Source organism: Prunus dulcis, chromosome 1 (assembly GCF_902201215.1).
Source record: "Prunus dulcis chromosome 1, ALMONDv2, whole genome shotgun sequence".
Lineage (NCBI taxonomy): Eukaryota > Viridiplantae > Streptophyta > Magnoliopsida > Rosales > Rosaceae > Prunus > Prunus dulcis.
Genome location: NC_047650.1, coordinates 4,045,732 through 4,117,820, shown reverse-complemented (window position 1 = coordinate 4,117,820; position 72,089 = coordinate 4,045,732). Strand labels below are relative to the sequence as shown.

Genomic DNA, 72,089 nt, shown 5'->3' with positions numbered 1-72,089 from the left:
TTAGTTTCTTTACTCTTTTTCTTGGGCCTCCCCCTTTAATTTATTTTATGTAATTAAGTAATATCTTATTCTTTTTGAATTACTTTAATTCGTAATTATATTTTAATTACTGTTTAATACAAAAAAATTAAATAAAAAGTGCACAAAATAATTAATTTCTATTTATTATGTGTTTTGTGAAATCGTTTGGGTGTCTTAATTATATTTCTTCATATCCCAAGAGCCCAATCTGTTACTATTGGGCCATTACTCGACTAACTACTGTCCCTTTTCGATTTTTCACTTTTTCATAATTATTATACGTATAAAGATCTTTTTTACTTTCACGTTTAGTGTATTATACACGTTCGCACGTATTTCTCATGTTTAATACGCGTATTTCTTACAAACATTTCAATAAAGCACACAAAATTCACGTATTATATACATATTCTCACATATTATCGAATAAAAATAAGATATATATATATTTTTAAAAGAGTATAGCCGCACGGCTATACTCAATTTTTCCTTAATTGTTTTTAAAAAGTGTATAGCCGTGCGTTTCTAATTGATTGACACGTGGCGCACAGGCACAGGGGCCGGGCTATTCCAGATTCTTTTTTTTTTTTCAAGAAATAGTATAGCCGGTCGGCTATACTCGTTTTTCCTTATTTTTTTTAGAAAATAGTACAGCAGCCCAGCTATACCTTTTTGACACGTGGGCCTATGCTCTGGGTACATAGTATAGCCGTGCGGCTATACTTTTTATTCTCTAAAAAAAAATTTATTTTTTTTGTTTTAAAAACTTTTTGGAGTATAAAATTAGTTTCTTTACTCTCTTTTTTGGGCCTCCCTCTTTAATTTATTTTCTGGAATTAAGTCATATCTTATCCTTTTTGAATTACTTTAATTCGTAATTATATTTTAATTACTATTTAATACAAAACAGTTAAAGAAAAAGTGCACAAAATAATTAATTTTTATTTATTATGTGTTTTGTGCAGACATTTGGGTGTCTTAATTAAATTTCTTGATATCCCAAGAGCCCAATCTGTTACTATTGGGCCATTACTCGACTAACTATTGTCCCTTTTTAATTTTTTACTTTTTCAGAATTATTGTACGTATAAAGATCTTTTTTACTTTCACGTTTAGTGTATTATACACGTTCGCACGTATTTCTCACGTTTAATACGTGTATTTCTTACAAAAATTTCAATAAAGCACACAAAATTCACGTATTATATACATATTCTCACATATTATTGAATAAAAATAACATATATATTTTTAAAAGAGTATAGCCGCACGGCTATACTCAGTTTTTCCTTAATTGTTTTTAAAAAGTGTGTAGCCGTGCGTTTCTACTTGGATGACACGTGGCGAACAGGCACTGGGGCCGGGCTATACCAGATTCTTTTTGTTTGTTTTTTTCAAGAAATAGTATAGTTGCGCGGCTATACTCGTTTTTCCTTATTTTTTTTAGAAAATAGTACAGCCGCCCGGCTGTACCCTTTTGACACGTGGGCCTATGCTCTGGGCTGGTCTTTTTTATGTTATAAATAGTATAGCCGTGCGGCTACACTTCTTATTCTATAAAATAAAAAAAAATTTGTTTTAAAAACTCTTTTGGAGTATAAAATTAGTTTCTTTACTCTTTTTCTTGGCCCTCCCTCTTTTAATTTATTTTATGTAATTAAGTAATATCTTATCCTTTTTGAATTACTTTAATTTGTAATTATATTTTAATTACTATTTAATACAAAAAAAATTAAAGAAAAAGTGCACAAAATAATTAATTTCTATTTATTATGTGTTTTGTGGAATCGTTTGGGTGTCTTAATTATATTTCTTCATATCCCACGAGCCCAATCTGTTACTATTGGGCCATTACTCGACTAACTATTGTCCCTTTTCGATTTATTACTTTTCCATAATTATTATACGTATAAAGATCTTTTTTACTTTCACGTTTGGTGTATTATACACGTTCGCACGTATTTCTCATGTTTAATACGCGTATTTCTTACAAAAATTTCAATAAAGTACACAAAATTCACATATTATATACATATTCTCACATATTATTGAATAAAAATAACATATATATTTTTAAAAGAGTATAGCCGCACGGCTATACTCAGTTTTTCCTTAATTGTTTTTAAAAAGTGTGTAGCCGGTTTCAACTTGGATGACATGTGGCGAACAGGCGCTGGGGCCGGGCTCTACCAGATTCTTTTTGTTTGTTTTTTTCAAGAAATAGTATAGCCGCTCGGCTATACACGTTTTTCCTTATTTTTTTTAGAAAATAGTACAGCCGTCCGGCTGTACCCTTTTGAAACGTGGGCCTATGCTCTGGGCTGGTCTTTTTTATGTTATAAATAGTATAGCCGTGCGGCTGTACTTTTTATTCTTTAAAAAAAATTTAGTTTTTTTGTTTTAAAAACTTTTTGGAGTATAAAATTAGTTTCTTTACTCTTTTTCTTGGGCCTCCCTCTTTAATTTATTTTATGTAATTAAGTAATATCTTATCCTTTTTGAATTACTTTAATTTGTCATTATATTTTAATTACTGTTTAATACAAAAAAAATTAAAGAAAAAGTGCACAAAATAATTAATTTCTATTTATTATGTGTTGTGTGAAATCGTTTGGGTGGCTTAATTATATTTCTTCATATCCCAAGAGCCCAATCTGTTACTATTGGGCCATTACTTGACTAACTATTGTCCCTTTTCGATTTTTTAATTTTCCATAATTATTATACGTATAAAGATCCGTTTTACTTTCACGTTTAGTGTATTATACACGTCTGCACGTATTTTTCATGTTTAATACGCGTATTTTTTACCAAATTTTCAATAAAGCACACAAAATTCACGTATTATGTACATATTCTAACATATTATTGAATAAAAATAACATATATATTTTTAAACGAGTATAGCCGCACGGCTATACTCAGTTTTTCCTTAATTGTTTTTAAAAAGAGTATAGCCATGCGTTTCTACTTGGATGACACGTGGCGAACAGGCGCTGGGGCCGGGCTCTACCAGATTCTTTTTGTTTTTTTTCAAGAAATAGTATAGCCGCGCGGTAAGACTTGTATTTCCTTATTTTTTTAGAAAATAGTACAGCCGCCCGGCTCTACCTTTTTGACACGTGGGCCTATGCTCTGGGCTGGTCTTTATTATGTTACGAATAGTATAGCCGTGCGGCTATACTTTTTATTCTTTAAAAAAAAATTATTTTTTTTGTTTTAAAAACTTTTTGGAGTATAAAATTAGTTTCTTTACTCTCTTTTTCGGGCCTCCCTCTTTAATTTATTTTATGTAATTAAGTAATATCTTATCCTTTTTGAATTACTTTAATTCGTAATTATATTTTAATTATTATTTAATACAAAACAGTTAAAGAAAAAGTGCACAAATTTCTATTTATTATGTGTTTTGTGAAGTCGTTTGGGTGTCTTAATTAAATTTCTTGATATCCCAAGAGCCCAATCCGTTACTATTGGGCCATTACTCGACTAATTGTTGTCCCTTTTCGATTTTTTACTTTTTCAAAATTATTGTACGTATAAAGATCTTTTTTACTTTCACGTTTAGTGTATTATACACGTCCGCACGTATTTCTCATGTTTAATACGAGTATTTTTTACAAACATTTCAATAAAGCACACAAAATTCACGTATTATGTACATATTCTCACATATTATTGAATAAAAATAACATATATATTCTTAAAAGAGTATAGCCGCACGGCTATACTCAGTTATTCCTTAATTGTTTTTAAAAAGAGTATAGCCGTGCGTTTCTACTTGGATGACACGTGGCGAACAGGCACTGGGGCCGGGCTACACCAGATTCTTTTTGTTTTTTTTTTCCAAGAAATAGTATAGCCGGGAGGCTATACACGTTTTTCCTTATTTTTTTTAGAAAATAGTACAGCCGTCCGGCTATACCCTTTTGAAACGTGGGCCTATGCTCTGGGCTGGTCTTTTTTATGTTATAAATAGTATAGCCGTGCGGCTATACTTTTTATTCTTTAAAAAAAAATTATTTTTTTTGTTTTAAAAACTTTTTGAAGTAAAATTAGTTTCTTTACTCTTTTTATTGGGCATCCCTATTTAATTTATTTTATGTAATTAAGTAATATCTTATCCTTTTTGAATTACTTTAATTTGTAATTATATTTTAATTACTATTTAATACAAAAAAAATTAAAGAAAAAGTGCACAAAATAATTAATTTCTATTTATTATGTGTTGTGTGAAATCGTTTGGGTGCCTTAATTATATTTCTTCATATCCCAAGAGCCCAATCTGTTACTATTGGGTCATTACTCGACTAACTATTGTCCCTTTTCGATTTTTCACTTTTCCATAATTATTATACGTGTAAAGATCTTTTTTACTTTCACGTTTAGTGTATTATACACGTTTGCACGTATTTCTCATGTTTAATACGCGTATTTTTTACAAAAATTTCAATAAAACACACAAAATTCACATATTATGTACATATTCTCACATATTATTGAATAAAAATAACATATATATTTTTAAAAGAGTATAGCCGCACGGCTATACTCAGTTTTTCCTTAATTCTTTTTAAAAAGTGTATAGCCGTGTGTTTCTAATTGATTGACACATGGCGCACAGGCGTTGGTGCTGGGCTATACCAGATTCTTTTTTCTTTTTTTTTCAAGAAATAGTATAGCCTCCCAGATATACTCTTTATTCTTGAGAAAAAAAATTAGAAAAAAATTATTATTTTTTGTTGTAAAAACTTTTCGGAGTATAGAATTAGTTTCTTTACTTTTGTTCCATTGCCCAAGGCCCAAGTCTTTGATTAATATAATTATTATTAATGAAATCCAAGCCCATAGCCAAGGCTATTAGCTCAACTCCCCAATGTTAACAGCACTTACTTGACTATCATATTGCTTTGTTTATAAACACCTTTATATGAGTGTGTATTTTTGATGTGGGACTTTCACAAAAGGCATCGCAAATGGTAAGCCTACAGAGAAATCTATATTTTTATTGTTGGTGCAATATGAAAATATATTTAAAGCCCTTCAAGGTTTCCGTGATGCATTTGTAAATGCCCTTCAAAGTCTTGCAGGACTGTCAACTGCAACCAACAAGAACAACGAGGATCATAACTTTCGTAATCTCGTTCAATTGTATGGATATCAAAACCATGAAGGTGAGACTTTTGGGAAGTAATACTAGACAGGAAAAGTACCCTTGCTACAGGCATAATTGGCAGGTCACCAGCAGCAAGCCAGCAAGCAATACTAATGGAAATAGTTCTCACAAATTTTCAATTGCTAACACAGGATTGTGATCTAGTGGACTCGGCGGAGAAGATACGACAGGTAAAAGAGAAGAGAACAAAAAAATCCAGAAAAAAGACCATGACACAAAGCAACTAGCATATGTATGAGCATAACACATAAAAACAAAAAACAAAACTAAATACCAACCAGAGGATCAGCAGAGCATAAGCATATGTTAAAAGTTTAAGTAGCAGATTATTCATTTCCATAACAACCAAGACTCAAAAAGTAAGTAACCACAAATGACGAGAGGGGACCATACATGAATGATTTGACAGACATAGTTTCTAGTTTCTAGCAATCTATCTTGGTGAAGAGATGCATCAAATGAAAAACCATGGGGTGAAAACCAGTGAACTCACTATAGGACTGTTCCATATTAGAAAGGAAATAGACTCTTGCTTTTTCCATATTAGAGAAGCTATTTTACAGAAAATTCAATCTGGTGAAGTGACAAAATGTGTTCCAGCACATACCTTCCCATGCACTTATCAGAATGTCTGCTAGATACTCCATCTGTAAAATAAGGAAGGGCCTCACTGTGTCTGAAATATATATCATCATGATTGAGCACGACTAAGGAACAACCCTGCGATAAGAAAAGGTACATGAGATGAATAACTGAAAAAAAAAGGAGTGGTGTGAAAACCGGAGAAAAGGAGTGTGTATTTTCCAAAGACAAAAGGGTACCTTTGCAAAAAGGGTTCATGAATGAGAAGTTATATAGTGGAATGAATAGCGTCTCTGTGAATTTTAAACCAACTCTGCGTCTCAAGTAATATTTGAGGTAAAGAGGTAGAAGAACAAGCCATCAGTTGGTGAAAGAAGAGCAAGAAGAAGGAGAAATTTAGGTTTTGTAAGAATTGAAATTATATATTCAATTATTATGAGATTTTACAGTTGTCTATATATATACATTTGAAATGGAAATATCTAGACTAAAGTTTGTTACAGAGAAGATGGAGATATTGATAAGTGTACAGTAGTGATGAAGCTTAGCTGTTTCCTCCTTTCTTTCTAGAACTTAGTCTGCTGTGCTCAATTCTATTCTTTGTTGTGTGCTCTTGATTTGTTGTTCTAGAAGATAGAGGTTGTATGAGAGTGATCTTTGTGTGTTCTTCATTGCTCTGTTTATCAGTTGGTTCCTGTGTTCTGGCAAATCAAGCAAAAATGCAAAGAAGAAGAAGAAGCAAGAAGATCATTTACTGGACATAATTTGGAACACTTCCAAACTCTCAATCTAGAGTTTTTATCATTGACATGTTTAAAGAGTTAACCTTTATCAGTCAATTCAATGCATTGTTTACCACATCGATTTACTTCAGATGAATGCAGGAACGCTGTCTTTATAATAGATTGAATCTTAAATATGTGCAATCCTTTTTTATTGTCATTTTTTGATGTGGTTGTTATATATAGCCGCACGGCCGAACGGCTGTACTTACCTTGCCGACGAATCGCAAGACAGGTCCTTTTTTTAATAGCCGCCGGCCGGCTATACGCAGATTTTTTATTTTTTAAAAACTTATAGCCGCGGCTGTACTCGTTTTTCAAGGCGGCTATACTCTTTTTATTTTTTATTTTTTGTATAAAAATATAGCCGGGCGTACTCTGTTTTTCTGATTTTTTATTCTATTTTTTTTATTAAAAAAAAGTATATTCGATCCTTATACATATATTGGGATCCTTTTTTTCTTTTAAATTTTTTTCCCGATTTTCGTTTATCGATAAGAGTAGTTTAGAGCATTATCCATTACTATTAGGACATTACCCAAGTCTCTATTGTCCCATTTTCATTTTTTACTTTTCTAGAATTATTACCCGTATGAATAATTTACCACTTTCATGTTTAATACAGGTCTTTTTTACAAAATTTTCAATAATACACACAAAATTCACATATTATACACATAATTTTCATATATTATTGAATAAAATAATATATATTTAAAATATTATATATATTATATTAAAATATTATCTAGTGACTGAACTTTTCAGTTGTAACTTGCCAAATTTTTTAATGATTACTAAACAAAATTTTACTAGTTTGTAGAGTTGAAATAGTACAAAATTAATTATATAAATATTTACTCCTTGGTCCTTTTAATAGTTATTTATTATTATTATTATTATTATTATTTACAACAGAAACTTGTACTCGACTAAGATGGGTTTAAAATGGGCTAATTATAAATATAACACCCGGACAAACCCCGATTATTGGGCAAACAAAGCACAACAAAAATTTCACCAAAGATTGGCTCCATTTCCTAGAGCCAATTTTACAGATTAAATATGACCTTAATGGTTGCCTCCACCAGCGCTGGTTTCAAATGCTTTTTCCACTTCCTTTTGAGAGAATCCAAAACGATGTGTTATCAGGGGCTTCACATCAACCTTACTACTTCTCAACAATTCGAGGCACAGGGGCCATGTGTTCTTGTATCGGAAAATTCCAATCACATCGACCTCTCTGTATTAAAATCATGAAATCTTAAATAATAAAAATAATGCGTGTCACAAATGAGTAATGTCTCATGCCTCTATTAGAGATGTGACACCAAATACAATACAAATAGTTTTACCAACTGAACAAATGAATTAATCAATTTATACCTGGCAGCAGCTGAAGTGAGTGGGAGAGTCAGCTCTCTCTGGCCCATTCCCACAAGGCAAACTTTGCCACCGGAACCAGTAGCACTTAGAGCTGTCGCCATGGTTTTATTAAACCCTGCACAATCGAAGCTTACATCTACTCGAGTTCCCATAGCTTCTTTTATTTTAGCAACTTCTTCAGCAACCTCCTTCAAAATAATTTAGATAAACTCATTAAAAAAAGGGTTGATTTCACCCTACAAATCCCGAACATGTAACAGCATCATGTACCTCTATATTTGTAGAAACTTTGACAATCTCATGCGCACCAAGAGCCTTTGCAACGGATAAACAGTGGTCATTCACATCTGCCACGACAATTCTAGGTGCTTCGAAGGCACGAGCAGCCAACAATGTAACAAGTCCTATAGGTCCTGCTCCCATGACCAAAACATTTGTTTCTGGACCGACACTAGCCCGACGACAAGCATGAACACCAACACTTAAGGGCTCACACATTGCCCCTTCCTCCAAGCTCACATTGTTTGGTAGTTTAAAACACAGGTCTCCAGGATGGACAACCTGTGAAATAAAATATAAGAAAACATCATGTATCTCAAACACCTGCCTCAAATTTGAATTGCCCACTAAAAAAACTATAGTATCTCAAAGTGAGTGTTGTTATTTGTACTATTTCAACTCACAGGACCAGTCCAATTCAATTGGACAATAGTTATAATTGATGTTTGGTAGGCAAAGATCTATGAACTAACCGATGTTTGACTAACCAAGCAGACAAACGACCTTGCATCTTTTTTATGTCTCCCACATTTAAATACATTTTAGACTAAGACACAAATCTTGCACAAAAATCCAGAATAGCAGAGAAAATTCAACCTATCAACACACCTCCTCAACATAACCCATATTCAAAGAAGTCACAATTAAAATAAACTCAAAGTCTTGTAACCCAAAAACAAAACAAAAACTCAAAGTCTAGTCATGCTCTAGTCAGCCTTATCCAATACTAAATGTTCCACGTGTGCCAAGCTTACAATGCTCCACGTGTCATCTTGTGCTAGTTACAACTGGCATATAATATGTTGTAAATACGTAGATACCTGATTTGCCAGGCAACCATGAGTTGGAGGGGACCCGAAAAACTTCATCTCGGGGCATAGGTTATATCGGCCTTGTTTGCATAGCTCACATCGCTTGCAATTGATGCCGGGCTCTAGTGCCACACGGTCACCAGGCACCAGATGCTTCACCTCACTCCCAACTTCCTCAACGAACCCAGCACACTCATGCCCGATTACCATGGGCCCTTTCACCACAAAATCTGCACATCTCATGTTCTGAAAATAATAACAAATTAAACAACAACAATCAAAACAGGCCATTTACCAATTAATTTAAAGTTTATATTGTTTAACAATCAATAAACATCAAATATCAAATTTCCCGTGAAGACGTGAGTTAGGTTAGTTGATTAAAACAGTGTGCCTGGCCTTTGCTCTATCATGAATATAATAAAGAACCAAGAAGGAAAAGAGGGGGTGACCTTGAAGTGGTGAACATCACTGCCACATATGCCAACAGCCTTGAGTCGAATTAAAACATCACGGGGTCCTAAAGAAATACCAAGAAAACAAGGAACACAGGAAGTCAATTAGGCAAAAAGGATCACAAATAATAATTTGACCTGAAAAGTGACACAAGTTGAGTTTTAAAAAAAAACAGTGATCCAGAAAAAGAACAAATTGGTACCGAGATTAGGGAGCTTGAAAGGTTGGATTTTGAGGGTGTTAACACCAAGAAGCAAAGAAGCCAAGCAGCCATGTTCTCTTGTTCAACACCATCTCTGCTTGCATCTCCAAAGCCATCATCTCCATCAGGCTTTCCTCCCTAGCCTCGGTTGATGACGCCTCTCTGTCCAGTTATTTCCAGAGCTTGAAGAATAATACTGGTCATTTTCTCTGGTTCTTCAAGAGGCTAATACAATACACATAAAAAAAATTTAGCAAGCAAGACAATTTACCATTTTAATCAAATGCACAATCAAGTAACCTTAACAAGAGCTTTAAGATCATAGGCTTCTTCCTAATCCTTGATCTGTTTGACACATCTACCTTAGATGGAGCACAATCCAAATCCTTGATTTGAAAATGGGCCATTTCAAGCCTGTAAAAAGAACCATGAATATTTTTTACTTGTATTTTATGCATTAAATTTAAGAAAAATTAGTATTAGACATAACAATCCTTACTAATTAGGATTTGAGAAATAAAGTATTTTTGTTTGGGTTTTAATACCTAAGAATTAAATTTTGTTTTGAATTTGGCAAAAAGATGAAGCCAAGATTCGTTGGACCTGCCTAAATTATAAAGGTAAAATATGATTTTACCTTTTTCGTTAAAAGCCTGGCAAAAATCAGATCTCTTACCTCTCTCTGCTCGAAGTTGAGGTCAGCCTCACGGGAGCTCAGGTCCTTGACCTTGCCGACTCCAAAGCCTCATTGTCTCTCTTCGGCCTATTTTTGCCAGATATCAAGAGAAAAAAGGCGGCGGTAGGCAGAGTTTTTGTTTCCAACAAGATGCTGCTCTCCTCTCCCAAGTTTCCAACATGTTGTTTTCCTCCCTCAAGTTCCCAACAAACAAAAAGGCGTGCTATCCAAGTTTTCAACATTCCTTTTCCCAAATTGATGTTTTTTTTCTTTGCCCAAATTGTTTCTTCACTTGTTCTTTCCTTTGCCAAGGCCAAAGTGTGCTCTCTCTGCTCTCCACTCCACTCCACGCCACACCATCTCTCTCATATTAGAAAGTACTTGGAATTTGAAGCCATGATATGATTGCAAGAAAAAACAAAGAAAATTAGGAGGTGAATTCCTAATTTGTCAATGCTTTCCATATATTATTTTTGTAGTTATTTTAGTAGACTCTTTTTCCATATATTATTTTTATAGTTATTTTATCAGACTTTTTTGCTTGTTGATGATTGTACTTACTTGAGTTCTTGATTGCTGCTTGTTGATGATTGTACTTGCTTTATTTTTTTTTATCTTTGGTTTTTTTTTAATTATGCAAAAGACAATTTAGTGGCTGTCAGTATGTGAAAATAGATGTAATTGATGCCACTAAGGATGATTTTTGTTTAATTTATGGATTTTAAAATTTTAAAATTTATTATTTTACTTGTACGTATAGGGCCTCATAAGTTTTCTTTGCACATATGAGAACTTTTGGTTTTTCTAGAAACTGCTGTGCATTTTTCGATCTTCTTCTTCTATTGTAGTATTAATGTTTTGATGCGAAGCTCAGTTTTTCTGCTGTTAAAGCATGTATATTCTTGATTAAATTGTTATTTGAATTTTCTAGTTATTTTTCAGTTTTTATAAGTTGATTTTCAACTCTTTGATGTAGTTTTTGTTTTTACTTTGGCCTTTTTTTGTTTTAGCAACTAAATAATTCTTCAGTTTGTTTTGCTTCTAGAGATGCATATTTCGCTATTTCAACAATTGACATGTTCTCATGGGATAGAGACCTCGAGAACTTGTTGGTTGAGGAGGATATGTCATAATTGGTTTCAGTTTTATTGAAATAAATACATCGTTTCCACTAAAAAATATAGAGAATTTGCATAAATTAATAATTAAATGGTATTTTAGGAATAATAGTGGGTGAAAAGATAGGATTGTGTTTTTTCAAATTTACACGGTAGGTGGGAAGATAAGGTGAGTTGGGAAATAGGACAGGGGAGTGGAAATAGCAGCACTCTATGCTAATTATGTGAAATTGTATTCTCTTTAAATTTATACTTGTATGAATATATGCATTAAATTTATTATTAATTACATTAAATATTGAGATCCAACAAAAAATATTATATTGAATATGTTTGAATTTAATATAGAAATTACACCCCTATTTTTTCAAATGGAAAAAAATTTGAATGTTCTTAATCAAGAAACGTATCCCTATAGATTTCTAATGAAATAATCTACCAAACATTTCTTCCAGGATTAAGAAACTGTCAAAAAAAATAGCCATATGCGCATGGACGTGTTTATATTTACCTTACATGGTAGACCCGTAATAACAAAATTTATGCCACACTTGGTTGTTTTTTCTTTCCAATTGGGTCGAATTCTGGGACCAACCTTTTGAATTCGAATGGCATTCATACCTGGAAATGGGAAAAAATCATCAATTAGGAAATGAGTTACTCATTCTAGGTTGGATGAACCATAAATAAATTATTATGAATTGCATGTCGCCTTGGACACTCACTATAAAATAGAGAGAAAAATAACCTTTTCTCCCCCCAAAGCAAAATGAGTCCATCTTTCACTGCAACATGTGTTCTTCCGCTGATGCTGCTGCTACTAGTTGTTCATATGACAACACTAGTTGAGTCGTCTAACCCACCTAAAAAGATAACGGTTCGGATCACCAACACTTTGGAAGACAACCTGGACCTCACAGTCCATTGTAAATCCAAGGACGACGATCTTGGCGAGCACCTGCTTCATCCGGGGGAGACATATGAATTTCGTTTTGGACGAAACTTTTTTCAGTCGAGCACACTATTCTTCTGCGGATTCCGATGGCCTGGGGATCCCAAACTTCACTATTTTGACATCTATTCTCAAAAAAGGGATGAATGTAGCAAATGCTTTTGGACGGTTAAAAAAGTTGGCCCGTGTTTGTATGGTCAGTGCTTTCTGTGGCATGACTCATAAATCAATTCTTGAGCTAGTATCCCTACTTCAATAAGGTTTTATAATGAAGAACTCAACCATAATGATACCATGTAATTCTGGTTCATCATGAATATTAAATAATAATTTCATCTCTTCAATTGCTTGCTTGATATTCTGTTTTTGTTCTTGTTAATCTTTACAAGGATAATTAACTATTTTCTTTTCTTGATTTGAAAAAGTTTAGGGGAAGGGGGTTTTTTTTTTTCTCTTCTTTTTTTTTTTTTTTTTTGTGCAGAAAAAGCGATAGTAATTATTGATGACAATTAATTTTTTATGTAGCTGAGGCGTCTGAGATTTCTTTCCTTAAAGCATCCACAATGGGCTCCCTAAACAACCTCCTTAGCTTAAATTTAGGGAGGAATTGAAAAAACTCACCTCCAACTACGCTCCCTATTCAGATCTTAAAATAGGGAGACCTCTAGGAGCTTCTAAATCTGATGAGAGAGAAAAGACTCCAAGTGACTCCCTATAATTAAATATTTAATATTATTTTAAGAATTTTTTTTAAGCAAATTATTTTTTATTGTTGCTTTTGTGTCTACGTTTTACTCAAAAATTGAATTAAAAAAACATTAAAAACATTTATGACTCTTTAAACTATTGAATATGGTTGGAGTTGAAATTTTATAAAGAGCTCCTAAAACAGCTTTCTAGTGTTTTTAGCTAAATTTTAACTAAAAAATAGAGAGCATTATTGTGGATGCTCGTAGGGTTTTCTTCTTGGAGAGCATTTAGGGTTTTTTTATGTAACAGTTCTACTAATTAATTGATCATTATAATGGAATGTTAAATTCTCAGAGGTGGTGGGATGTGAAAAGAATGTACCCATCTCTTCAAATTCACCTTTTGTTGAAATAGATGCAAATTATGAATTTATATAAGGTTAGCCTCAACCATATGTACGCATCTTGAAATTTTTCCCACGTTAAAAAAAAAATGAGTCAATCTTTGTCAAGTGTTCTTCCTCTGATGCTGCTTATGCTAGTAGCTCTCATAATATCAGTTGAGGCTGGTCTCCTTCCTAAAAAAAAAACTGTCCGAATCACCAACGCCTTGGGAGTCTATGGAGACCTCGCTGTTCATTGTAAATCCAAGGACGATGATCTTGGCGATCGTGTACTTCATCCTGGGGAGAGCTTTGAGTTTCGTTTTAGGCAAAACATTTTTGGAACGACACTGTTCTTTTGCAGCTTTAGATGGTCAAGAGAGTTTCATTACTACGATGTCTACAGAGCAGATAGAGATGGATGTAGCAAATGTTATTGGACTGTTTATTTTCTTGGCATTTGTTTTCATGATCAGAATTGTTATCCATGGCCGGTCCAGTCGGGCCGGTTCATCAACCCCTAGGCAATGCCATTAGGCTATGAAGGTGCAAGAATGCTGATTTTGGCCAGTGCATTGATTTTGAATTTAAAATTTTGATGCTTTGCAATTGGTAATTTAATTGTTTTGTATATCATCCCTTTAAACCTTGCGTTACATCAAATCCTATGATTCTAAACTGCAAACAAATACCATGGTCTAGCTCATTCACGTAACTGCACTATATTTGCATATTAAATCATTGGATGAGTCCGTGATACGTAACTCCTCCTCACAGTTGAAAATTTTATTGGAATTGTCGTTCATGAAAGTTTAATTTTTCCAAGTTCAAGAAATTCATAGTTGAAAAATTTACTAGAATCCTCGTTCATGAAATCTGAACTCATAATCTACTCTAGCAAGTTGTAGTTTATAGGCCACAACTAAATGGGGCATGGATTTCAACTTGCTTTTAATATAACGTTACTTCTCTTCACTTTATTGTAAAATGTACTTCAATGAATATGCGCATACCAAGTGGAATTATTGGATCAGTCCGATTCGGCTGGAGTTCGAATTTTTGGATTCAAACTTGAAGGCAACGCAAAGTTGATTGGGTTTGTGAAAATTTTGGATTGGAGAAATATTGATCACTTCAGGCCAGGCCTTGTGCCTCATTGAAGCCCAAGCCTACTTTTTCTTATTTTTAAATTTATGAAGAAAAAAAAAATCAAATTACAAAATGCGACCACAAAACCTGTAGTTTTGAATTGATGACAAAAGTTGAATTCAGGCTTCTTTGTTATTCAATGGATTAAGATTTAAAAGTGAACATAATGCCATTTAAAATGCACATATCATAACTGTACACTGATTTTTACTATACTGTATACACTGTATAGTAAGAAAAGAAACAAACTTTCAGAGCAACTTTAAATGCCCTCATAAATTAGAAAGGAAAATTCCAGTATTCATATTTCTAGTTGGAAAAATGTACAAGATATTACCATTTCCTTGTTGCAAATAATTCGAGGAAGAATCGGCACCCAAAAAAATCATCTGAGTTACTAAAATCTAGGGATGTGTCGTATACTTTCATCGGGTATCATCTTTCAAAGGAGGATGTCGGGTGTCGTCTTTCAAAGGAAGATCTTCATCATCCTTCAGAAGATCTGTATCAACTTTCAAAGGAAGATCATAAGTTGGAGATGGAATAAAGTCCCCTGCTTGCTCATTAGACTCAATAAGCATCAGCACAACTTCTCGAACTGAAGGACGGTCAAAAGGCGTCATGCTTGTGCATATCAAAGCAATTTTTAAGACATTAAGCATGTGATCAACAATACTTCTGTCCTGAAGATTTAACCGACCATCAAGTATCCCAGATGTCAATGAATGGTCTTGAACATAATGCCTCACCCAGGTGACAAGATCACCTCCTTGATCTATTGACTGTACAGGAGTTCTTCCAGTTAGCAACTCCAATAGAACAACACCGTAGCTATAGATATCACATTTTTCTGTAACCTTCATGGTGTATGCATACTCTGCCATGAAGAAGAGTAACATTATCAACCATTCAATAAAAAAATTGACTCTAAAAATGATAAACAGGAATGAACTAAGCAACTGCAGAGAGAGAGAAAGGGAACAAATGAAAATCCAAAAAGTACAAATTTAACAAGTCAGCAACAGCCAGCCATTGGGGCAAGCACCTCGTAGATAAGTTAACATATATCCATTTATTTATGAGAAGTTATCATGTTTCTCAGTACATGGATAAAAAAAACACATAAATCAATATGCACACATCAAGCCAATCCACAAATGAGTTTCCTAGTGGACACATAAGGCTCCCTTATCTTTTAGTTCTTTTCTAGGTGTTGTTTTGTCTTTAGTTTTTAAATTTTTGTAGACAGCTTCTGAACTTTGGTGATGGCCCTTGGCACCTTTCAAAAGAGACTAGGAAAAGAATAAAATATCCTAACCAGATTATTTCTGCTGCTTACGTTCTTATTCAAGGGTTCCAATGACAAAATGAGGGATTAAGAAAGAGGTTTCCAAATAACAAAGAAAATAAAATTTAATGCTTGAACTTTTAATTTCCCTCTTCTTACATATCCTCAACAACCAAGTTGTAGCTGTAACATTATCTATCAACATGGAGGAAAATTGATTTCTATTTTTACTTTACAATATGTAAGAAAAGATGTCCCAACTTTAAAAGAATCGCCAAAATAAATCATCAGGGAAAAGAGGGGGGGAAATATGGGTCTTAGGAGACTAGAAATTAGTTCTTTCAGCCTTAAAGAATACCTGTTCTTCAGCAGTATTCTCGGAGTAAATGGCAATTCAGTAACTATTTAAGTAAATAATGAAGAACAAATGGGAAGCTTACCAGGAGCAATATATCCATACGATCCTGCAACTGCTGACATTGATTTTGAATAAGGCATATCAATCACTTTTGCCAAACCAAAATCACCTACATGGGCTTCGAATTTCTCATCTAGCAAAATGTTATTGGACTTTATATCACGGTGGACAATCCTGGGTTTGCAGTCATGATGTAAATAAGCAAGACCTTCAGCAGCTCCAAGGGCAATCATAAAACGGGTTGGCCAGTCCAAGCTACAAGAGGCACCATGAAGCAATTCACCCAAGCTACCCTTTGCCATGTACTCATAAAGAAGAAGATTGGAACCCTGGTGATAACAGAATCCATATAACTTCACAATATTTCGATGCCTTATATTTCCTAAAGTCGAAATCTCAGCCTGGAAACTGTTTTCAATGTTGTTGCCCTCCCGGTTCGATGATAGCTTCTTAACAGCAATTGTCTGTCCAGTTCTCATTACTGCCTTATATACGGTTCCACAAGCTCCCCTTCCAATAACATAGCTTTCATGAAAGTTATTTGTCGCCTCAACTAGATCTTGGAATGTGAATCCCTCCTTTGGAGGCAAGTACATATCCATATCAGGAGATAGAGTATCTTTATCTTGCAAGGAAGGAACTGTCTGACCTGGACGTCTCATGAAATATAAGATAATAGCAATGAGAATAAGAGAAACACCTCCCACAGCACCTGCAATTACTGTAACAATTTTACCGCGTCGAGTACCCCCACTTTCCAGAGATGGAACAGAATGAAGAGACGGATTTACACTGCAACCAACGAGAGGTCCACCACAAAGACCTTTGTTCCCGATAAAGCTGCTAATTGCCATGTTCTGAAACAGTGGGATGGGAGGTAAAGGTCCAGTAAGGTCATTGTATGAGAAGTTGCAGCCCATTAAGCTCGACAGATTCTCAAATGAGCTGGGAATGTCACCAGTCAAATGATTGTTATTGAGTAGCAGGAATTCAAGTAAATTAAGATTTCCAAGCGTTGCTGGTATTCTCCCAGTGAAATTATTAAAACTGAGATTCATTGCAATCTGCAAGCTTGAAAGCGAACCCAATTCTGGTGGTATTTCACCAGAAAACAAGTTGCCACCCATCTGCAACTCTGTCAAATGGGAGAGGTTTCCTAGTGTTGCTGGTATGTTTCCAGTGAAATTATTTTCTGAAAGCCTGAGAAGCTCTAATTGCAAAAGGGTTCCCAGCTCATTTGGCAAAGCGTCTACAAATCGATTCCTACTGAGATCAAGTCGTTGAAGCATCTTGCAGTTAACAATTTCAGGGGGAATCCGCCCGGTGAGCAAATTGGATGATATGTTGAAAGTCACCAATTGAGACAGATATCCTATTTCCTTTGGCAACTCAGATGTAAAGTAATTGTCTGAAATATGAAGCCTTTGCAACTTTTGGCAGTTCCTAATCTCTGGAGGAATTGGACCAGTGAATTTGTTCTGGTCCAACTCAATTGCAGAAAGGTTTGGCAAATTGCATAACTCTGAAGGAAAGCTCCCAGTTAGCCTGTTTCCAACTAGACGAAGTTGCACTAATGATTTACAGTTCACGACTCCAGGTGGAATATTTCCATTAAGATCATTAGCCTCCAGGTTCAACAAAATTAGATTGGAATGTTGACAGAGATATGGAGGTATTCTTCCTGTCAGTAAGTTATCGGAAAAATCAACTACCCAAAGTCCGCTGTGAAGTCCAAGCCACCGAGGTATGCTACCGCTTAGAGAATTGTTAAACAGCTGTAACTGGTACAGTTCAGTCAAATATTGAAACCCATCTGGAATAGGACCTTTGAGGTAATTCATTGAAAGATCAAGCTTTGTCAAGTTCCTCAAGCTACTCAGTTCATTTGGAATCACACCTGTTAGCTGGTTCTGGAAAAGGTACAGTAAGCTTAGACCTCTTATCTTACTTAACTCTGTTGGGATCTCACCTATCAAATAGTTCTCCGAGAAATCAATCTCAGTTGCAAAAGAAAGATTTCCAATTTCCTGTGGAATGGTTCCATTCAAGCCATTCCTGTAGATGTACAACTTCTTCAATGACTTCAGGTTCCCGAGTTCTGGAGGTATAGGCCCCACAAGATTGTTCTGATACAAAGCAATAGTCTCAAGGCTAGTGCAATTTCCAAGCTCCTTTGGTATAGGCCCAGATACCTGGTTACCCCACAGAATCATATCTGTCATGCTCTGAAGCATCCCAATCGCCTTAGGCAATTCCCCCTCTATAGCATTTTGGGCAAGACCAAGCAGTTTCAAGCTCTTACATCCACCTATTTCGGCTGGCATGCTACCAGAAATAGCATTCTGCCCAGCTCTAAAAGTTACCAGATTCTTGAGATTTCCAAAAGATGGGGGTATTGAACCCGTAATATTGTTGGTGTATGCCACAAAATCAACCAGTAAAGACAAGTTCCCAAGCTCCTCTGGAAGAGAACCATTGATTTTGTTATTACAAATATTCAAACTTCTTAAATTTGACAGCTTACCCACCTCCACAGGTATTTGGCCCGTAAACTGGTTATCGTTCAGATAAAGTTGTTCCAAACTCGAACAGTTTCCAATCTCCTTGGGTATGCCTCCCAAGAAATCATTGTGTGAAAGATCAAGAAAAGTTAGATGAACCAAACCACCAATGCTAGGGCTGAGGACTCCTGACAGATTCATGAAACTTAAATTAAGACCTTCGACCACTGGAGCATAACCAGAAGAGCAATTTACACCTATCCAACCACATGGTGTTTGATCAGAGGAGTTCCAATTTCCCAAAAAATAAAATTCATCCTGAATACTTTTCTTTAGCTCCAAAAGGTACAGCCCCTCGGTATTCAGCCCCTCTGAAGTAGAAGCAAGTAGAGTCAAGGCAAGTAAAATTCCTGCAAACTCCACTTCCAAAGCCCTCCTCAACTCCCATTTTTTGGACATTTTAGTAACCCTGAAACGAGCAATTACAACATAATCAGATATTTTAACACCTGCAAATGCACAACTCTTCAGATGCAATGCGGTAAAACTAAATCAAGTAAAATACAATCAGATTTTTTCACCACAAAAGAATTTGATAATTCAAGAACTGCCTCTAAAGAAGCCAGTTTTACGGTACAAATTCCAAGTATATCAAGAGTTTAAGGAACCAACCATTTGAAAGAACAAAACTCGGTATTTAGATAACTCAGCGACCCATATAGATAACATAGAGAGCCTAAAAATCAAATTCTGACACCTAAAAGGAAAGAAATGACACAATCATTTTGGACAACCCAATAACACAAAAGTCAAAACTAATGAATTTAGCAAACCTATGAACTGTTTCCAACAAGAACTCAAACTGAATGATTCAAATTAACCAGTGTAAGAGAAAGCAGTGACAAATCAGTCAAGAAGAACAACCCAAAACACCAAAACTGAAAAATATATTAACCAATAACAACAAAGTTAGTAGCTTTAGCATACCTCTCAAAGTCTATGATCATCACTCATCAAAAAAGTGATAATGCAAGCAGCACGTCCACCTCTTGGCACTGACTCCCTGAAATGACAAGCTGAAAACCATGGAATTATGAACCAAAAGACAAAAGTGAGGCAAACCCAGTTCGCCTTTTCCACAAATGGTGGGGATCTCCGGTCTACAGGCCAAGATTTGTGCACAAATATCTCAAAGCCCACCCCTTTATTGCGGCTTTTGCACCAAGAAACTCAGCGCTCAAAGTGCATAGAATCATATAAAAGATCTCGTTGAGAATATTTTATTCCAGAAATATCAATACCCTTTCAAACTATGAAAAGCAACACACACAGAGGGAAAGCCAAGTCCTTCAGTTGGAGCTCATGGCTCAGAGTCGGGAATGGAATGATGGGCATGAATGATCTTTTGGAAGAGAAGGGACCAGAGCTCTTGGGTTGAAGCTTCAATGGCCGACAAAGCATGCCTTCATATTTTTCTCATCTTCTATCTCTTTCGCTGTGTGTGTGCTGCTGGGTCTCGAGAGAAGAAGATGGTTGTGGGGACTCGGTTTTCCTCTTTTTTAGTGCTTCGGAAAGGGAGGGGAGGGGAACTGTGAACTTTTTAGGCAACCAAAAAAGTTTGAATTTCTTTTTTATCCTTTTCTGTAAAAAGCTTTAGGATTTCCTTAGATTGAGTTGGTAGGTAGCTACTTTACTCTAAAACAAATTCGTTTTGTATCACATCTATCTGTATTGATCAAGTTATTTTTTAATACAAATTTAACTTCATCTTTATCAGTTACTAGATTATGAAATTTCTTATTTAATTGTAACTCTTGCATATATTCAGTAAGAGTTGTTAATTATATTTTTTTTTCTTTTTTTTTTTTTGGAAGACATGCTTTTTTAAAAAAAAATTAAGCACTGTAAGAATGTACAACATATAGCATTGAACAGTTGATAATTATATTTGAAAATTGAAAATAGTCATCATGCACTTTCCTTTTATTTTTATTTTCTTTAAACACACTTTTATAAGAGAGATGTTATTGGAAATTAGTTAAATTAAATGAAATTTTAAAATGTATGATGACTATTTTTAAGAGCCTATGCACATATAAAAATAAATAATGTCTTTTATTTTAATAACTATCAATGACCAGCGGGGTTTAGTTCAATAGTCTCAAGTTTGAATCTTCATGACGCTTTGATAGTATGTGTGAAAATCCCATCTTTTTGTAGTTTAGATTATCGCTTGTATTAAAAATATATATATAAATAACATTTAATGTTTTTCTAGTTCTAATTTTGTTTGACCGGTATTTTTTCTTTTTCTTTAAAATGAGCAATACTCCTTTTTGTCAACGGAGTATTAATTTTCAACCATCGATTATCTACTTAAAAAAAATACATCAACTAATGTTTTGTTACATTACCAAAAGAGTTAAATAACGGATTATGCCAAAACCAGATTAATACAAAAACAAATAAATGAATAAAATGAGCATCATAATCCAAGGTAGGCAAAGTTAAATACACATGGTCCACAAATCTAAAGGATACTAGGAAAATTGGAAAATTGGGTGAGATAGATCCCTAGCCTGCCCAACCACTAGGCAATGGCTTTATGTCCATATCATCAACCAGTCCATATTTGTGGGTTATGAGTCTGATGTCTAATCTAATCATGGAATGTTGAAAGGTGAATATCAGAGGGCCCATATGAAAATTCAAGAACATCACAATTTGACACAGACAAAAAGAAAGAAAGAAAGGTCTATAGATAGAAAGATGTTGATAACTATTGGAGCACAAGCAAAAGGGTAAGGCTCTTTGCTAGCCACATCCGTTTGACTTGGACAATGTTGAGGGTTGGCTCACCTCCACTAAAAACTCAAATCAGTTTCACCATTTTAGGTGAAAAAATAGACTCTTTTTCAATATTAAGATAGGAGAAATTGAATCTATGACCTCGAGTGTTAGAGAAAATAGACATATTTGATCGTTAGCATATAATGTAATCCACAAAACTTAAAAAGGGAACAAACAAAAAAATTAATGTGAGTACTGTGGCTTAAATGTTCTCACATTCTCGAAGGTCTTTGTTCAAAATTATGTCACTTCAGTTGGTTAATTTCCAATTAACATTCTGAATTTTGTGCAAACCATACTTATCATTTCCTTTATTATTTTTTAATAAAGCAAGCATGTCCTTCCCTCCACCATCCTTATCAGTTAACTGTCAGGTTTTAATCTATAAATATTTAGACACACCTGAAAAGGAGTGTGAATGAGGCCATAGCCGATAATTAATCACCTGATGCAGTGGAGCACTGTACAACAACAAAAAAGCATGTAAAAAAAAAATAATAAACTGTTGCTGAACTGAAACTTCAGCTTTACTTACTAGCATTTGGTCTAAAGATATTTTACTTCATTTAGTTAGAAGAGGTCTTAAGTTATACTCGAATGGATGACGAAGACGATATATATTCGTAATGAGTTTGATGTATAGTTAGGAGTATTGTAGTCTTGTTGTGGGTGTATTAGCCCGTTATAAAAGTATATTGTAATTATCTTATATTGTAAATAAAAAATAAACAGGAGCCTTGCTTGATTTTTATACAATAGTTGATTTTTTGTAAACAATAATTTAGCATCGGATTATTTGCTTAATTGATTGGTTTTTCCACTTTTTAAACTTTCAGGTCCCAGCAGCAACTATTTTATTTGGTCTAGTCCTGTTTATCAGTTTTTTCTTTTCAAATGCGCATATGCCTTAGCTATAATTTATTATGTCAGTGATGACCCTCATCTTTGCTAACAATGATACCTTCCTTTACACCTTTTCTATTGAAAACTTGCCCACCACTAATAAATATGCTGCAACCAACATGATTTTCAACATGGCAAAAAGAAAAAGGAAAAAGAACTATTTAATTTCACACATGAGATAACAAGATCGGGTTTTGATTTGATAGGAAGCAGTGCTTGCTTTATGGGTTTCAGTGCCATTTCTAAATTTGATTAGGATTAGGAAGGAAAGAAGAGTTTCTTTTAATTGTTTAATTAGCATTGACCCTTAAGTTAGGAGGCTCATCTGCCAAGCTTGACTGCACCGCCAACCTTTTTTTTTTTTCGTTGAGTAATTTTGGAATTGTATCACAATTCAATTTAAAAAGTCACTAATTCAGAAAATCTCTGACATGCGCATTCTAACTAAGAGTGTAACTTCAAAGGTTTTTTTTTGTTTTTTTTGTTTTTTTTGGGTTTTGTTTTGTGAATAGAGGTTATATTCATTTTTATTTCTTTGTGATGTCCTTTTAAATTTGTGTTCCCCCAATACCAAACCAATGCATGATGCATAGACTGGCAAAATTGTATACTAATAATTGTTAATATTTCAAAGGGATGAATTTATGACCCACTACTAGCAACATTGATATTGTGTTTAATTTAATTACTTATTTAGTAGGTGTACGGTTTTATACAAAAGGCTACAATGTTATTAGGAGTGGAGCTATTCATTATATAAGACTTTCTATTTTATTAAATTTCCGATATGAGACTTTTTGTATTCTTTAACACCACGGACAAAACTACCTACAAGGCTACCCTGGGTTGTAGTAGCTTTTTGAAGATTTTTTTTAAAACCTATTGTAGCCTATGTTGTTTTTAAAGAAAACAAAATTGAACCTATATAGCACATCAACTTGACATTCCCACTTGTGGTTGAGGCCCTCGTTTTGTGGTCTTCTTGACAGTTTCCCCACTATTTCTATGAATAGGGCCAAAGTTTGTTTTGTGGTTTTCTTGGCGGTTTCTCCATTGTTCTTGTGTTAACCATTTTGTTGCATTTAATCTGTATTTTTTATATGCTAAACTTATTAGAAATTAGTTCATGGGGCTATGAACTAGCGTGGTTATATGATTTAATGTACACTTTTATTTCTAGAAAAAAAAAAAAAGAAGAGGAAATTGTAAGTTAAAACATATCATTAGATTTTAAGCTAAAAATTTTAGCTAACCCACCCTTCGAAAAATTCCTAATTCTACCATTGTTCAACAATTATATGATAAAATTTGCACAAAAACTTACGAGTTTGGGTTGGAATTTATTGAATAGGATTGATAATGAGTGGAATCGAGAGTCACCTGAGCTATGATAACTGGTTGTTTTTTGTCAACCCACAGATCACCCGTTTCAACCATTAAAAATAAAATTATTTCAATTTTAATTGTCTTAACTGCTAAAACGGATGATCTTGGATAACTCAATAATTTTACGGCTCATGTTTATGTTTTGGATTTTTCATTCTTTAAGAAAGTTCCGTCACCCTTGTGGAAATGTTTTCTTTTTCAATTGCATAAAAGAAGAGGATACAAATATTTCTTGTTTTATTTCTTTCATCAAAGTGGGGGGAAAGAGAATTGATGAGTGGAAAGTTATATAATATATTATAGTATTATACACATGATTAAAAAATAATAAGAGCAGCTAGATGATATCATGTGTGATGTATCTGGCACTGGTAACTATAGTTAAATTATCTAGTGCTGTTTATTTTAACTTGTTATTGAGTTAGTTTAAGGGCTATGATTCTTGCACTTTGAAGAAAAAATTACTTATACCAGGGAACTAGAGAGCTATTCTGAGTCAATCACTCATTGTTATGGGTGTTTAAATTTTTTTTATGTAAATGTAATTTTCTGATATGACAATGCATGATAGGCTTGAGATAGCGTCACGGTGGCATCCCCATTACATGTAAATTCTTCTCCATACTAAAGGAGGAATCAAACTTAGGCCCTCGAGTGCAGAGATAAAAACTCTAAACCACTTGAACCGCCTTGCCACATATATCACTTTTAATATCACTTCTAACACCAAATTTATTTTGTTGGAGCAATTTTAAAAGAAAAACATGAAAGCCAAACAAAATATAAAAGCTCTCTTTAGTTTTTTGTTAAAAGGTGATGGGAGAGATTGCTCCTCATAGTTCTTTTTGCACTTGAAATCCCTTTCTATGTCATCAAGATCCTAGCAAATCGGGTGGTCATCCTCTTCAAATCTTCCTCCGTGAAAACTGTGATTCATTTGGAAAAAAAAAAAGTGCAAACATCTTTGGCAAAATTGGGGTTTTGCTGGTTAGAAAAAAAGGTGAGATCGATGCAAGTTGTGAAGAAGTAGTTTGTTCATCGTCACTTCAGAAAAAGTGTAGTCACATGCATTATTGCAAAATTTGAAACCTTTTCCATTGATGCAAAATTTTCTCGAAACATACCGCAAGGTAATGTGATGGTTGCTTTACACATTCTTGACCTCTTGTCTAGACTTTATATATAGTGTGGCGTGGAAGCCACTAAGATACGATATTCATTACACAATTTAGAACTTACAATATTGGTGCATATAAACGGCGTCAGTATATTGATTCAGATACAATAGGCAGATTAATCCAAAGGGACTCAAGATCGATACAATCATTGGACTTGCAGACGTGAATTAAGTCAATTAATCAAAGAAATGTACGCGTCCTTTTGCATTGAGTTGGATCTCTTTTTCTTCATACATTAGAGTAGTTTAGAATCGTTTTATCTGTTAAAAAAAATAAAAATTAATGCACATCAATCTCTATGGCAAGGCTTAAAATATGGGTGAAAGTTTGAAACCCAAGCCCATCCCCCAATAATATACACGATGTCGTGCTGCTCATGCAATTGGCCATACTGGGAGCCACGACCTCGTGACACCAGCTTATAGATTTTGTGGTAGTAATTAAGGTACCCGCGTAAGGAAGTAGATCTGGATTTATTGCCTCCTCTTGTATAACGTGTCTAGAAATATTTGCCTATTATTTTTCTCTAACAATTTTTCCAATTTATTATATACTATATTGCACTCATGATCATACAGATCATACAAAGGCCGGTTTGACTTTCGTTCCTAAAAACTGTTTTTGGTGTTATTTTAGTCTGGAAACGCTTATTATATTCTCTTTACCAATTTTATGGACTACGACAGAACTAAATAGGGTTATCTGTACTCATTCTCAAAAACTAATTAAGTAAATTAAATGAGAGAAAAAAGAATTAGTATACTATAAGTACATGTATAATATAGAAACGATGTAAGATCAAATGACCGAGAAATTATAAAATACTACGGTAGTATGACTACGTGGTACATCTTGTACATGCATTATAACATGTGTGGACTACAAGTTTATTTTCCCCTCTTTTATAGAATAGTATCAATAAATATCCACTTATATTATAACACATGTACAAAATGTACCATGTGACTATTCCGTAGTTCTATAGACACTAAGAAAAAATTGATTCTCAAAATAGATGGATCTGTTTTCCATAGGGTTTTCTTTCCTCTCTTGTCCTTGTTTTTTTCCCCCAACTTTTATGATAAGTTGTTTAGCCTTACAAAAATTCACGTACCAACTAAATATATGCATCTGTAACTTTGTAGCATTAACCCCTCACAATTTTAGAATTCCACGTGCTTCACCTGGGGTTTCAACTAATGCCTCATACAATGCGTCACGCCTTCAATTACTTTGCTTTCCTTTTCTTGCTTTGCTGCCTTTTTTTTTTCCTTTATCTTTTGGCCCTTTCTCCTATATGTTGAGTTACAGATCAGGTCAGGAGCCCTTTACGTATGCTACTTTTTCAAATTCTTGAAGGAAACCACAATAGTTCTTATCTACTTGTTGCAAGAGATTCGAACGATTTACGGTTCGAACGATTCGGATGTTTTCACCAACAGCTTCTACTGATATTCATCACTTTGATAAGAGAGAAAATTATCTTGTGACGCTCAACTTTTAAGTAAGATAACCCCACAATCTTTCAAAGCACTCAAATTATTGCCCTCATTTGCTACAGGAAATAAACTGTAGATTTGTATGTCTTTATGCATGTATGTTTCTCAGACAAATAAATGGTAAAAAGTCACAACTCACACGTTTTTTCTGAATAATACGATACATTCAAAAACTATGAGTAAAATAGTCATTTGTCAAGGACTGTAATGAGATTGGGCGGTGGAGGCTGGACCCTCCATCAGATAGAATGCATGTATTTAATGTATAATTTCAAATCTATGTGAAGATATTGACAAAAATATCCAATGTCATCATGATGATGAGGTTGATTTGTTGATTACCTTGCGTGATGCAAATTTGTATGATTGATGAACTTGGCAGAACTATTAAACCTAGAGGAGACCACACCTCGGAAAAAAGAACTTGGCTGGCATTTATATAATGGCATTTGGAGCAAACTCCTCCTTCTCACAAGTAAGGTTCAAAAAATCTTGCAATAGTCCTCAAAACATGATTTGGTGTTTGTAGCATTACTCGAATTATAACGAAAACCGAACATACTGATAATATAACACAAAAAACTTTAGTTTATAGATCCAACAAGGGAAAATTTGACATTGAAATATCCCCACATTTGCTTTTTGGGAGACTTGTTTCCAATCTTATGTTTGTCTGACTAATTCTCTAACATGGATGAAGGAAAGTGGAATGAATATAACAATTAAAATTGAGCCACCTTGCCCTTTCTAAATGTCCGAAGATTCCCTCTACTAGAATGTTAACCAGCTAAAATGGCCATAAGTCTGGAACTGTTTTTTTTTTTCCCTTCACTCTTAAAAAAGTCATCTCCAATGAAAATAATAAATTATAGAAAGGAAAATAAAATCCTGAGTTAGGCAGGCTCTATATAGCTTTTCAAGACAGTATGATATTGGGAGAGGGAGGAATCGGACATAGAACTTTGGGTGTAGAAGTAATTGTTCTTAACTATTTGAATTACAAACCTTACGACTCTACATAACTTGTTATGAGAACTCGTTACTATATAGTAAATCAGCACTCAGCAACAGCACAAACTGCACACATGCACCTGTACAATTTATTCAATGGTAGCATCTTCATCAAGCGCCGGTCCTTTTGTAAATTGTTGGTTTTGCGTTACATGAAGGGAAAGGGTCCAACTCCCCAACCTATCCACACTCTCTCCAAAATGTGGGAGTGACAGCCATAGATCAACAGAGTTTTTTTCCTTTCTTCAATTTTGGGCCATCTTATCTGAACTTCATTGATAAGAACATAAATTGCACAAAAGTCTAGTCCAAACTCACAAGTCTACACCAGCCCAACACAAGAAACCAAAAACGCACATAGAAGGACTCTGACAAAACATCCAAACACAAGGCCTTACTTTACAACAAAAAGAGAACCAGCCAGAAGGCCCCAGTAAAGGCAAAACACGGCCGTGACGTGAAGAATCATATATAGAAGGAGAGTGTGTAAACAACATGCCAAAACAGCTCCTTGCCTCTTTAGAAATTGTTGAAAAAGAACAAAGAAGTTTGTAATGATGGCGATGCTAGTTAAATGAGTTTGTCGCATCAAAATCAAGTTGTTCCCGTTTGAAATTAACCCTTCTTATTTATAGTTCTTTGTTTTTTTTTCTTATAATTGAGAGCTAGCAAATCTTGTCAAGCATTACAAAGGAGTGGTAAATGAACCAAATGGCGATAAGTTTATTTATTTATTATTTTTAAATATTGCAATCAATTACGCGCTCAAATAATTATGAATCATTGATATATGTGAATTTTCTAATTAATTAACAGTTTACACTCAAAAGCGTTTTGATGATTGCTAGCATAGTCCAAATTTTCTTTGCTTCAATTTGTAGCCTACGGGCCCCAGTACACATAGCCATCCATCGTCGTTCGGTGGGCACGTTACCAAGCTTCCATTTTATCTCTCCCATAACACACGTGGCAGCCTAGAAAATCCCCACCCTCAGAACTTGGAACCCATCTTGAAAGCTTTAAAAACAGAGCTTGCTCAACTGGGCAACGGTTTCTCAGTTCAATCCCAAGTTCTGCTTTGCGAAAATTCAAAACCCAACATACAAAAGAGGGAAAGAGAGAAAAAAAAGTCCTTTGGGTGGAGATGAAAAAACTGTAAAAAAGAGAAGTCTTACAGGAAAGAAAGAATGCGGGGATTGGGGCTTCCTCATACACCATTCATTCCAGGAAAGAAGCTTCCTTTGTCAGCTTTGGTGGACACTCTACCAAGCTGTCCCACTGTTTCTAGAAAGCCCATCTCACCCTCGTGTAAGTTCTCATCCAATTATTTCTCTCTGAAACACTTCTATTTTTCAAGTTGGAATCTTTACTGTCTAACTGGAATTCAAAGAGGGACTTCTTGCATATTGGTTAGTTTTTGGATTCACATTTGTTTTATGACTTCCTATACAATTTGAGTGCTGGAAGATTTTTAGTGGAAGTTGAGCTATCATGTTTTTGATAATTTAGACTCAGTTACCCAATAAGACACCAATTACAAGATTCATTGGCTATCTGGGTTGACCTTGTAGATTGATTCTTGTGAAAATTGTGCCATCTGGGTTGGGAGAATCATAGTAAATCTAACCATTTTATGTATAGTTAAGTGTGTGAGAATTCGGTTTAGGAGGCTGGTTGCTTCAGTTATTGGTGGTAGTGGACATAAATTGTTTCAGTTCAGATGGCAGGTGCATATGATTGTTTACAAGTTGCCGTTTTTTCATGAATTGCTTCAGTTAGTTGATCCAGATGCATACGGCATACCCAATAACAATGCATTGTATATTTGCTTCTTGTGATTAGTTACAAATGTTTGAAGTAATACATTATTGACTTTTCTTGAACAAATCACTCTGTCTAGTTTCAAAGGTGCTAATTCTTGTAATACTTGTGAAGGCCATACTGTTTGCCTTTCTTCTTTGATCTATAAGGTCATATATTTTGTGTGTTTATAGCATGTTCTGAGTAATACACTGCCTAACTTATTTATAGTAAGATATAGAGAGATATCAAGGCCCACGGGCAGCAAAGTACAAGTTCAAGCATCTAACGTTAGTATTGGATCTGGAGGCTATGATGGCAGGGAGGAAAACAAGAATGAGAAAATCGTTCCCAATGATGCACCCACTGACAGTTCATCTGAAATGTGAGCTTTATTGAATTGATTTGATTTCCTGTTGAATTGATGATATAGTAGTGTGTGTGGGTGTGTATTATATATCATCTGACTTGATTCCTTTGAATTGTTGCATATTAAACTGCTATCAGTCCATAATGAGCTACCTGAACCATACTCATATTTCATGATTTGGCAGTGAGAAGCGTCAAATTCAAATCCCTTATCCTCTATCTGTGGGTCTTGTGCTACTTGGGTGTTCCTTAGTTTTTTCTCTGATTGCCTTTGTGAAAGGAGGACCTTCAACACTTTTAGCAGCAATTGCAAAATCAGGCTTCACGGCTGCATTTTCTTTAATATTTGTTTCTGAAATTGGTGACAAGGTAACTCAACTTTTTTAGCTGTCTTCTATTTTATTTCCATATTCATGTCAATTGGTGACAAGGATGTTGGGAATTTTACATGTAAAAGATGCGTCTCCATTTCCAAGATATAATCCAAAGTAGAGCAGAATAGTGACCTTAAGTAATGTGGTATGGCACAAAAGATTCATGTAGCTAAACCTAGAGAGATGACGATTTTTGGTAAAGTTGAGTACTGGGGTTAAGAAAATAATAGTTTCTATTTTGTTATTATAAAGATTTCACCTTTAGAAAATTTTAATTATCCTTTAGATCTAACTACTGGTTGACTGTCATTAACATTTGATTATTGAATTGGCTGAGATTGGATATACTATCATCATGAATTAAGGAATTTAATCTATTGAACCTGAAAACTATGTCATAAAGCTAGTTTCCAAGACGTGAAACTCTCCGTAATTTTTCTATTATGTGTGCTACTAGAGTTGAAAGTTGGACCTAAGTTATACTTTCTGTTTATTGACTAGACATTCTTCATTGCTGCACTCCTGGCCATGCAATATGACAAAGCACTGGTATGAATTTTTCTAACTTCTCTAAATTTTGACTATACTAAGGTTGATTATGTTCTTTCTTCAGTTATTTCGCCGATCTGTATGGGCACACATATATACATGTATATTTTTTGTTGGATGAGTGTTTATACCTAGTAACTGACAAATTTATACTTATATATGGATAAACCCTTGATTTCTATTATGGAAAAGGAAACAAACTGTGGTTTCTCCTTGCAACAGAAAATATATTGTTTTCTGATTTTCTTCCCTTAACGTGCAACAGAGGGGAAAACTGTAATTGGATATAAAGCGGGACATAATTAAAACCTAAAGGTGGCTGAACCCTTTTTGGAAGAGTTATCTTTAGTAAACCATTTGAAGATATGGAATTACTCTTGAATTAAGAAACAATATACTGATTAGTTTGTTTTTGTAGATTCCTAATTAGGAATTGGAGTTCCTCAGTCCTGAATTTCAAAAGATTCATGGAGGAATGCTTTGTTGCCCCCTTTTTTTTTGGATGAGATTGGGGGATAAAACCCCAAAAGGAAACAACAACTAACAATGCTTTGTTGTCCTTAGTTTGTTCTAGTCGAGCTAATCGTTATTTTTCTCTCTATTGTGTTTATACATAGCTTAGGATCTCAAAAAGCCTGAACTGTTCTGAAGTAATTTAAGTACCAACCCCAATGCATATATTACAAAAGAGACAACAGCATGTAATTTGATGAAACTAGTGAGATGAAATTAATTCCAAGAACCTCTTACGTTGATAACCAAAATGGTTCAAGCATAATGTTACCCTCCCTATAATCTAGATATTTAGGAGACAAAAAAAAAAAACTTGAAAACTTAATGCAAAATCCTTTTCTTAATACATGAGTTTGGAGTGCCATTGGTGAACTAAATCTGTGTTTAGGATCTTCACGCTCCCTTAATACAAAACAATGGAAATGTCATTCTGAGAACAACTTAGTTAAATGGTGTTGATGAAATTGCAAATGCTATTTCGGACAGCCATATTAAAACAGATTCAGTATTAATTGACGAATACTTGGGTTACTTGCTTTAATTTAACAGGTTCTGTTGGGGTCAACTGGTGCTCTTTCACTTATGACAATCCTGTCTGTCATTATTGGGCGAATATTTAACTCGGTGCCTGCTCAATTCCAGACAAGTAAGTTGTAATTCTTGGCATTTCTTCATCTTGAACATAGTTGCAGGTGTATTCAGAAAACAGGTTGGCGAATATTAATGTGCTGCTATCCGGCAGATCAGTTAGATAATAGTAAATAGTCTTCCAATGCTAATCAGCTTGCCAGTCAACTAAGCTTTTTATAAAGAAAAAGGGTTAGTCTCCCCCCCCTTTCCTCCTCCCCCCTTTCCTCCCCCAAAAAAAAAAAAATCCAAAGGTCCCTAATCAATGTCATTAACGACTTTTATCATCTTGATGATTCTTTTGAAATACAATCCTAGCTGGGTTTTTTTTTTTTTTTTTTTTTTCCATTCCACATGCAAACTGTCTTGTTCTCTATTCATGCATCTTAGTTGGTTATGTTTACTAGATAGTGCCTAAATTGATGTTAAACAAAGAAACATTATGTTCCTGGATATGTTAGCCTTGACTCAATTTTGATTTACTCGGAGATGGTCTTGATTTCGACCACCCCAACCTCTTGGGGTCTCCCCTAGTGGGATTCGTCCCAGTATTTATTGGTGTGTGTCGGACAGGAGGACTGCATGTGCTCAAATGCTCTGTAATACTCTAACATATGCTTCTCGTGGTTCTCTCTTATGCAAAATCATCAATTTCAACAGAAATGAAGCATGTAACACATGATGATGAGTACTACAATTTCATGAAAATGGGTTGTAAAGAAACCAAATGGACATCATATTCTTCATCATTGCTCTCTATCAATCCTAATTCTCAACCAAAAATCTACCAGAAAATCACCGAATCAGAGAAACCCAAGTTCCAAATTACCTGTGCATGGTGCATCGAAGCCAATGTTAAACCGTCATGGATGCCTATAGATTTTGTATGAAGAATTTGAATTTTGAGATAAAATTCTCGGTCTTTTGATGTATGGCTTTATTTGTAAGTTGATTAATGAGGATTATGCAATTTTGTGGATTTGTATGTGCTTGGATATAATTGTATGAGATTGGATGATCAGTCGCCATTTTCTATTCTAAACTCCTTTCATAGTTGGCTGTTTTCAGTGAATGTCAACAATTTGAACAGTAAATACTTGTGCTTGATATTTTAATGATGTCACGAACTTATATCAATTTTGAGATGCATTTTTTAATGGCCTGATGAAATTATGTAAAACCATATTTGACATTAAATCTCATCCTTTTGTTTTTCTGTTGCCATATCAACAGCCTTGCCAATTGGAGAATATGCAGCTGTAACTCTTCTATTATTCTTCGGTCTCAAATCAATAAAAGATGCATGGGACCTTCCATCAAATGTTGCTAAGAGTGGTGATAAGAGCAGCCCTGAGCTTGATGAATATGTTGAAGCTGAGGAGTTTGTGAAAGAGAAGGTAGTCTAGTAGTTCACAAGGTTTTAATACTCAGGCTTTGTGCATATACAAAGTTCTGCCTTTGGCAATTTTTTATTGCAGGGGCACAATTCAAATTTTTGTTTTTCTCAATGATTTGGCTGTGTGTTGGGGCATGCGCGTCTGTGTCCATGTGTGGTATATTTTCCCAAATCCATTTAGAAGATTCTGTTCTGAGCCATTCTTATCATTTACACTTTCTCAGGTGTCAAAGAGGCTCTCCAATCCGCTTGAAATTGTCTGGAAATCATTCACCCTTATATTTGTTGCTGTAAGCATATTGCCTAATTTGCAGAATCATTTTACATGCGTATTACTATGGCCTGAAGGACAGATGTCAACTTTACTATATTGTTTTTGCTTCTAGGAATGGGGAGATCGCTCAATGCTTGCCACGATTGCTCTTGGTGCTGCACAGGTGCAACCATGTTTAGTTTAAGACAGAGCATATCTTTCCTTCCATGTTTTACTATATTTTGGTGATGGTTTTTGCCTAAAATAATTCCTGAATACAGTCTCCATGGGGTGTAGCAAGTGGAGCCATTGCTGGGCACGTACTTGCAACATCTATCGCTGTTCTAGGAGGTGCATTTCTTGCCAACTACATTTCTGAAAAACTGGTAAGATCCATAACCTTCCCTTGATACTATTAATATTAGAAACTTGTGGCTTGATGTTATAATATTACAACATTAAACTCACTGTATCTTCAATCAGGTTGGCTATGTGGGCGGTGGTTTGTTTCTAGTTTTTGCAGTAGCCACATTTTTAGGATTTTTCTAAAATTCTTGCAAGCCCAAGAGAGGGAGAGGGAGAGATAGATTTGATTGCAATAATGAGAAAACATGCTGCTCATGGAGACGGCGGAGGAATTGTTATTGTAGAGATAGAGAAGACCTGAGGATGTGCTAGAACTTATTCATATTGCACAGGTTTGTAGTGAAGTGTGTCAAAAATTCGACAAAGGGGGAGGCAGATGTTTCACCATCTCCATATTGGCTTCCCTAGATGCTTTGTACTATGATGTTCCTCCAATTCCAGGGAACGCCATTGTTAGAAAAGGAATGACAATAAATATGGTCGTAATGTATCGTCGGCACTTGTATTTGCAGCTGTTGTCCCAATGTTAGTGGTGTTAATGTTATGGATGCTAGCAGTGTCACATTGTGCTTAAAGAATTACAAAAAGAAAAACCCTAATGATCCAGCCATCCAAAGCTCCCCTTGCCCTTTGCTTTTCAAAAAATCAGTTTTATTTCATAACCTTAATTGTCAACGTTATATACAAATTTAGCTTTAAGGAGCTAGGCTTTCAATAGTAAAACGAGTCAATTTCATAAATAAAAAATTACAGACTAATATTATCATGCAAATATATTATTGGAACACTCTGGAAAAATAATGACTCAGAATACATATTTTAAGGAAAACAAAATAATGGTTCAGAACGCATGGCGCATTTTCACCAACAAACCTTTATGCTTAGAGCTCAACCTCGATAGCAAAAGGAGATATATGACATTCATTTCAAGTTATATGCTTTGTAATACATCACTTGTACAACAGGACACCTTGGTCAACTCCAAGCACAAAGATTTGTAATACATTTTACAACAATTTCAATTTAACTAAGCCTAGTTTCGCTAAAATCAGTCCCTATCAGATGCTCTTCTCCCAAATTTTCAAAATCAGTCCCTATCAGATACTCTTCTCCCAAATTTTCAAATGCTGAAGGGGCAACTCACATTATCGTTTTCATTCAATCTCTCGTGGGACAGAGGATCCAGATCACTCGTATATACATTGATGAGATCGAAATGAGCCATTTGAGAGCAATCCAACCATAAGTTTCTCAAGTCCTCTTACACCCGGACCAGGCCGCAAAATATCAGCATCTCCCCAGACTGAGCACGTGTCATTTCCAAACCCGCCTAAACACCAGCCACCAGGCACAACTTTTCCTCGACCGCGCTTTAATACATCTCTATCTATACGGTCAAGCATTGGATCATCTAACCGGAATCCTGTGGCAAAGGCAGCCCCATGATGAATCATAACATCATAATCATCGGAACTGATTGGCTGGGGCTTCTTTCGGGAGGGTGTGTCTAAATTAGCATATAGCAAGTTGTGGTTTATGACAGTTTTATTGAACTGATAGGAGTTGCAAAGAATGGTAGGGAAGTAGTTGGAAAGGGCTGAAGGTGTGTTAGAAAAATACATCAATACAGTCCTTGGCAGGTTATCAGTACCAACAACACAAAACTCAATAAAATTACGACTTAGAATCCCAAAAGAAGAACCTGCAGAGAAAAATGATCATACGAGTTAGTCTGACAATTATTTTTAATAAACTGCTACTACTAAGTTTCCAAAATGATCCCTATCTCAATTGGAAAAAAGAGAGAGCAAAAAAGGTAAGTTTTACATAACAACGATCAGCAAACAGTTAAGCACAGTACAGTTCATATCTACAAAGTAGTAGTGCAAATTCAGGATAGCGTAAGGGCATCACGGTAGGCATAACTGGCACATATCAATTGGTCCATGGTCTCAGTCCCAAAGACCACCAGAGTTACGAGATCTTCAATCAGATAGTCTCATAACTGGATCACCCTACTTTGCTTCTCTGCCCACTTTAATAACCTTTCCAACGCTATATCCCATTTCTCAAGCCTTTCAGTGAACTATTGAAGCTATCAAGAGAGTACGGTGACGAAGGTCACCGGGTGGATGTTACATTTCTTTGCCAAAAGTTTATGCCAAATGCTTATCTTCTTTCTGATTGTCTTTCTATGCTGACTCTTCAATGCCTATTCCTTTTTTTATATGGTAATTGGAAAACATTGTGGTCATTGCTGTATAGGCAAGTAATCTTGAATCTATTCAGTTTAATCCAGGTAAAAAGCTGATATTAACTCATCTAGACTGCCTCTTTGTGACAGAACTCAAAAATTAAATTTAAGAAGAATACATATTTTACATCATCAGTGTGCAAAACTTAAGAATATCACATATTACATAGTATTTATAGGGAAGAAAAAAGAAGAATCACTAATTCCATCTCTAAGTTTGTTGGCAACTAAAAGGTCAAACTGACTCATCCCTAATATCTTTCTGCAATTGACACTATGGATGGGAAAGTAGTAACCAGTAATTATAATTTTAGTTCTGAACACAAAGTTAAAGGAACCAGTAGATAAATTTTGAGTTAAGAACTCAAACTCACTTTGTTCGAATGGAAATTGCAGGGCTTCATACAAAGCAACCTAGGTCCTCTATGCATCTCCACGTTCTCCACCACCATAGAAAAGACCATTTGAGTAGTGTTCTAGAATTGGATTCTTTTCTAACCAAAATTGGTTTTGATCCTAAACCACCAAAACCATAACACTTGCCCAAAAAATTCTTGGCACCAATGACAGTGAAAAACAAACTGGAAGGCTGTTACCTTTCAGCTTTTTCTCCAGCTCTAGCAATGCAAGCACAAAGTGATAACCCATTAGATGCTCAAGGGTAGGTGATTGCTTCAATCCGATAACTGCTTGATGGATCCTTATGTATCCAGCAGTGGGACTCACCTAGCCTAATCACACAATCTACAAGCTCACACCACTTTATAGGTTATTCTTTGGTAACATCATTCGAATTTCAAATTTAAACACGTTGCAAATTGACCAAATTATAGTACTAATTGATGGAAGTACAATGGATAACTAAATCTCAACTAAAATTTTGCGAGGATAACTTAGATAGACTATTGATGTTCATTCGCTCTGTAAACAACTCATACTATGTGCAAATGAAGCTCAAACTAACACACAGGCAATCACATTTTTTGTAGTACAATTTCCTCTTGAAATAAAGAACTTAATTTAAGCAAAAACTAGTTCACAAAGAAAATGCACCTGTGAACAACCGGTAAGCATTAGGCAACACCCTTTTCTGTGCAGCATAGAACATCTCAGTTTTCTGAGAAAGATAAAGCCCCGGATCAACAATTATCGGTTTCAATCTCCTAGACCTGTAAACAGCAAACACATTCAAACCTTACATTTCATTTACAGCATCCACACAAAACTTGAATACAAACATAAATGTGAAATCAATAAATCTGAAAGGCATACGATCGTACTCTCTCCAACCAATATAACTTGAATGGTTCACAAAGTTTAGATCTTTGGGCAGGAATGACATAATGTGAAGAAGATCTACACAACCCAGAAAACCCCATATAAAAATCCGACATAAAACCAAAAAATACAACCAAAAAAAAAAAAAAAAAACAGAAACTGTAATTCAAATCCAACAACAATGCCACAAAATCCATACCGTCTTGTGTAACAAGTGGATAATCACTAACACTGAGGCTGATAAACCAATCCCAAATGGGCGACAAGCGAAGCAGAATCGACGCGCCATGAAGCGTAAAGGAGATACCAGAAGATCCTGTTGGGTACACAAAATCAGCCTTTCCAATGACATGGACATTCTGGGCAGCTCTGAAAATGGGGAGTGACTGGACTTTGAGAGCCAACTTTTCACGCTCAGAATCAGAAGCAGAGCGGTCAAGGTGGAGAAGATATTGGTTTCTGGGGTGGTAAGTGGCGTAAAGGAGTCTGAGGATCCGACCCAAGTCGCCTTTTGACCCGGACAAGAGGTAGGCTATGGAGGGAGGGATGGGATCTGAGGAGTTGTTGTCGTGGTAAACGATGCGGTGGGCTTGTCGGGTCGGGAAGAGATACGGGTCGGGTATAGAATGCGGAGAAGAAGAGGAGGATGAGAATGAGGATGGGGAAGAGGAAGAGAGGAAGAGAAGGAGAGCAAAAAGGGAAGAGACTAGGATGATTGAGAGGAGAGCTTTGGGGTCTTTGATTGAGAGGGCGGTGGGTGTGGAGAGAAATGAAGGTGGTGATAATGGCGGTGGCGATGGGCTTGAGTTTTGCATTGCTGCTTTGGGATTGTGAAAGTCTCTGCGAGTGTTGCTTGCGTTTTGTTTGAGTTAGAATTTCGCTTTCGGCTTCTCTCTTTCACACTTTGATGCTCTCTGCCTACTCTGTTTTCTGATTTTACTTTATCGTCTCCTCCTTTCTTTATATATATATATATATATATATATATATATATATATATATATATATTTAATCGAGTTGTCTTCTTTCTCTATTTTGCTCTATTTTTAATTTGTTTAATTTGCAGACGACCCACTGGTGTAGTGTTTTACAGCAATTGCTCCTTAATAAAGGTTCTGAATCGAGTCTTAGCATTCGTGTAGTGTGTGTGAGTTTAGTATATTATAGTCCCCTCAGTAAGAAAAGTCCTAAAAAAAAAATATTTATTTTTCTTTAAACAGGAAGTGAATAGAACTCTAAACCTATTCAGCCTAAATTAAGTTCTTTTAGCAAACGATAACTACGGTCTGATATTATATAAACTAGGAAGGTACAAACTAATTAGAAGGTTTGAAGATGTTTATTTACATTAATAATCTCTGAGGTTTTTTATATTTTCACAAACTCCTTCAGGTCTCAAAAATTACACAAATACTCCTTGAGGTTTCAGTTTGTTTTCACAAAACTTCTTCTCGTTGATTGTTCGTCCAAAAATTGATGATTTTATTATATATAAAAATTTATGGAAATGACAAACTTAAACAAATGACAAAATTAACCTCAATGAAGTATGGAATCTAATCTCAAGGACCAATTTTGTCATTGGAGATTGTTTTGTATATAATCATGAATCTTTGGACGAAACATTAATGAAAATGGGTTTTGTGAAAACAATTTAAAACCTCAGGAGATGTTCGTGTAATTTCTAAAATCTCAAGTAATTTTGTAAAAAAAGCCAAAAATCTTAGGGAGTGTCAGTGTAAATAACTCTTTGTTATTTCTTGTTGTGAATTTTTTTTCAAAAGAAACACAATACGGCACGTCTCATAGATCGAATCCTCGTAACTTAGACGTGCACTATTACGAGTTTTGTAACTTGAAATTCTGTAGGTTGAACTCAATCTAATATAGGTAATATAATTTGATCGTATCCGATACACTACAACAACATGTTGTATGAAAACATGGGTCCGCTTTCTCCCTTTTGATTGATGAAAATATAGGCAAAAAGGAATCGGTTTTCATCCTCTTTTTTTTTTTTTTTTTTTTGGTGAAAAAAATGGTGTTAATGTAAAACCTTAAAACGGTAGAAACTAATTATACAAATCCTCTTAAGAAAATTAAATTGTGTAGGGGTTTTTTCGTTCCGGCAGCTACTGTGGGCCGGGATGCCGTAAAGAGAAAATGGATGAAATTATTTCCTGTATCTGAGTTCGAAGATCAAGCCCCAAAAATGCTTCGAAATGACAGAGATGCCTTAGGAAACACCTTGGTTACCTTTACCAACAAAAATAACAATAGCTTATAGATAGATTTTCTAGTTTGGCATGAGATGCTTATGGCATGGAAGCAAAATTGACATGAGTTTAGCACTGAAGAGAAAGTTATGCGTTCTTGGGGGGAAAAGGGGGTGTTAAGGTAAAAGAAGAAGGGTCTGCAGGAAGGTTTGGCTAAGAATGAGGGAAAGAGAAAGGAATGGGTGGCTTGATGTTTTTCCGGCAGCTTGACAGAGGCTCTGTCAAGTGTTAGAACAGTCTGCCATAAGAGGAAAAATGGGGGAAAAAGATGAATAGAGCATGAATTTGCTAGGTTTTGTAGGTGAGAGAGGAAGCTTGCTCTCTGGATGTGGTTGTTTGTTATTGGGTAGAAGAGGCCTTATTTATAGCCATTGGAAGCTACTCTTTTCAAAGAAACCCTAATGGTTTCTATCCAATTTGGCCAAGTTTTTTCCTTCATTTCTCCTCCCTTCCTTTGACTTATCCTATTTGGTGAAATTCTCTCTGCCCAGTTGCACAAAAACAGGGATTTTGGGAGCTCAATTCTCTTCCCGTAGCTGCCTCAAGTGGAGAACTCCTATTCCTAGCCATCTCCTTCCTTTCTTTCCTTCCTTCTTCCATGGCCAGGTCTGATGAGGGAAAGAAATGGGAATGCACGTTGGTTCGAAGGGTGACTCCCCTCCTAACAGTCTGCGCGCCAATACCCCTCGGTCCTTTGGATATTTTTGCTTGAAACTTGTTCCCCCTCATGTGCTGGAGCCTCCCAGCAGCTCTGAGTACGTGGACCTCCAGGCTCCCTTCGTGGCTTTTGTTCTCTAGCCAAGTGCTGGGGCTTTTGCAGCTCCTTATTCTAATTGTATGGGCCTTCTAAGACAACATGTTGATTTATTAAGTAAATGGATTAACCTTATCAAGTGTTGGGCTATTTTGGTTGAAGTAATGTGATATTTTCTCTTTTGTGCTCACCCACATGTTTGGCCTTAAGAAATGGGCTTGAGTTCCGAGGCTCCCAAGCAACCTCGGGACTTCCATTTCTCGGCCCATCAATGGGCCTCATGTCAATTTATTACCATCCATACCACAACCCACTCAAGCAAGCCCCGTGCCTCTTGCGTGGCTTGGGCCCACTTAGGCTTGTAGTGTGGTTTGGTGTGAAATAATGATTTCCTGTTTGGCATGACATGTCGCTTGACATGCTTTAATTTGATCATCCTTGAAGAGGGACATGACGTTCAATTTAGCATGGGCTTGTAGAGTCACTGCCTTTTATAGGCTCATTTCAATCTTTAGCATGACGAATTGCATGTTTATTTGGCATGACACGTGGATCATGACTCGTGCGAACATGAATAACAAACTTTTATGTGCTCCAAATTGGGTCTTTTCTTAATAAGACATTATGCTGAGCCGAAAATTCATTTGGGCCGAATCGTGGATTTTTTGGGCCTCAACAATATGAACATATATGATGACCATGACTACAAAAGGAAAAATATGATCTTGTTTTTAAAATTTATGTGAGAGAATATAGAGAAAGAAATAGGATAATAATTAGATGATAATCTTTCAGGTTTTTTTTTTTAATTAAAAAAAAACAGCAACCAAAGGTAAATTTTCCTTTTCTAATACAACAAAGAAATTGAGAAGCATTTGATTTCAGATTAATCCTTATTCCACGCTTAGCAAATGTCATACTTATTCAAATCATATAGTTCCACATGCAAGGACCCTTTGGAATTATGATCCACAAAACTTTATCAAATAAAAAAAATCAAAGGGGAAACATTAAATTAATTCAGATTGAATAAAAGAAATGACAGCATAACAATAACTTCATTAAAACTTTGCCATAAAATCCCCCAAATGAGGAAAATTCGGTCAAGCAAAATGAGTATCACAACCATTCAATAGACAAAATACAGCAAAACAAAACTACCCCTCATATCCCTGTCTTTATCCAAGAACATCCTTAGGCAAGATGGAGCCAAATCCTCCCATACGAACTTGCCTTGCCAAGCACTTATTTCCCATAATTAACAATCAAGCAATTAAATTTGAGAAGCATTTGATTTCAGATTAATCCTTATTCCACTGATAGCAAATGTCATATTGACTCGACTCATAATTCCACATGCAAGGACCGCTCGGCAATATACTCCACGTGCGGTCGTGCCATGGCGGGAACTCTCTTTTTGCTTTATATATGTCGAAATAATGAGACTCAGTTTCCCAAGCGAACCAGCAAAAGATTAATGTTCTACCAAAAATATTTGGTCTGAACGAAAATTCGTAAGAGCCACCGACGGGGACGACATGGGTGCCAAGATCATCGTCCTTGGACTTACAGTGAATGGTCATCGCTGCACCCAAATTATTAATGGTTATAACAGTTGTTTTTGATGGGTTTCCCTCGTTAGTGGAGGAGAGAAAAAGAAGGAAAATAAATATTAAAATAAAATAAAAGAAAGGACTGGAAAATTTGAAAGAGAACGAACGAAAGAGAAAATGAGAAGAACTCACTCTCATGCAAGGCCACCAATTTGTTAGAAACATTGGCTATAAAAGCAGCTGCCTTCTTTCCGTTCAAATCATCCTTTAGAAAACCAAAACATAGAGAGTTTTGAGAGATAAGAAAACCTCCCTTGTGTGAGAGAGAAAATCATCTTGAGAGAAAAATCAAAAGAGAGTTTAGCCACTGGTGTTTGGTGAGATTATTATTGTATTCCCATTATTTTTCTTAGTGGAAGATAGAGTGTTATTTTTTGCCCATTTTATTTACACAAGGTTGGGAGAAGTCAGATCCTGGGAGTGCCATATTTATTTATTGACTCTTTGATTTTTTCGCCATCTTTCCCAACAAGTGGTATCAGAGTTTTGGCTCAAATATTATATTCTTGTGTAATTTAAGATGGAGGAGTCATCGTCATCATCATCAGCAACAATGTTAAAATTGACTGCATCTAATTACTCCATTTGGAAAAAACGAAAACGAGAATTCATCAAAAAGGACAAGAATGTTGTAGCTCTCAAAAGGGATTTTATGAAGGAATTTCCGGACAAAAACCAAAGGGGAAGTCGACGAGATGGAGAAATTCTCATAGAAAATTGTCATGAGGCCCATTGATGGGACGAGAAATGGAGGTTCCAGGTTGCTTGGGAGCCTCTGAACCCAAGCCCATTTCTTAAGCCCAAATATATGGGTGAGCAAAAAGGGAAAATAACCCAACCAAAATAACTCAACCAAAATTAGCCCAATCAAAGAATAGCCCAACCAAGAAGCCCATCATTCAACAAAAATAGCCCATTTACTTAGTGAACCTTGGCCCATACAATTGCCATAGATGAACCACAAGCTCCAGCACCTAGCTGGAATAGAAGCCACGAAAAGGAAGTTTGAAAGTTCATTGAATAAGGCTGCAGGGAAGTGCCAGCACATGGGAATGGATCAAGTTCCAAGACAAAACACCAGAGAAACCAAGGGATGTTAACATGCAAGCTCCCAGGAAGAGAGCCACTCTTTAAACCAACATACACATCCCAACTCCTTCCCTATCAAAACTGGTTATAGGAAAGAGTGAGAAAGAAAGGAAGAAAATGGCTGGAAGTAGAAATCTTCTACTGAAGCAACCGCAGGAAAGGAGGCCTTGAGCTCCAAAATCCCTGATTTTGTGCAAATAGATAGAGAAAAATCTCACTAAAACAGGAAAAGTCAAGAGAGGAAAGGAAAAGGGAAGGAAAACCTTGCTAAGATGGGGAAGAGACCATTAGGGTTTCTTGGGGAATGAGGGTTTCCCGCAGCTATAAAAGGAGGTCCCCTCCACCTAGCAAAAACCAACCCAGGCTGAGAGAGCAAGCTTCCTCTCTTACTAGCAAAAATCCAGTAGCCCTATTCCCTCTTCTTCTTCGTTCTTCTCTGTTAACAGACTATTTTCAGAGTCTGTCAAGCTGCCGGAAGAAGTAATGCCCTTCCTTTAGCCCCTTTTAGCCAAGATCATCCTGCAAACCTTGTCTCCCTCATCTTAAACACTCCCATTTCTCCCTAGGAAGCCTTATTCTCCTCTTTGGTGCTCAACTCATGCTGACCTTGCTCCCATGCCACAATCTCCTCATGCCAAGCTAAAACTTTATCTGTAAGCAAGCATAAATCACCTATAAGCAGCTCTCATTTTCATTGGTGAAGGTAACCAGAACACTTCCTAAGGTTTTGCTGCCCTTTCGAAGTGTTTTTGGGGCTTAATCTTCGAACTCCAGCATAGGGGGCAATTTCAGTGATTTCCCGCTTCTGGCAGCCCAGCCCATTTACAGCTGCCGGAAGAAAAAGATCCCCACACCAAGAATGGACGACATCCTTTACTGCAAGGATTTGTATGAGCCCTTTCAATTGCTGGGACAAAAACCAGTAGGGAAGTCAGACGATGCATGGAGCATTCTGAATAGAAAATTTGTCGGACAAATCCGACAATAGGTGGATCAAAGTGTGTTCCACTATGTGGCACAAGAGACGGATGCACACAAATTATGGGCAAAATTGTCGTCCATGTACGAGCGGAAGACTGCTCAAAATAAAGCATCGGTCATCCGACGGTTGGTAAACCTTAAGTACAAAGATGGTCGAAGTGTTACCGAGCATCTCAGTGACTTCCAAGGTTTGATCAACCTGTTGATGAATATGAAGATGGTGCTTGATGATGAGTTACAAGCACTAGTGTTACTCAGCTCTTTGCCTGATAGTTGGGATACACTAGTAGTATCCTTAAGCAATTCAGCTCCTTAAGGAGTTTTTACATTGGACATAGTTAAAGATAGCATGTTCAATGAAGAAGCAAGGAGGAAAGAACAAGGTGTAGTAGCCAAGTCAGAAGCCCTCGTCTTAGAGTATCGTGGAAGAACTAACAATAGAAAATTCCACTGGCGAGACAAGTCAAAGGGCAGGTCAAGAGATGGCTCGAGAGGAAGGTCCAAGACAAGAAAGGACCTAGAATGTTACCATTGTGGCGGGATAGGCCACATGAAAAGAGAGTGCAGGTTGTTTAAACGAGAGCAAGATAGAGGTAACGAAAAGAGTGATGCCAGGCACACGACCGCAACTACCTCTGATGGAAATGAGGTAATTATTCTATGTGGTGATGGCTTCGTTAATTTGTCCTCTCAAGATACATGCTGGATAGTGGACTCTGGTGCATCATTTCATGTCACCTCACGGAGGGACTTCTTTACATCTTACACCAATGGAGATTTTGGTAATGTGAGGATGGGAAATGACAAATTGTCCAAGATCGTGGGAAGATGAGATATTTCCCTTGAAACCAACACAAGTTGTCACTTGGTCCTCAAGGATGTGAGACATGTTCCAGACATGCGTCTCAATCTAATCTCCACTGGATTACTTGACGATGAAGGATACACCAATGTCTTTGCTGAAGGGAAATGGAAACTCAGCAAGAACTCTCTTGTCCTAGCACGAGGAAAGAAGGAGAACACCTTATACATGACACATGCAAAAGTCAGTAATTGGTACGTAAATGCTCTCGCAGAAGACTCAATCGAGCTATGGCATAAACGGCTCGGTCACATGAGCGAGAAAGGGCTGCATATTCTAGCCAAAAGAGAGGCACTGACTGGGATGAAGAAAGGCATGCCTCTAAAATCATGCACGCATTGCTTGGCTGGAAAGCAGCATAGAGCTTCGTTTCAACATGGTCATGCACAAAGAAAACCCAATGTATTGGATGTTGTGTACTTTGATGTTTGTGGTCCTATGACCACTAGTACTCTTGGTGGTGCAAGATATTTTGTTACCTTCATTGACGATCATTCCAGGAAGGTATGGGCTTACGCACTTAGAACAAAAGATCAAGTGTATGAAGTTTTCAAGCAGTTTCATGCTAGCGTTGAACGAGAGACTGGTAGAAGCTTCAAATGTATTCGCACCGATAATGGAGGAGAATATATGGGGGCGTTTAGAAACTACTGTAGAAGTAACGGAATCAGGTATGAAAGATCTGTTCGAAGACTCCTCAGCATAATGGCATAGCTGAGAGAATGAACAGAACAATTGTTGAAAGAATAAGAACAATGTTATCTCATGCCAAGCTGCCCAAAAGTTTTTGGGGTGAAGCCCTGATGACTGCGGTTGATCTAATCAACCTTTCTCCTTCAGCACCTTTGAATGGTGATGTCCCGAACAAGTTCTGGTCGGGAAAAGACGTTTCCTACAATCATCTGAAAGTTTTTGGTTGTAGAGCTTTTGTTCATATTCCTAAAGACGAGAGATCCAAGCTCGACGCAAAGTCGAAAGAATGTATCTTCGTGGGATATGGGAATGAAGAATTCGGTTACAGGTTATGGGATCCTGTAGCTAGAAAGATTATTAGAAGTAGAGATGTTGTCTTCTTTGAAGATCAGAACATTGAAGACATTCGAAGAGGTGATAAACCTAATAATCCTAGAGAATATCCAGCTAACTTGGATCCAGTTCCTTCTCCATTGGAGCACAATGACGGGCGAGATGAATTCAATGATACTGATGATCTAGCTAGTGATCCTATTATAAATGAACCAGTTGATGATGACATGAGTGATGATTATACAACTGATGGTATAGTAGATGACGAAGCTGATGAGGGGCTAGAAGTACAAGCCGATGAAGAGCCAGCGGCCGAATTACAACCAAGAAGATCGACCAGGGTACGGAGACCTCCGAGTAGGTATTCTCCAGATGATTACGTTCTCCTAACAGACGGGGGAGAACCAGAATGCTATAAAGAAGCATTGACTCATGATCAACAAGATGAGTGGTTGAAAGCCATGCATGAAGAGATGCAATCTCTGCATGAGAACCACACATATGATCTAGTGAACCTACCAAAAGGTAGAAGAGCACTCAAGAACAAATGGGTGTATCGACTGAAGACGGAAGAAAACAACTCTAAGCCCAGGTTTAAGGCAAGGCTAGTTGTGAAAGGTTTCAGTCAGAAGAAAGGAATTGACTTTGAAGAGATTTTCTCACCCGTAGTGAAGATGTCATCCATACGGGTTGTACTCGGTTTGGCTGCAAGCCTGAATCTCGAGATCGAACAGCTAGATGTGAAGACAGCTTTTCTTCACGGAGATCTTGAAGAAGAAATCTACATGGAGCAGCCAGAAGGATTCAAAGTCAAAGGAAAAGAAGATTTGGTATGTCGGCTGAAAAAGAGCTTATATGGACTCAAGCAGGCGCCTCGACAATGGTACAAGAAGTTTGATTCCTTCATGATTGAACACAGATATCGAGGACTACTTCAGACCATTGTGTATTTGTGAAAAGATTTGATGATGGTGAATTCATCATACTTCTTCTCTATGTCGATGACATGTTGATCGTAGGACAAAACAGTGACAAGATTAGCAAGCTGAAGAAAGAGTTGAGCAAGTCTTTTGCTATGAAAGACTTAGGACCCGCAAAACGAATCCTCGGTATGAGTATATCCCGTGATAGAAAAAATCAAGTTGAGGTTATCACAAGAAAGTTATATCGGAAGGTACTAAAGCGGTTTAACATGGATAAAGCAAAACCAGTTTCTACTCATTTCCTAGTCACTTCAAGCTTAGTTCAAAGCAGAGTCCCACATGTGAGAAAGAAAAAGAAAACATGGCTATGGTGCCATATTCCTCAGCTGTTGGTAGTTTGATGATGCAATGATGCACGAGACCAGACATAAAGCACGCAGTTGGCGTTGTAAGCAGATTCCTGTCTAAACTAGGCAGAGAGCATTGGAATGCTATGAAGTGGATTCTCAGATATCTTAGGGGTACTTCCAAAATGAGTTTGTGCTTTGGAGGTGGAAAACCTGAATTGATTGGCTACACAGATGCAGACATGGCAGGAGATCTTGATTCCAGAAAATCTACTTCAGGATACCTGATTACATTTTCAGGGGGAACAGTTTCGTGGCAATCAAAGTTACAGAAATGTGTTGCTCTATCAACTATAGAGGAAGAGTTTATTGCAGCTACTGAAGCATGCAAAGAAATGCTTTGGATGGAGCGATTCCTACAAGAATTAGGGCAAGAGCAGCACAAATACATTTTGCATTGCGATAGTCAGAGTGTGATCCACTTGAGCAAGAATCCAAGTTTTCACTCGAGGTCGAAGCACATTGATGTGCGATATCACTGGATATGTGATATGTTGGAGTCAAAGCAATTACAGCTTGAGAAAATCCATACTGATGACAATAGTTCAGATATGATGGCCAAGTCCTTACCTAAGGACAAGTACGAATTTTGCAGAAGAGCAGCTGGACCACTGGAGCCCTCCACCTAAGTCGGGAGGGGGAGATTGATGGGTTTCCCTCGTTAGTGGAGGAGAGAAAAAGAAGGAAAATAAATATTAAAATAAAATAAAAGAAAGGACGGGAAAATTTGAAGAAAACGAACGAAAGAGAAAATGAGAAAAACTCTCTCTCATGCAAGGCCACCAATTTGTTAGGAACGTTGGCTATAAAAGCAGCTGCCTTCTTTCCGTTCAAATCATCCTTTAGAAAACCAAAACATAGAGAGTTTTGAGAGATAAGAAAACCTCACTTGTGTGAGAGAGAAAATCCTCTTGAGAGAAAAATTAAGAGAGAGTTTAGCCACCGTTGTTTGGTGAGATTATTATTGTATTCCCATTATTTTTCTTAGTGGAAGATAGAGTGTTATTTTTTTGCCCATTTTATTTACACAAGGTTGGGAGAAGTTAGATCCTGGGAGTGCCATATTTATTTATTGACTCTTTGATTTTTTCGCCATCTTTCCCAACAGTTTTGCCGTCTGCATGGCACATAGTTAGGAACAAAACAGGCACAATTAGTAGCACATTTCTGATGAGCAAAGCCATGTAATGATATTGATTGTTGGATTTTCTCCAAACCACTTGGAGTTTGTTGAGGGATGACCACGAGAGGGTGCATCATGTTCTTTTATATACTAGGTTTCCTCATGGCCTAATCAATGAGGTTCATTGAACCAAGTAACAATTTTCTATTGGGATAAAATGGAAATCATAAGGATAAGAGCACAATTAATGCACATTTAGATTGGCCCATAAACCTTGTAATTCAAGAAGGTAATAGTATTTACTCATACATACGATGTCAATTCAATTCTCCCTTTCTCTAATTTCTCTTGTATTTAAAATAAAAAATAAAAAATCAGGTCATAGAAACATGATTATCGTTGAGTTATGTTGACTGAATATAAAATTATTAAACACTGGAGTGCAATTATTTAGATGGAAAAAAGGAAGAAGCAAAAATATAATTGATTTTTGTGAGAATATGTGAAGTGAAAAATGTCCCATATTGGAAAGTTAGAAAACCTTGCAAGGACTTATAATGTATTGGGCTCCCCCATTGCCAATTGGTTTTAGAGTCTAGCCTCAACTTCCTTCAATTTTGATGATTTGTATATAACAAGTTAAGTATTTTTTTTTTCTTTTTTGAATTTTATAAAAACAAAGTAAGTTAATATAGCATCCATCAACGGATCCCAAACCTCTAATTTAACATGCATTTACGTCCCGTTTGGTTCACGGAATGAATTTGAGGGGAAATCATTTCCCATGTAATTTCCCAAGGGATGGGAAATAGAAGATTCCTTTTCCACGTTTGGTAATGCTAGGAAAATAATAGGGAGATAGCACTTTATTTCATTTTCCATGTTTGTTTTGAGTAGGAATGGAAACAAAGTTTGTATAAATTTTCAATTATACCCATATTAACTTAAATTAAAAGAGAATGAATTTAATGATATATTATAATTCTAAATTGTTAATGGGGACAAAATGGTCATGAAAAATGTAATAACCCAAACCAAAATATCTAAAAAGAAAGAAAATATCTAAGAAGTAAGGAAAATATCTTTTAGCAAAAAGACAAGTTTGCCCTCGCATATTTTAATGGGAAAAAATTTGACTTTTTAATCGAAAAAGAATTTGGAAATTTGGAAATTTGGCCATTGCGTAGAGCGCAGTGAAACGATTTCGTAGACATGGAGTAGACCCGAATCGGAGTTGTAACGAAGAAGATATGGTCTAAATACCGCGAAGGGCAAAATGGTAATTTGGTCAAAAAGTCAGATTTTTATTTCCCTCTCTCTCCTCTCCCCCGTCAGTTCTTCTCTCTCTCCTCTCTTCCTCACCCGTCGCACTCAGCAGTGCGACCGTTCGACTTCTAGGCAACGGCCCGGCCACCACAGGCCGAGCCGATCTCCGGCGAGGGTACCATCGGCTCCGCCTCCCTCTCGCCGTCAAGACCTGACCGACCTCCACCCCGGGGCCGCCCTGAGCTGGTCGGAAAATCACAATTTCCGACGGATGTTTACCGATTCCAGTTCAAACTTCCAGCTCGATTTTCTCCTTCAATTCTTTACCAAATCGATCGAGTAAGGTATGGTTTCTCAGATATTTTTCGTGTTCTAGCTGATGGGTGTATGGGTTTCGATCGATTTTAGCTCTAAAGCGATCAATTTTCGACTTGAAATCTGGCTGAAACTTCGGCTGCCAAAAACTACTATTTCCGGTCACTTTTTGGGGTATGTCCAAGAACAAAAGTGACTCCAAATGGGGTGTTTTACCTAGGATAGGAGTTTGGAGTCTTGGTTCCGAGATTTTTCGGCCACCCGAAATCGCTTAAGACACCCAAATCTGACCGCATGTGCTGGGGCGTGTGGGCGAGGGTGGTGAAGTAATTCTGTGCAGTTTTGTGACCCTTGTGTCGTCACGAGCGTGTAGGATTTCGCGGATCTCGATTCGGAGTCCGTTTGAGCCCCGAACGGATTATCCATATCGCGCGATCCGCGGGTGCAGTGTCGTCAAATCGTCGGATCGCGCTGAATTTCGGATATGTCGGTCTACATGATTTCAGGATCGTGTAGGATTCGACGGATTGTGAATCGGAGTCCCGGATACTCCGAAATCGCGAACCCTGGGGCTAGGGTTTGGATTTTAAGCGATAATGAGATTTTGGCCAATCCGACCGTCCGTTTCGGACCAAATTAGCGGAACATGGTTCCTTCTATGTAAGGAACCTTCAGAGAAGCCCAGATTGGCCATCGGAGACCGTGGACCCACGGGGTCCCGGATCGGCCGATCTGGCAGCTTATCGCTTAAGTGAGGCTTCGGGTCTCTTAAGACCATTCTAACTATCTAAAAAGCTAAGGCGAGCATAAGAGTAACTTTAAGATGAGTGCACGTATTTCTAGGAGCCGGGGGCAGGGTGTTTAATTTAATTCTTTTATTTCAGCAGACTATTGATTTATTATTCCTGGATAATCAGGCACCAGAGGTCCAGTCGACCTGCAGGAGGGACCTTCGAAGGGTCCATTGAGCTCGGACCATCTGTGAGTGGACTTTCTTTCACGAATTATTTTATATAAATGAGTTATATAAAGGATTTCTATAAAAAAAGATTTCATAAGTGATTTTCTATTGATTTTATATTAATGAGTTTTATAAATGAGTTTATTTGAATAAATTTCTTTATTTGATCTTGAGTAAGCTTTATTGTGGTTCCGAACATGATTAGTACAGAAATAGTTCTATAAGTCTGTGCTTCTTATTTACCAGTTATAGAAACAGAGTTTGAGGTTGGAATCAGTTGAGACCGTAGCACAATTTGAGCTTTATAGTTATTACTCAGATATTTTTTTTCTAAAGGAATTTACTTTAAAACCACATCGTACCCATTTTCTTTGGTGATTACCCAGAGTTGGACCGATGTCTACGGACATCCAGTCCGATTTCAGCTTATGTCAGTGCACTTGACTTTGCCTCACGAGTTACGGGGAAGCTCGGACCGTGAGTGCCAGGATTTGCGGCTCGGCAGACTTGGTGTCCCGAGACCTGCCAGGATTGCGGATCAGGTTGACTACGGTCCCTTGCATCCTGCCAGAGCGACTCGAGCTGACTTGGTGTCCTCGAGGAATCTGCCGGCAGATCAGGCTGATCATAGTCCCCTGATTTCGCCAGTTTGCGGCTCGGGTGGACTGCGTGGCGCCCGAGACCTGCCAGGGGAATTGACGGATATGACAGGGGTACAAATAGGTGGTATTTTCAAAGGATTTTCAGCTCTTTTATTCAGTTATGATTTTCAGCTATTTCAAACCAGTTTCTTTGATATTTGCGCATTCTATATCTTTATATATTTGTTCAGTTATGCAAGGTTTGAGTACAGAGCTTTTATACAAGTTTGATTTCAGTGTTTTATGCAAGCTTTGATTTCAGTGCGTTTGTGCGAAACTTTTCGAGCTTGAATATGATTTATATAGAATGCCTTGAGTTTAGTATGCTTTCAAGGGAGAGTACGTATTCAGCTTTATTTAACTACTTTTACAATGGGGGTTATTATGGTTATAAAGTTGTTTCTAAGAACCATATTTTTGTCCACTCACATTTTTCAACCTGTTTTTCGCCCCCAGGTCGTAGAAGTGCACGAGATCCACCACCAGGCCATGCAAAATTTCCGCTTCACCACGTAAGGTAGAGTTTCGTAGAGAACCCTTGAAACCCTGAAAAATTTAGAAAAAAATGCTCTGATATCTAGTTGAAAGTGAGAATTAAGATTGGTTATTTGAGATATTCTGGCAGTTGGTGTGAAATTATTGATTGTTTAACAGGTGGAAAATTTTGGGAGTGGTCAAAATACAGGGGAGGCTCTGCCGAAATTTAGGCAGAAGTCTAAGGGAAGTTAAAAAGAATTTAAATTAAGAAGGGTAAAAAGGTCCTTGGTGCCCGACATTCGCCAGGTGTCGAACACGCACAGGACTTGGCTCGAATTCCAAAGTGGAAATTGGGTCGGGTCCTGTCAAAAAATGTGTATTTAATGTTGGTTCATTTCCCCAAACTTTCCCATGATGAGGGAAAACAAAACCCAAGTTGGGAGGATGACTTCACTTTTCCCCCTGCTTTTCCATGGGTTAGGCAACGATTTCCTATGCCTTGACTTACCAAACATGGGAAAGTAATTGATTTCTCATCCCTAAGTCTTCTTTCCCATGAACCAAACTGTTATATCCCGGGATCGGCTCCGCCGTAGCCCGATATTGTCCGCTTTGGGCCCCCTCTCTGCCTTCACGGCTTTGTTTCTGGGAGCTCATGGGCAACTTCGCAGTGGGTCACCTATCCTGGGATTGCTCTAGCCCTCAACTCACTTAACTTCGGAGTTCCCATGACTGCGAAGCCAGTGAGCTCTCAAAAGGCCTCGTGCTAGATAGAGGCGGTATGTACATATAAGGCACATCACCCCCTCTCCGTTGGTTGATGTGGAATGTTACAATCCACCCCCTTAAGGGCCCGACGTCCTCGTCGGCACACTCACACCACACGGTAGAGTGACTCTGATATCAAATTGTCACATCTCGGGATCAGCTCCGCCGTAGCACGATACTGTCCGCTTTGGGCCCCCTTATCTTCCCTCACGGTTTTGTTTCTGGGAGTTCACGAGCAACTTCCTAGTGGGTCACCCATCTTGAGATTGCTCTAGCCCTCAACTCGCTTAACTTCGAAGTTCCCTTGACTCTGAAGCCAGTGAGCTCCCAAAAGGCCTCGAACTAGATGGAGGCGGGCACGTACATATAAAGCACATCACCCCCTCTCCGTTGGTCGATGTGGAATATTACACAAACGGGGCCCTAAAGGAATCTTAGCAGTGGCCAACTTGATGTTGTCCACCGCCGATCCATAATCACTATATGTTTACAATAACGCTAAGAGCACCAACTTATTTACCATGCTTTTGGATACCAACACGTGTGGCACATGTCATGGCAACCCATGTCATTTGCCATTTCATATGTTTTAATTACATAATTTGTTATAAAAAAAATAAAAGAATTTCACATAGATCAAATAAAAACAGAAATAAAAAAGAAAGAAGATAAACCCAACGATTTTAGATTTAGGGATACACTCATCCTTTCCGTCTTCTTCCTTCCCCTTGAAAAACCTTAGAAATTCAACAGTCCTCCATTGAAGAACTAAGCTCTCGTTGCAACAGTCTCTGTCGCCACTAAAACACCGTCGACCTATATGTACTTGAGCAATTGTTTATCAGTTGATTGTTTCTCTCATAATTGCTACTATTTGATGCCAAAGAGCTGAAGAAGAAGTTGGACAAATTGGAGTCGCAGGTACAGAGAGAGAGTCAAACAAGTCAAGCTCGACATGGTCTACAATCAGGACATTTAGAGCACCACCAAATTTGTCCACAAATGGGTCTAGGCTCGAAGTCGATGTGAGGATTAGGGCTCAATCTGAGGTATTAGTGGGTTTCAATAATTAAACTTTTATTTAGTAGGAACTTGGGTTTCAGTTAGTATTGCAACATCAGTTGTGTTGGTAATTTTGTTAGGTTGTTATTAATAGGTTAGCCGAGATAATCTCTAGCTTGCAATCAATTAGTTGATTAATTGTGCATTAGTAGGATTGTGGATTCTATTGGTTTATTTTTAATAATAAAGTTCATTCTCTCCGTATATGAGTTAAAGAATCATGGTCAACGATAGAAAGTTTTGCTTATTTCAGCAGTATTTTTAAGCATGAGCATACCTTCTTTTTTTTCTTTCTTTTTTTCTTTTTTTTGTTGATAGAAAATTCTGTAATATTATGTTGTTCCCTATACCAATTATGTTGGTCAGTTCATGGTTCGTCTTTTTATCATACCGCAATATGTCGGTTGGTTCACGATTTCATTGAAAAGTTGCGATAACCAAAACGCAACCACCCTTTATCTACGCCACTGGTCCTATGAGAGTCGAGAAACTTTGAATGTTAAATGAAGGAACCAAAATGAACAAAGCCAGTGAATCAAATCAATTTATCATAGCATATGCCAAGTACAAAATATAAGTCCATCTTCCATTTAAATCCAATGAAATCAAAGTTGATATAAAATTTCTTGAAACCTATCTTCTTCTTTAATTTCGAGAAATTTAAATTCATACACTTGGTAAAGAGAACAAAAGAGATAGATTTGATCAATAGAGCATAAAGTCCTCAACATTAAAACTAGCAAATTACAAACTTGTTAATTTCAACAATCGGAGATAACCAAATCCTATATATGCCTCGCATTAAATAAATAAATAAAAAATCCCTATATGCCGATACCAATACAATCAAGTTCTTGTTTTAGTTTTAGTTTTAGTTTTAGTTTTTTTCTTTTTTGAAACAAGCGATAGTATTTATTGAAGAAATAGAACATAGTACAAAGCCACAAAAGTGCCGAAATGGGTACATCTCTAGTGATCAAATGAATTGATATGAAGAGAATTACGCCTAAACCAACAAAAATTCAAACCCTTGATTCAACAGCCCGAAACTCTTGATAATTATACATATATGAAGAAGAGCATAATGTGAGTTACATTTTCCATCTCCCATAACAACAAAGAAATTACAACTAATTAAGGAGCATATGATTTCAGACTACTATCGTTCCAGTCTTTGCAAATGTCGTAATGACCGGTTAAATAGTTCCACATGCAAGGACCCTTTGGTATTATGCTCCATATGCACTTATAACTATCACAATTCTCGTGGTCCCTATCTCCCATGTATATGTCGAAATAGTGAAATTCAGTTCCCCACTGAAAACTGCAATAGAATTGTGTTGTCCCCCAAAAGTTGGGCCGAAATGAAAACTCATACTTGCCTTTAATAGGGATAAGATGGGAACCAAGATCGTCCTGCTTGGATTTACAGTGAATGGTCATCTCTGCGCCCAAATCGTTAGTGGCGGTAATAGTTAGTCTATGCTCACGAAAACGCCAACCGCAAGTAGTTTGGAACAACACCAACACCATTAGCAGCAACAATACATTTCTGATGAGCAAAGCCATATTGATATTGTTTGTGTGAAAAGTAGTGGAGTATTTCTTGGTGGAAGATCACTTGGGTATTTTTTTCTTTTATATAGAGGTTCCTTATGGTCTAATTAAATGAGGTTCACAGACCCTGGGTAACAATTTTCTTTTGGAACAAAATGCAATTAGTTACAGCAAAAAGGGAAGAAAATTTATGTTGATGGTATACCTAGTGTTTTTGCAAAACTTGTGGTCTTTGGTAAAAGTTTTCCTTTCATGTTGGTCAAGAAAATTTAATACAAAGTAAATGATGATTTTGACCTTACCCATACAATTACAAACAGACTATGTCACCAAAATACTTAACGAAATTATGAAGCTAGGACCTGGTTAAAACGAACAACAAATGACGAGAATTGATTGGATTGAAACAATTAATTGAAACTAAATGGACCAAATTGATATCCAGATCAAAAACATGACCAGAAATGTCAATTCTCCATACAAATATTTCGGAGGCCAAAGTAGGATTATGATCCAGTAGTTTTGTGAAATTCGAGTTTTGGGTGTCTGTAGTGTCAATTGTTGCAATTTGATTCCTGAAATTTACTAATTACACGAAAGGCATGTGCGTGTTGTTCGTACACCTTTAAAAAGTCCAATTACTGTCAACGGGATCTAGTACAGTGAAAAATGGCCTTAACTTACAGACAAGAGGTCTCAGGTTTGAACCCCCATGACATTTTAATTTTATGTGTGTGTAAGAAATCGCCTTTTTTGTACTAAAAAAAGTCCAATTACCATTGCATATGTCAGTTGCGAACTAATTGTATCGAAATAATTGATAAAATAGGGCATATATTAGAATCAGCAAATTTACAAAAACATTACTTTCAACAATTATAGGTAACCAATTCAATATGCCGTTGCAAGTACAATCAAGCTCGTTTATTACAGATGAAGAAGAGCATATAACGTAAGTTCATTTTCCATCGCACATAACAACAAAGAAATTAAAACTAAGGAGCATATGATCTCAGATTATCCTTGTTCCACTGAAAGCAAATGTCGTAAAACTGGGTTTCATAGTTCCACATGCATGGCCCCTTTGGTCTTATGCTCCACAAGCACACATTGCACAGCGGGTGGTCTCTATATGATATGTATATGTCGAAATAGTGAGATTCCGACCCCCATTCGAACCTGCAAAAGAATAGTGTAGTCCCCCAAAAATTAGGTCTAAATGAAAACTCATACGTACTTTTAACGGAGATCACATGAGACCCGAGATCGTCGTCCTTGGATTTACAATGAACGGTCATCTCTGCACCCACATCATTAGTACTTCTAATAGTTTGTGTATGGTGACGAAATATTGCCTGGCACCTTGTAATCAGAAAAAAAAACTACCATTAGCAGCAATACATTTCTACTGAATAAAGCCATGTTATTGCTTGTTGGAAGTTTTCCTTGGTAGTAAAACACTAGGGTTTCTTGGTGGAATACCATTTGTGAAATATTCTTTCATATAGTAGGTTTCTTGTGGTCTAATTAAATGAGATTCATTGAACCTAGTAACAGTTTTCTGTGGGAATAAAAAGAAAATAAATTATATATAACATTCCAGAGTAATATTTCTGAGCATGACTGTTTGGTAATTTCCTAGTTTTTTTCTTTTTTTAAATTTTCTAAAAACAAGGTAAGTTAATATAGCATTCATTCACGAATCCCGAGCCTCTACATTTAACATTGGTGCATTTAAAGGAATAACCATTAGCAGTGGCCAACTTCTTGTTGTCCAAGGTCAGTCCATAACTAGGGGTGTACAAGATCTAATCCAATCTCCGCCCAAACCAATTTATTAGCATATGCCAAGTACATATATAAGTTCATCTTCCATTTAAAACCAATGAAATTGAAGTTGATATAAAATTTCTTGAAACCTATCTTCTTCTTTAATTCGAGAAATTTGAATTGATACATGTAGATTTCAACATTAAAGAGAACATTAAAACTAGAGCATATACTATAGTCCTCAACATTAAAACTAACAAATTACAAACTTGTTATTAATTTCGACAATGGGAGATAACCAATTCCTATATGCCCATACCAAGTAAGTACAATCAAGCTCTTGTTTATTACAGATATGAAGAAGAGCATATAATGTGAGTTACATTTTCCATCTCACATAACAACAAAGAAATTACAAATAACTAAGGAGCATATGATTTCAAACTCTTGCTCCACTTAGGGCTGGCATTTTCTACCGAAAAATCGTAAAACCGACTGAATCGGACCGAATCGAACCGGCCGATTCAGTATTTCATCGAACCGAACCGACTACGTGTGAAATTGTGCAAAAATATGCATTCTAGGGGATCCCCTGACCTAGGGTTTCAAATGATTCCATCTTTCCATTGGACTGCTTGGCTTTCTTATTAAATCTATGTACAACAAGAGTATTTAATAGCTTCTAAAGAGAATTAAAAAATATTATTAAAAAATTAGGGTTTTTAACCCTAGCATCTCTTAAATTCCAGACTCTATTCTTATCTTCTTCTTCTTATTTTTCTCTCCAGTTGCCATCTTCTTCATCCCCCTCACGAGCTTATCTCTTCTTCTCCTCCCTCTCTCTCCTTTTCGCTGCCACCATTCTTCTTCGAAGTTCATCTCACCATCACTTCTTCTTCTCCTCCTCCATCTCTCTTCTTGTCCCCGTCACAACCCTTCTTCTTCTCCTCGTCCTCCCTCTCTCTCCTCTTCGCCGGCGGCCTTCATCTTCATCTCCGTCATCTTTCTTCTTCTTCTTCTCCTCCTCTTTTTCTCTATCTATCGATCTATCTAGTTTCCTACCGTCACCGAATCATTCCGACTGATGATTTCGGTTCAACCGAAATCCGGTAAACCGACGGATTTGGGTATACCAACTACCCTCGGTCGATTATCGGTTGGAGCCCATCGGGTTGGTTACCGAGCCGATTCCACCCCTAGTTCCACTCGTAGCAAATGTCGTAATAACTAGTTAAATAGTTCCACATGCAAGGACCTTTTGGTATTATGCCCCACAAACACTTATTAGTATCACCAAACTTGAAGTCTCTAGAATCTATGTATATATCGGAATAGTGAAATTTTGTTCCCCATTGGAAACTGCAATAAAATTGTGTTGTCCCCCAAAAGTTGGGTCGAAATGAAAACTCATACTTGCCTTTAATGGGGATAAGATGGGAACCAAGATCATCCTGCTTGGATTTGCAGTGAATGGTCATCTCTGCGCCCAAATCATTAGTGGCTATAACGGTTTGTCTAGGCTGATGAAGACTTAAACCGCAAGTAGTTTGGAACAACACCAACACCATTAGCAGCAACAATACATTTTTTATGAGCAAAGCGATATTGATATTGTTTGTGTGAAAAGTAGTGGAGTATTTCTTGGTGGAAGATCACTTGGGTATTTCTTCTTCTTTTATATATAAAGATTCCTTATGGTTTAATTAAATGAGGTTCACAGAACCTAGTAACAATTGTTTTTTGGAATAAAAGTTATGTTGGTTTTTGTCATCTAGTGTTTTTGGTAAGTTGGTTATTGGTAAAAAATTTACTTCCATGTTTGTCAAATCCAACTCATTTTGCTCACCGCTTTAACTTAAGGTGTATTCTTATCACCCTTTTCAACACTTGATAAGTGCTCATGGGCAAAAACATAGTTAACTTTTTTGCTTTATATTTGTGAAACCATGGTTATGCCCATAGACATGTGTCAAGTACTGATAATGATATTTTCGAAAAAAAAGTAAGTTGAGAATGATGGTTATGGTACAACTTGGGTTAAAATAGTGAATAAAAATGAGCTCTTTCTTTAAAGTATCTCCATCCAAATGGAAGCCCAATTTCTTCAAAAATTAACAACTTGGAAAACTTAATATAGAGTAAATGATGTTTTTAAAAAATTTCCTTCCATGTTTATCAAATCTAACATTTTGTTCATCACTTTAACCCAAGGTGTATTTTCATTACCTTTCTCAACACTTGATGCATGTTCATGGGCTGTGGCAGAGCCACCTAAGGACCAGGGTGAGCCCAGGCCCTCTCTCATATTTTTTATTTTCACAAAGTTTTACTTTATATATGTTGTGCTAAAATATGAATATGGTTTGAATACTTTGGGTTGAGTTTTATTCTTCTCCATAAGGAGGTATATATACGAGTTTACATGAGTGCTTTACAAGGAAATAGATACAGTAATCAATTAGGATAGTATCTCCTAATTAAATAATGATTTGTCAACTATATAAAATAGGAAAGTAAATCCCTTAATTAATCAAGGAAATAAATCTCCTTGATTAATTAGGAGACTCACGTCAACACTCATCCTTAAGTTGGTGCATATATGTCACCAATGCCAAACTTGGTAAGTGAGTCATGAAATACTCTGCCACAAACAGCTTTTGTTAAGATATCTGCAAGTTGATCTTCTGATTTTATGAATGTTAGGCGGATGATCTTCTTCTCAATTTTTTCTTTAATAAAATGTCTATCCACCTCAACATGTTTGGTTCGATCATGTTGAACTGGATTATGGGCAATATCTATAGTTGACTTGTTGTCACAATGCAACTCCATTGGCTTTTCTGATTTGAAGCCCAATTCTGTCAAAAGTCTTCTGATCCACAATAATTCACAAACTCCGTGAGCGATTCCTCGATACCTTGCTTCTGCACTAGACCAAGAAACCACATTTTGTTTTTTACTCCGCCAAGTGACTAGGTTACCTCCCAAGAATGTAAAGTAACCAGAAGTAGAGCGTCTATCTGTAATGAAACCAGTCCAATCAATATCTGTATATCTAATAACTTCAAGATCTCCATTTTTTGAGAACATTAATTCTTTCTCAGGGGCTGACTTTAAGTATCTTAAGATTCGATTAACTGCATTCCTATGAGAAACACTTGACGAATGCATAAACTAACTAACCACACTCACAGCATATGCAATATATGGTATTGTGTGTGCCATGTATATCAACCTTCCAACAAGGAGTTGGTACTGTTCCTTATTGGTTGGTTCTTGGTCCATGTCTTTACACAACTTGTGATTCATCTCAATGGGTGTGTCAGCAGGCTTACATCCAAGCATTCTTGTTTCAGTGAGTAGATCCATTACATACTTCCTTTGAGACAAAAATATACCAGTTTTTGACCTTGCTACTTTGATTCCAAGAAAGTACTTCAGATCACCAAAATCCTTCATCTCAAATTCCTGAGACAAATACTTTTGCAACTTCAGTTGCTCTTCTGCGTTGTTTCCAGTTATGATTATGTCATCTACATAAACAATCAATGCAGTAAGTTTTCCTTCATCACGCTTCAAGAACAGGGTGTGATCTGAATTACTCTGTGTATATCCAAAATTCTTCATAGATTTAGTAAATCTGCTAAACTATGCCCTAGGAGATTGCTTTAACCCATATAATGACTTTCTGAGCTTGCAAACTTGATTTTTCTTGTCAGAAACTGAATTACATCCTGGGGGTAAGTCCATATATACTTCTTCTTCCAAGTCTCCATGTAAGAATGCATTTTTGACATCAAACTGATGTAGTGGCCAATCGAGATTTGCTGCTAGAGACAATAGGACTCTAATAATGTTAATCTTGGCTATTGGAGCAAAGGTCTCCTCGTAGTCTATCCCATATCTCTATGTGTACCCCTTCGCCACCAATCTAGCTTTATATCTTTCAACAGATCCATCTGCTTTGAGTTTCACAGTATAAATCCACCTGCATCCCACTGTCTTTTTTCCATGAGGTAAGGGCACGAGTTCCCATGTGACATTCTTTTGGAGAGCTTGCATTTCTTCATTCATAGCTTCATTCTATTTTGGGTCTTCTAGTGCTTCAGTTACACTGTTGGGGACAGATATGTCAGTTAACTGCTTCACATAGTGCACACGTGACTCTGATAATCTATTGATGGGGTATTTCCCTTTGGCTTTTAGATCTGCTTCATATTGTACTCTAGGTTTGCCACGGTTCTTCCTTTTTGGAAGCTGATATGCAGGCTCTATGCCTTCTGAAATCAAATCATCATGGGATATTTCATTAGTGTTATCAGTTTCAGGAAAAGATGTTACCTGAATGACTTCCTCAGTAGGTGATTGGTGCGGTACTGGAGCTGAAGCGAGCAAAATCTCATAAAATGGTTCAATTTCCTCATCCTGATTTTGCCAACGTGGAGACAACTGATCGTTTTCCTCTAGCGACCGTTCGCTGTCTACTGGTGGCAGGTCGTTTTGAAGCAGGTTCTTTGTAGTTGAAGAATTAAGGGGGGGCGACCAGTTACTTTCCACTAGCGACTGGTCATTTTGATGCAGAGTGATGTCATGGGGGAAAAAATCGAGAATTGGAGCAGTGGTGGATTCTCGATTCTCCTCATGGGTTGTTGAAAAATGTAAGTCATTTCCCGAAACAGAACATCTATAGAGGTAAAGACCTTTTGACTAGGAGGATGATAACATCGGTATTCTTTCTGATGAGGTGCATAGCCAATCAAAACACACTTTTCGGCTCGGGGATCCAATTTGCTTCTTTGGTGATCATGTAAGTGGACAAATACAACATAACCGAAAATTCGGGGTTCCAGGTTTGGGGTGGGAGTTGTTTGGATATGGTGGTGAAGTGTTTAAAGTGGTGTTCGGAAATTTAGGATACTAGAGAAAATCTGATTGATAAGGTATGTTGCAGAGATGACGGCTTCGCTCCAATAGGATCGTGGCATATTGGCACCAAAGAGAGAGGCACGAACGACTTCCAATAAGTGTATGTTCTTTCTTTCAGCCACCCCATTCTGTTGGGGAGTGTAAGGGCATGAGCGTTGATGTATGATGTCATGATCTTGCCAGAACTGGTTAAGATCATGGTTGAGAAATTCTCCGTCATTGTCTGAACGAAGAACCTGAATTCTGGCATGAAGCTGAGTCTCCACCATTTGATAAAACTGTTGAAACCTGGAACTGACTTCCCTTTTAGTTTTGAGAAGGGAAACCCAAGTCATGCGTGTGCAATCATCTATAAACGTGACAAACCATCGCACCCCTGTTGGAGTGGCAATTTGAGCAGGTCCCCAAACATCAGAATGAACAAGAGAAAATGGAACCAAACTCTTATTTGAACTTAATGGAATGGGACACGATGGCTCTTAGCCAATTCACATGTATCACACTGGAAGCTGGAAACGTCAAGACTGGAAAATAATGATGGAAACAACTTCTTAAGATAACCGAATGAGGCATGCCCAAGAAGTTTATGCCATAACCAAATTTTGTCTCTCTCCCCCACAGGACGAGTTCCACTAGTTGTGAAAGCTTGACCAACCTTGACCTCACTATCCGGTGCCCAGTCCAAGTAGTAGAATTTGCCCCGTTGAGTACCATAACCAATCGTCTTTCCTGTGATGATGTTCTGAAAAACATAATGATTCGGCCAAAATGTTACAGTACACTCCAAAGTAGTAGTAAGTTGTGCAACAGATAGCAAGTTATGGTCCAAAGATGGATTAAGTAATATAGAATCCAGATGTAGGGAAGTAGAGAGAGATAGAAAGCCCTCCCCAACCACAGGGGAGGGGGTACCATTAGCATTAGACACTATCGACGGAGTGGATAATTTGCGACTAATAAGTTGGCCAGGATCAAATGTCATGTGATTCGTATCACCCGAGTCGATAATCCATATGAATTTTTGAGAGGACGTATGAAAAGTAGAACCTTTGGTGGTGGCAATAGAAGCCTGAGTCCGGGTAGCCGGGTCAACAGGATTGACTGCATGTTTCTGTGAGTCTGCAATAAGGGGGAGAATCATAGGGGTTCCTCACATCGCAGCGAAAGTAAGATGCGATATGAGAATATGAGGAATTGTGATTTGAGGAATTTGATTTGAGGAATTTGATTTGAGGAATTTGATGTATGAATTTGATGTAGGAATTGGATTTTGAGATGTATGTGTATAAGATTTGAGGGTATGTGTTTAGGAATTTTGATAAGAGGATTTGAGGACTTTAGATTTGAAGGATTTGGATTTGGGGAAAAATATGAGGAATTTGATTTAGGGTTTTGGCTTTGAATATGATAAATTTGAGATAAGGGTTTAGAGACAATCTAGGATCGATTGCTCTGATACCATGCTAAAATATAAATATAGTTTGAATACTTTGGGTTGGGTTTTATTCTTCTCCATAAGGAGGTATATATAGGAGTTTATATAAGTGCTTTACAAGGAAATAGATACAGTAATCAATTAGGATAGAATCTCCTAATTATACAATCATTTGTCAACTATATAGAATAGGAAAGTAAATCCCTTAATTAATCAAGGAAATAAATCTCCTTGAATAATTAGGAGACTCACGTCAACATGTTGCTATATGTTTGTTTTTTGGAGTAAAAACTCTTAATTTTTTTTTTCTTATTCTATTCCTCTTTTGATTAGCTTAAGCTTTGTGAATTCCCCTTTCCCTCATTTTACATGTCTAAGTAGGGCACCTTAACATCGGAATTTATAAACATTTTTTGCATTTATTCTCTCTGTTGAAGTATAACTTATTAAATTTTGAGTCTTTAATAGTGTAGATGATGAGATTAATATTCAACCACTTTAAAATATGAAATTAAGAACAATTATGATTGTAACAAATGGATGAATTATTATTCAATATGAAATGATATTATTAACTTATTAACCGATGAGGGCTCCTATTCGAATTATTATTAAAATTTTGTGAAAGGCCCCATCTAATGTGAAATCCTAGCTCCACCACTGTTCATGGGCAAAAACATGGTTATGCCCATAGATACCTTTCAAGTGTTGAGAATGATATTTTCAAAAAACATAAGTTGAGAATGATGATGATAGTACAACTTGGGTTAAAATGGTGAGTAAAAATGATGATGATACTTCCAAGAAATTCACAACTTGGAAAATTTAAAGTGCTTCTTGAAAATACACTTCTTCAAGACTTCTCTTCTTATTTAGTTCAAGAAATTAAAATTGATATACTTATTAAAAACAAAAGTAGGTAGATTGGTAAATGCAAGCATATACCCCTCAACATTAAAACTAGGAAATTACAAAAATAACAGGGGTTCTTAGATTTAAGTTCAAAACGATTAGTTGTCATTGGGTTTAGTCCACGCGTTTTTGGTTTTAGATGTAGGTCCTTTGATGACTTTATTTACTTTCATATTGAAAATCTAAATTTAATGCATTATTTCCTTGTAATTGAATTTCGAATTATTTCCTTAATAATATTTACCTAATATATACCATTTAATCAATGAAAGTAAGACCCACATATTATACCTATGTAATGGGCAATAGGACAATATACCTATACCATAGGATTATATATCTACACCATTGGGTGAACAAACCACAAAAAATCTTACCTATAAATAAGCTGGAAAAATAGACAAGCAGAATATTAAATTACCTATAACTTAGGTACATAAAACATTAGTCGGACATTATATGCCACCTATATCTTCGGTACATAAAAAAGAAAAGTGGTAAAGTGTATGCTACTTGTAACTTAGATTCATAAACAAAAAGGCAAAAAAATGTGGTACCTATATCTCATGAATGTAAAAACACAAGTCAATTAATAACTTTTTTTGTTTGTTTTTTTTTTAAAGGGAGTATGTTACCTATAATTTATATATAAATATATATGAAGACCTTGATCCAAGTCCTTTGATTTTTGGGAAGCAAAAATTTGATAGATATATTATTTTTATTCTCAAGATATGCTTTCACCACTTTTATACCATCTTATCATCTCTATCACCACCGACACCCCACCATGACAATCACCGCCATAGCCACGACCCTAGGACCACCACCTCCATCGCCACCTCACTACCAACTCCACATCACCTCCACCGCCATCACCATCACCATCACCATCACCATCACCATCACTGCCACCAGCCCCACCCCCACCCCCACCCCCACCCTCATTCCCACCACCACCACCACCACCACTACCACTATCACCCCCACGGTAACCACTGCCACCGCTAGCATCATCACCATCACCATCACCGCCACCGCCACGAGCTCCATCACCACCATCACCACCATCACCACTACCACTACCACTCCCACAGCCACCGCCACCACAACTACCATCTCTACCGTGACCCACAAACTGCCATCACCATCATCACCACCCCTATTCTTAGTTTTTTGGGTGTTATAAACTCAGTTAAAATCTATACATGAATTCAGTCAAAATCTATGTGGAGTTCGTATAATTCATTCAAACTCAATTAAACTCCATCAACTTTATAACTCTTTTAAAATTATTTAAAATCTAAATTGAATACACTCTTTCATTTATGGAAAAAATTATTTAGAGGAAAAATTGACAATTATGATTGGGCAAAACGGCAGTTTAGCCTTATAAGTTATAACATACATATACATAAAGTCGATTTCTTTCTGCTACTAAAACGAGCCTTCCCCAGAAACAGAGCTCTAGGCAAGCAAAAGAGAGAGCATGGAAATCAAGTCCAACTACAAGGAAGAAGCACCAGAGGCAATCATGTGGTCCCAGAAAGCATGGGCCCTACTATCCACAGTTCGATCCCAATCACCGCTCATCCAATGCATCACAAACTTCGTGTCAATGGATCTGATGGCCAACACTCTCTTGTCCGCGGGTGCATCACCCGCCATGCTCCACACCTTAGAAGAGCTCCCGGACTTCACGCCTCAGATCCACGCGCTCTGCGTCAACGTGGGCACACTTTCCGCCGGCTGGCTACCGGCCATGAAGCTTGCCGCTGAACTGGCACATAAGTCCGGTAAGCCTTGGGTTCTCGACCCAGTTGCCGCCGGTGCCTCCAGTTTCCGGTTAAAGGCTTGCTTGGAGCTTGTGGAGCTTAAGCCTACTGTTATCAGGGGGAATGGGTCCGAGATTATCGCCCTCGCCAAGGGTTCTGTGGAACCCACCAAGGTAAATTTTCTTGCTTTATCACAAAAATAGTCTGATCAATGTTTCCATGAGGTGTTATGAAGAACAAGTTATCCTGTGTTTTGAATCGGATTTCTGATACCAAAAAAACTCCGTTGAAATTTGTTAATTTGAATTTTTTTTTTTTTTTTTTTGGGAAATTAGGTGTTTAAATTGTTGAGTCAAAGTTTTTGGCTTCATGCTAATAGTAAAGATGATGATTCAGTTCATTGAATATCAAAGATAAATTTTTTGCTTTTTTTTGTTTTTTTCTTTGTGCATACTAAAGTTGTTAAAAATAAATTTTAATTGAATTTTGTTGTTTTTAGGGTGTAGACAGTTCCCATGAGTCAACAGATGCAGTAGAGTCAGCAAAGTCCCTGGCTCAAGCCAGTGGTGCCATAGTGGCAGTTTCTGGAGCTGTTGATATTGTTACCGATGGGAAGAGAGTTGTTGGTGCTCACAATGGGGTTGCCATGATGACAAAGATAACAGCAACAGGGTGTTCAGTCACTGCCCTCATTGCTGCCTTTATTTCGGTTGATCAATCACATGTATTGGAAGCTACAGCTTCGGCGTTATCGGTATTTGGGATTGCTGGTGAGATGGGAATGAAAATGGCAAATGGTCCAGCGTCATTGCGGATGCATTTGATAGATTCACTCTACGGGATCGATGAAGCGTGTGTGTTTTCTCATGCTAAAATCACCAGCTTGTCGTGAACGACAAGGAGTTGTATGTGTGGTATGTTACTTACCATTAGACCTGTTTTGTGTGTTTTTCTTTTTTGTAGATTTGCCATATGTTGAGCAATTACATGAATGACGAATAACATATACTTTGTTCTTGGAAGTAGAGTTCCTGAGTCATTTACAGGCAAGTACAATAGTAATTGGAAGCATTCCCTTGTAAACTGAACTTTGTTTCACTTATGATTTTTTTCCCCTGTATTTTAAACTTTTCCTTTGTAATATAAAGAAACAGTCTCCAAATCTACAAAGATAGTTTAAAAGCAAAAATTTGGTAATTCATTCCAGTTGTAAGCTGCTGTGCCTGTTCCAACATTAATTATATGGGTTACATAGTGTAGCTACAATTTGGTTTTAGATGAGGTATCCTCTTTGAAAGTCGAAGACTAAGATGGTGGTTATGAGGCCATTTTGGTCCAAAGGAAATGCTCATAGTTGTCTACAACAAATCAGTTAAAAAAGAACTAAGAAAATCAGAGAGTCTACTTAAGAGTTGATGTCTCTGAGTCAATGGTTCTAGGTCTTAAAACGGTGTAATTTTCAAGTTTATAAGAATCTTCTACTATATAATGACTATTTGGGGTTCTGTTGGAAGCTCGATGAATACAAATCAGTTCTCAATGAAGGGAATTATTGTTGAAAGCTTGCTGCCTTGATATTTCATATACTTTTCATCTCTCTTTTCCACATCATTTTTCTCTGGAACTACCCTAATCATTCTTCTTCTGTTTTTTTTTTTCTAACGTTCTTTACAATTACTAAAATTTTGACATCTACAGTCTACAATAATAGGCAGCACCCACCTTGCGTTGCCTTACATTGAATACTCTTATGAGTCTCTTGCTTTAGAGAGAAAATTGTAGTCCAAGGATTACATTGCCATAGTTTTCGTTATTGGATAGTAACTGGTCATCCATCCGTGAGGACAATAAGGTTTGGTTTTATATGCGACGTTCTCATGCAATTTTTACTTATATGGTGGCTGTGATCTGCAGTAATGCATCTTGCATGATACGGTAATGATGTATGACATTTAGTATGATGGTGATTTCGAGTTTTTGTTTGATCTTGTTCGTTACCCTTTTAGCGGTGAGAAGATCAGTTGACAAGATATTCTTCATTAGGCATTACCATACTTAAGCAGAACAGTTACAATTGAAAGATACTCCACACATTTAGCTAATACAATCACAGACACTCACATTGACATTGACATCGACACAAACAGACCACTTTGTCTCAGTACTTTAAGTGGACAGTAATCCTCAGCAATGTTTCTGCACCATCTGTTGCATGTTGACCTGGAGGAATAAGTGGTTGCAGCTCTGCAATCCCATTGGCATTCTTAAACTTGCCCGTCCCTCCAGTCACTGACAACTGTGACTTGGTACTCCCAATCTTGTACACTCCGTAGAAGTTGAGGTTGTCATTATACTCCCCTCCTTCCATCATAGCCGTAAATGCCATCAGCTGTCTTGTTCCATCTGCAGAGCTTGCCACATAAACTCCTTGAGCTTTTCCAATCGTTTGCGAACCCAAGTCGGGACTAGAGGTCAGTATGTCATCAATGACAGTGATTGTCCCAAAGCCTAGTCCCAACCCATCCGGTGCTAGTTGGGTAGCAGGATTGCCATTCTGTTGAGCATTAGGATTTCCTGCAAAAGCTGTACCAGATAAGCCGGTTCCTAGTGGGAGACCATTGGCACCATTTACAGTTGGAATGGCACCATTGGCATTAGGGATAGCCACCGCACCATTTGGAGGAAGGAACCCTATCGGCTTCGCAAAGGGCACTTGGCTGCTGTAGATGTTGCCTAGCAAGCCAGTGATTGGCCTAGCCGTAGGGCTACTGCCTCCAAGAATGTCATGCATGTATATTTCAAGAACCGGTTTATTGCCAACTGGTGCAGGATCAACTGCAGACACAAGTACAATTGCATTGTGCATATTTGCAATCAGCATTATGATGAAAACAGATGAAAATGTATGCTTGAACATCCTGAAATTCGGTGTCTAAAGATGTAGAATTGAATGCTGAAGATTTCTTGCTGAAGTACTCTGATGGGTAACAGATATTGCTCTTAATATAGAGGAAATGGGCACATGGAGTGGTTGAGGCTACTCCAAACTCAGGAGGTGAAGTTGTTTGATTATCTTATTTGTAGGAGTCATTTGAATTTTGTTCTAGGTGAATTAGTTATTGATCACAGATGGCATACAGAAGTGGGTTTGTTGTATTGTATCATTGGTTCCACAAGACTAAATAAATGAACTGATGAGATGATCATCTGATTTACCTTTCTTTTTTTCTTTTTTTTTTTCTTTCTTTTTCCAAATGTCGCAGCTGATTTACTTATTGGTTAATTTCCGCTCTGCTTTCATGGTATTATATTGTTTTTGCAATTGGTCAAAGTTTGTAGCCTTGCGTATATCAAAGATGCATGTACCAGCAATAATAATAATAATCATTCCCAAACTGCCCCATTTATTTATTCATTTATTTTGGTTGCTTGAAAAGCGCTGGAAAGGATGAATTATTTTGTGAGCAACCTTATGAGACAACCCTGAAAATCAGACAACGCGGCAATACTTCAGTGTTTTTTAAAGGTATTTTTTGTTGTAATAAATAGTATGGCCGAGCGGCTATACTCTTTAAATATAATATAATTACATAGTATAGCTGCGAGGCTATACTTCAGTTTTATTAAATAAATCGTGTAGCTGCGCAGCTATACTTGTGTTTTTTTTTAACTTTTCTTAATAAATTGTATAGCCGTGCGGCTACACTGGGTTCTTTAGTTTTTTTTTTTTTTTTTAAATTTTCCTTGAATTTCATTTATTGATAAGAGTGGTTTAGAAAATACACGTTTTTAAAAAAGCAAACGTACAATACATGTACATAGGTATGTTACATGTCTAATATACGTGTTTTTTTATATACAGAATTTTCAATTTCAAACAAAGATTTATGGGTATAGTAGTAAGAGAGAATGTAGTATTCTTCATGTAATTAAAATGTTTGAAAAGTGAAGCATAAGCAAAAGCATGTCATATCCTAAAATCTTATGTGCCGTATCAAATAAAAATGCTTCTCTACATGTCTTTGAGAATGAATGCATCCCTCTACGTATAAAATACTATTAGTATGGCCACCCGGCGATGCACAAGTTTTAATTTTTTTAAATTATAAATAAATAGTATATCCGCGGGACTATTCTCTTTAAATATAATATAATTAAATACTATAGCCGGGCGGCTATACTTCATTTTTTTTAACTTTAAAAAAAAAAAAATTCCTTGGATTTCGTTTGTCGATAAGAGTAGTTTCACTACTACATTTTACACTTTGCGCGACGAAGAGAATTTCGTCGCGCAAAATACATTGTAGTAGCACAAATTTTAACGCAACAAAAACTTCGTCGCGCAAAGATCGTGAAGAAAGACTTTGCGCGACCAAGTTTTTTCATTGGTCGCGCAAAGTGACTTTGCGCGACGAAAAAATATTGGTCGTGCAAAGTAACTTTGCGCGACGAAAAAATATTAGTCCTGCAAAACTTTGCGCGACGAAACACATTGGTCGCGCAAAGGTTTGCGTGACGAAAAATATTCGTCGCGCAAAGTTTTGCGCGACAAAAAACATTGGTCGTACAAAGTATCAAAAAAATTTAAAAAATAAAAAATTCCCGCGTTCCATTTTTGGTACCCGCCCACATTTTTAGAGTTTTGCACGACGAACACTAACGTCGTGCAAATATTTGCGAGACGAAATCTTTTTTTGTGTTTTAAATTTTTTTAATTAAAATAAACTAATTTTTACTTTTTATTATTATTTCTTTAATATTAATTTATTCAAATTTTTACTTTTTAAATATAATTTAATTGTATGATTTTTTTTAAAATCACTTTAATTTAAATTGATATTAATTTAATTATAGTAATTTTTTCAAATTTTTACTTTTTAAATTTAATTTAATTGTAAGATTTTTCTTAATTACTTTAATTTAAATTGACATATTGAGAGTGAGAGATAGTGAAGAGAGAGATGAGAGATTAAGTGAGAAGAGTGAGTGTGAGAGAAAGGGTGGGATTTGGGGAGAGGGAAAGAGAGAGGAGAGGTAAGAGTAGAGAAAGAAATTGAGAAAATGGTGGAGGAGTTATTTCGGTTTTTAAAAACCGTATCACTTTGGGCGACGAAAATACGGTTGGTCGCGCAAAGTTTTGCACGACGAATATAGAAATATTGGTCGCGCAAAGTCTAAAAATTATTTTTTGAAATAAAAAATTCCCGCATCCCATTTTTGGTACCCGCCAAAAATTTTAAATTTTTGTGCGACGAAAAATACATATTGGTCGCGCAAAGTCTAAAGAAATTATATAAAAAAATTCCCCGCGTCCCATTTTTGGTACCAGCCCAAATTATTGCGCGACGAAAAATATATATTGGTCGCGCAAAGTTTTGCGCGACGAAACATATTTGTCTCGCAAAGTTTTGCGCGACGAATATAGTAATATTGGTAGCGCAAAGTCTAAAAAAATTATTTTTTTAAAAAAAAATTCCCGCATCACATTTTTGGTACCCACCAAAATTTTTAAATTTTTGTGCGACGAAAAATACATATTGGTCGCGCAAAGTCTAAAACAATTATATAAAAAAATTCCCGCGTCCCATTTTTGGTACCCGCCCAAATTTTTGCACGACGAAAAATATATATTGGTCGCGCAAAGTTTTGCGCGATGAAACATATTGGTCTCGCAAAGTTTTGCGCAACGAATAT

General features: G+C 36.6%; 5 protein-coding genes and 1 pseudogene across 5 annotated transcripts; 2 read left to right on the top strand and 4 right to left on the bottom strand.

The window, feature by feature from the left end:
- Positions 1-7,613: 7,613 nt before the first annotated feature.
- LOC117616049 lies at positions 7,614-10,103 on the bottom strand (annotated as a pseudogene).
- A 4,669-nt stretch (positions 10,104-14,772) lies between these two features.
- On the bottom strand, positions 14,773-20,454 carry LOC117614426 (probable leucine-rich repeat receptor-like protein kinase At2g33170). Its single transcript, XM_034343229.1, has 3 exons — positions 19,858-20,454; positions 16,392-19,339; positions 14,773-15,540 (listed from the first exon to the last, which is right to left on the bottom strand). Exons 1-3 carry the CDS (start codon positions 19,875-19,877, stop codon positions 15,089-15,091), a joined length of 3,420 nt encoding a protein of 1,139 aa, XP_034199120.1. The 5' UTR covers positions 19,878-20,454; the 3' UTR covers positions 14,773-15,088.
- An 8,208-nt stretch (positions 20,455-28,662) lies between these two features.
- LOC117616486 (protein PAM71-homolog, chloroplastic) lies at positions 28,663-34,522 on the top strand. Its single transcript, XM_034345817.1, has 10 exons — positions 28,663-29,005; positions 29,729-29,882; positions 30,052-30,235; positions 30,742-30,789; positions 31,852-31,948; positions 33,163-33,326; positions 33,550-33,615; positions 33,712-33,762; positions 33,860-33,964; positions 34,062-34,522. Exons 1-10 carry the CDS (start codon positions 28,885-28,887, stop codon positions 34,125-34,127), a joined length of 1,056 nt encoding a protein of 351 aa, XP_034201708.1. The 5' UTR covers positions 28,663-28,884; the 3' UTR covers positions 34,128-34,522.
- Positions 34,523-34,840: 318 nt separating this feature from the next.
- On the bottom strand, positions 34,841-38,403 carry LOC117616496 (beta-glucuronosyltransferase GlcAT14A). Its single transcript, XM_034345832.1, has 4 exons — positions 37,676-38,403; positions 37,479-37,554; positions 37,252-37,367; positions 34,841-35,646 (listed from the first exon to the last, which is right to left on the bottom strand). The coding sequence occupies exons 1-4, from the start codon at positions 38,289-38,291 to the stop codon at positions 35,132-35,134; spliced, it is 1,323 nt and encodes a 440-aa protein (XP_034201723.1). The 5' UTR covers positions 38,292-38,403; the 3' UTR covers positions 34,841-35,131.
- Positions 38,404-66,049: 27,646 nt separating this feature from the next.
- Positions 66,050-67,515, top strand: LOC117614196 (hydroxyethylthiazole kinase). The gene is made up of 2 exons (XM_034342922.1): positions 66,050-66,568; positions 66,895-67,515. The coding sequence occupies exons 1-2, from the start codon at positions 66,110-66,112 to the stop codon at positions 67,285-67,287; spliced, it is 852 nt and encodes a 283-aa protein (XP_034198813.1). The 5' UTR covers positions 66,050-66,109; the 3' UTR covers positions 67,288-67,515.
- A 967-nt stretch (positions 67,516-68,482) lies between these two features.
- LOC117615073 (dirigent protein 16-like) lies at positions 68,483-69,312 on the bottom strand. The gene has a single exon (XM_034344066.1). The coding sequence runs from the start codon at positions 69,310-69,312 to the stop codon at positions 68,554-68,556; it is 759 nt and encodes a 252-aa protein (XP_034199957.1). The 3' UTR covers positions 68,483-68,553.
- Positions 69,313-72,089: the final 2,777 nt, after the last annotated feature.

Bases quoted from the DNA above. Each gene is read 5' to 3' on its own strand.
- LOC117614426 (XM_034343229.1), bottom strand. From the start codon at position 19,877: ATGATCATAGACTTTGAGAG. The intron at 19,340-19,857 runs GTATGCTAAAGC...TGCTCGTTTCAG, and splicing joins ATGATCATAGACTTTGAGAG to GGTTACTAAAATGTCCAAAA. The intron at 15,541-16,391 runs GTAAGCTTCCCA...TCTTCATGGCAG, and splicing joins GTATGGATATATTGCTCCTG to AGTATGCATACACCATGAAG.
- LOC117616486 (XM_034345817.1), top strand. From the start codon at position 28,885: ATGCGGGGATTGGGGCTTCCTCATACACCATTCATTCCAGGAAAGAAG. The intron at 31,949-33,162 runs GTAAGTTGTAAT...CCATATCAACAG, and splicing joins GCCTGCTCAATTCCAGACAA to CCTTGCCAATTGGAGAATAT. The intron at 33,763-33,859 runs GTGCAACCATGT...TCCTGAATACAG, and splicing joins TTGCTCTTGGTGCTGCACAG to TCTCCATGGGGTGTAGCAAG.
- LOC117616496 (XM_034345832.1), bottom strand. From the start codon at position 38,291: ATGCAAAACTCAAGCCCATCGCCACCGCCATTATCACCACCTTCATTT. The intron at 37,555-37,675 runs GTATGGATTTTG...TGGGTTGTGTAG, and splicing joins TCCACTTGTTACACAAGACG to ATCTTCTTCACATTATGTCA. The intron at 37,368-37,478 runs GTACGATCGTAT...TGCTGTTTACAG, and splicing joins AGTTATATTGGTTGGAGAGA to GTCTAGGAGATTGAAACCGA.
- LOC117614196 (XM_034342922.1), top strand. From the start codon at position 66,110: ATGGAAATCAAGTCCAACTACAAGGAAGAAGCACCAGAGGCAATCATG. The intron at 66,569-66,894 runs GTAAATTTTCTT...TGTTGTTTTTAG, and splicing joins GTTCTGTGGAACCCACCAAG to GGTGTAGACAGTTCCCATGA.
- LOC117615073 (XM_034344066.1), bottom strand. From the start codon at position 69,312: ATGTTCAAGCATACATTTTCATCTGTTTTCATCATAATGCTGATTGCA.